General features: G+C 40.0%; 1 pseudogene; it reads left to right on the top strand.

Annotated features, from left to right (window-relative positions):
* Positions 1-28,908: 28,908 nt before the first annotated feature.
* LOC129030196 (myeloid-associated differentiation marker-like) lies at positions 28,909-30,925 on the top strand (annotated as a pseudogene).
* The last annotated feature ends 41,164 nt before the right edge of the window (positions 30,926-72,089 follow it).

Consider the following 72,089-nt stretch of genomic DNA (forward strand, 5'->3'; position numbering starts at 1 on the left):
ACTAAAGCTGTTTTCTTCTATTTCTGGCTTGCCCTTCGATTCTTTCCTGAGCAAGGCCAAGAAGTCTTGTGGGCTAAGTTCCACTTTGGGACTCGCCTGCCCAGCATCACCCCTACAGGCTGCCTGCATTCCTTTGCTCATGGCCCCTTCCTCCATCCTCAAAGCCAGCAGTGTAGTATCTTCAAGTATCTCTCTGATTCTGACCCTCCTGTCTCCTACTTTTGCTGATAAGGACCCTTGTAACTACACTAGGATCACCAGAATAATCCATAGTAGTCTCCCCATCTCAAGATCCTTAATTGTGTCTACAAAGTCTCCCCTGCCATATAAGGTAATATATTCACTGGTTCTGAGGATTAGAATGTGGATATCTTTACAGAGGGGAGGGGATGGACAGTATTCTTCCTACCAGAGGGGGGTTGATTTTGTTCTATTTCTCTAATTTCATCAAATTTTGTTTTGTTGTTTTTGGAAAAGGGTTCATGAGTGCTTCATTGCCTGAAGTATTTGGTACGATATTGAGAATGCATGTTTCCTTTATACTTGAACAACTACTCATCTGAATATTATAAATGAAATCACTTTGTTTCCAATGTGTTACTTAGTGTTACACTGAAAAACCTTGAGGGCAACATGTTACATTTTTCTTTGCATGTGAAGCTCTTTTTTCTGCCTCCATGCCTAAAGAAGTCTTTTTTTTTTTTTTTTTTTTTTTGAGATGGAGTCTAGCTCTGTCCCCCAGGCTGGATGCAGTGGTGCCATCTCGGCTCACTGCAAGCTCCACCTCCCGGGTTCACGCCATTCTCCTGCCTCAGCCTCCCGAGTAGCTGGGACCACAGGTGCCCGCCACCATGCCCGGCTAATTTTTTTTTTGTATTTTTAGTAGAGATGGGGTTTCACCGTGTTAGCCAGGATGGTCTCGATCTCCTGACCTCGTGGTCCACCCGCCTCGGCCTCCCAAAGTGCTGGGATTACAGGCGTGAGCCACTGTGCCCGGCCAAGAAGTCTCTCTTTATCTCTCAAATTACACCTAATCAGCATATGGCTTGATATCCACTGCTTTTTACTTTCGCCTAAGATGCAGTAGCCTTTTCCAGTATACTTATTCACTTCTTTCTTTGTTTCAGGGAATTTTCTCCTATTATATCAATCTCTGAATACTTTTTCAATTCCATCTGTTGGATTATGTATTTCAGGGTCATCAGTTATCTTTACATTGGATTGTCTTTGTCTATTCACCATTGTCTATTACTTGATATTCAATTACTTCAATATCATATTTTTCACCTGCATTCATTATGTTTATCTAAAGCCTTTTCTGTATATTAGCATGTTTATTTTCACCTATGCTATCTGTTCCCTGATTTTCAAATCACCTTGTTGGTTCTGTCATGTGTTGGTCTGATCCTTAATTTGTCTTATTTACTCTGCGGCATCCTCATTACTATCTGTCATCTCTTCCCTGAGACACCATGTGATTGTCACCTTTATGAAGTTGCTAAATAACGCACAGCACTTGTGAGGAATTTTCTTTTGTTCTGGGTCATTGTCATGGTGCCTCCCAGACTGGATTATTGTTACTTTTTATTTTTGTTCTTACTTGTGTTTATTGCAGCTGGAGTATGTTTCCATCTTTGTGTTGCTATTTCTCCTCGTGATACTATGCTCAATCTGAGCTGCTCTATCCCAATAATTTTTCTCTGATATAGTGGGGTTACCTCCCTTTTACCACTGTGCCTAATAGCTGTTTGTTTTCTCTTCTCAGCTACAATTAGAGAGTTGGACATCTCATGTTCAGTCATAGACTGAGTCACAGCAGGATGGAGTGAGTATAAGAAAAGAAGGAGGTCAGCTGATGCTATGTACGGGCTCTGGAAGAACACGTGAGCTCCATTTTTCTTCTGTGAGTATTTGCTCCATCCATGTGGGAAAGGTAGTGAAGGTGGCGGCTCACACCTGTAATCCCAGCACTTTAGGAGGCCGAGGCAGGTGGATCACTTGAGGTCCAGGAGTTTGAGACCAGCCTGGCCAACATGGTGAAACCCGTCTCTACTAAAAATACAAAAAAAAAAAAAAAAATTAGCCAGGCATGGTGGCATGCACCTGTAATACCAGCTCTCGGGAGGCTGAGGCAGGAGAATTACTTGAACCCAGGAGGCGGAGTTTGCAGTGAGCCAAGATCGCGCCATTGCACTCCAGCCTGGGCGACAAAGTGAGACTTTGTCTCAAAAAGAAAAAAAAAAAAAGGAATAGATCTGGATTTTATGAGACCTACAATTTATACAATTTGATGAGTTTTCTGTAAGAAAAAGAATACAAGTTATGGTCCAAATTCTACATACATTTTTATTCAGAATGAAAAAGGAAACCAAAACATTATGAGCATTAAAAGGATAGCAAAACCCACAAAACTATTCCGGAAGAATAGTTAGCTAACTGCCTACACATTTCTATAATACTTTTTTCCTATATTTATGGCCACAATCTTTCATTTACTCCTTAACATGACAATTTTTGTAAAATCATTTTTAGTGGGGAGACTAGAGATAATTTAGTGCCTACTAGCATATTTACCAAAATATGCTTACATTGTTATTAGTTTTATTGCTGATAATTTATTTTTTTGAGATCGCTCTGTCATCCGGGTTGGAGTGCAGCAGTGTGATCTCGGCTCACTGCAATTTCCACCTCCCAGGTTCAAGCAATTCTTCTGCCTCAGCCTCCCAAGTAGCTGGGACTACCGGCACACACCACCACACCCAGCTAATTTTTGTATTTTTAGTAGAGACAGGGTTTCACCATCTTGGCCAGGCTGGTCTTGAACTCCTGACCTTGTGATCTGCCTGCCTCGGCCCCCCAAAGTGCTGGGATTACAGGCGTGAGCCACCGCGCCCAGCCGAATTTCTTTAATCATCACAATGTTTTCTTGGTGTGGTCATATAAGCTTTGGGAATTATCAGATTTGGGGTTCTCTGCCATTTTTCTTTCAGATGTAAACTATCATATTTGAATCTTTTTCCATGTTCTAACTTCTGGTTCCAAACTTTTCAAACCTTGTTTCTCCTCTAGCACCCACAAATTTCCACTGCCGGGTACAACAGGACACTTTCATATCATTATACAGCCTCTGGCTCTGCAGTTGCTTAAAATGACTCCAGTTGAGCTTACACAGCAGAAAGTAGTGTTCCTGGAGGCAATTTCTACACCGGGAGGGCTAATAACAATTTCAATATTCATGGATGAAATTGTGAGCCACTTCAATATATCCTACTAAATCCACTCTAACTATATCCGCGCTCAACATTCCCTTAGCTAGTTCCCAAAAACGGTTGTTGGCCACTCTATTGCCAGCACAAGGGAAAGCTATAAGGGAAAAAGCAGCTCTCTTAACTGATTGAAGTTAAAATAGTTTCCTTTCGCAAATTTTACAAAAACACATGATGATGTGAAAACACTGTGCTAAGGCCCCTCTCACAGCATTAGAAAGGGCCTGGGCAAGTCAGAGTCTCTGAAGCTTAAGCTTTTTATCTTTACTGTAAATCTGCCTCTGCATGAATGGGCATCCTCAGGTCTTACAGTGTCTCTCCAATGCATGTGAACCCCTGGGCCATTCCCTTCCTTGTATTTCATCCTCATTCTAATACCTCGAGTCAGAGGAGGGAAAAGATAAATCCGCTTATTTGGTTTCTTTCCAGATTTGGAGGTAATAGACGTTGCTGCTATAATGTAAGTATGTTTTGCTGATAAACTTTATTTTCTGCAAAATTATGCTTCAAAAATTAGAGAGTTTATGGGAAAAAATAAAGTTGGAACAGATCACTCAAAACCTGCACAAATTTGTAACCAGAGCATTAACACAAACAATCCCAATCCAAATAAAAATACTAGCACAGTTAAATATCCACTGGCATTTACTGGGAGACAATTCTCCCTGGATTCCTCACTTTCTTCGTGGTCCAGACTTTCTGAGCAAAGGGCACTGACAAGTTTTGTTCAAGGATAATTGAATAGCAACCCTAAAATAGAGAACATCTCCTTCTCCAAAGGCATTCCAGAATAGTAAAGGTTTGCTTCCTTCCCAGAGGATAGTTCCTTAGTTCCAGGGTTATGAGGAATAGCTCTCCAGAGGGAAGAATGGGCAGATCACCAGCAACCCTAATAAAAGCTAGAGTCTCCTAAGTTCAGGGTTTGTCTTCTATAATGAAAACCCAAGGCATGCACAGGCAGAATCTGGCCCTCATTCACATCTCCCTGTGGGAAATTAAAATGTGGGGAACTGACGCAAGATGCTATTCTGATTACTGTGCTATGAATAATAAACGATTTGTGTCTCTGGCTCAAGTGCCTTCTGAGATATAGAGATAGAGACAGAGATAGCGATAGAGATAGAGATACATAGATATATCTCCTATGTATGGCAAACTAACTTATTAGCTTACAAGTAGGGTAAAATCTCAGACTATTCACCATTTCTGACTTAATACTAGTTTAACATCATTGCATCCAACATCATAGTTATCCACACTCTTGGATCTTGGGAATTTCTCTTTGCCCTTGAGATCTGGGTCCTTAAGAGACCAACTGCACCAAAATTAAAAATGTAATCCAGTGTATAGCCTTTTTCAATAATCAATTTTAACACAGAAGGTAATATCTTTACACCTTCTTCATCTCACTCACAGCTTTACCAAAAAGCTTCATGTTTTAGGAAACACAGCAGTTCCTAAAGCCACTAAACTAGCTATTATTTGCACTCGAAGACACATTTACGGGCCAGGTGCAGTGGCTCATGCCTGTAATCCCAGCACTTTGGGAGGCCGAGGCGGGCAGATCACCTGAGGTCAGGAGTTCGAGACCAGCCTGACGAACATGGAGAAACCCCGTCTCTACTAAAAATAGAAAAATTAGCTGGATGTGGTGGTGCATGCCTGTAATCCCAGCTACTCAAGAGGCTGAAGCAGGAGAATCGCTTGAATTCCGGAGGTGGAGGTTGCTGTGAGCCGAGATCACACCATTGCACTCCAGCCTGGGCAACAGAGCTGGACTAAAAAAAAAAAAAAAAAAAAAAAAAAAAGACACATTTACAAGACTTGAAACTCTTTTCTTATGGTTTTTATGTAATGCCTCAATTTTCTCTTTAATTGTGAAAAAGTATGCCCCTGGTCACTTCAAAATATTAACAAGTTGAGAGGAAAATCACACATGAACTAAAAAAAATTCTATCATTCTATATTAACAGATTCATATTTGAAAAACTAGTCTTATAGGCTGGGCACAGTGGCTCACGCCTGTAATCCCAGCACTTTGGGAGGCCGAGGCAGGTGGATCACGAGGTCAGGAGTTCAAGACCAGCCTGGCCAAGATGGTGAAATCCCATGTCTACTAAAAACTACAAAAAAATTAGCTAGGCACAGTGGCAGGCACCTGTAATCCCAGCTACTCAGGAGGCTGAGGGAGGAGAATCACTTGAAACCGGCAGCAGAGGTTGCAGTGAGCCAAGATGGCGCCACTGCACTCTAGCCTGGGCGACAGAGTAAGACTTAGTCTCAAAAAAAAAAAAAAGAAAAGAAAAGAAAAACTAGTCTTATAACAAAGAACATTGTGTTAGGAATAAGTCTCAGGTTTTTGGATAGGCTCTTTTTGGGGGGTATGGAGGTAGAATTATCACGATGTAGTTCTCTCTCATGTTTCAAAAATAATTTTTCAGTAGTTAGTCATGATGTAATATAGTACAACATGAATAACAGCAGGCTAAAAATTAGGACACCCTGCCTTTATTCTATTAATACTTTTTGCCAAGTATTAAGTGGGTAGTTGAAAGATCTCAATGAATGTCCATGGGCCTCAGATGTCCATCTGTAATATCTTTGAAGTTCTGTTATGAATTGAATGTTTGTTTTTCCCCCAAATTTTTATACTGAATTCCTAAGCACAAATATAATGGTATTTGGAAATGAGGGCTTTAGCGGGTAATTAGGACTAGATGAGGCCATGAGAGAAGGAACCTCATGATGAGACTGGTGCCTTTATAAGAAGAGATCCCAGAGAGCTTGCTCTCATTCTCTCTTTACTATGTGAAGACAGAGCTAAAAGACAGCCATCTGCAAGTCAAGAAGAGAGGCCTCAAGAGAACATGAGCATGTTGTCATCCTGATCTTGGACTCCAAAGTTGTGAGAAAATAAATTTCTGTTATTTAAGCTACCCAACCTATGGTATTTTGTTATGGTAGCCCAAGTTGACTAATAAGTTCTTCCCAGTTTGAAAAGTCTATGATCCAAGGAAAGACAGCACAAACATATTTTCCCCTAGTCCTCCCCCTAAGTACAGCTAAAGATCCTGGATGTCATAAAACAAACATGAGAAGACCTGAAAGATGGAGAAAAGCAGGTAGACAAGATAGAGACCGCATACCTGAGGAATGTTACTCAGTGGTGAGTTCCCTCAGTTTTCTTCTTGCCTCATACATACCCAGATTGGGTAATGAGAAGCTAGCAACCCAGAAATGCCAATGGGCACAGACAAATGCGTCAGTTCCCCACAGACCAAAAAAAAAAAAAAAATCACCCTAAGAAAAGCCTGCTATCTTTCTCTAGCCAAAAGATCAGGAAAGAGGCAGCCCAGCAATACAGAAAATAAAACTTTCAGATAATAACTGTTCTACTGCTCAACAGCAGAATCAAGAGGATAGAGGAAAGAATCAGTGAACTTGAAGATAGACAATAGAAATTGTGAAATCTGAACAATAGAGATAATAAAGGAACAGAGACTCCAGGAACTCTTAAACTAAAAAAAAAAAAAAAAAAAAAAAAAAAAAAAATCTAACATTTGTATTACAGGAGAAAGAGAACGGACTAAAAAGTATTCAAAGAAATAACAGATGAAAATTTCCCAAATTTGGCAAAGAATATAAACCTACATATTTAAGAAACTGTATTAAATGCAAACAGGATAAATCCAAAGACATACATCATAGTCAAACTTCTGAAAACTAAAAACAAAGAGAAGTTTTGAAAACAGTGAGAGAGAAATAACACTTTATTTGTAGGGGTAAAACACTTCAAATGACAGCAGAAATCTCATCACAGAGACTAAAAGGAAATATACAACATTTTTCAAATGCTGAAAAAAAAATTGTCAATTCCTAAACTTATATCCAGCAAAAATATCCATCGGGGTGAAGAAAAAATCAAAGAATTCTCGGATTAGAAAAACTAAGAGAATTTGTTGGAAGCAGGCCTGTCTTAACAGAATATTTAAAGGTTTTTAAACAGAAAGAAAACAATAAAAAAGGAACCTTGAAACATCAGGAAAGAAGAAAACATAGTAAGCAAAAAAATGGGTTAAAACAACAGATTTCTTTTCTCCTTTTGGGTTTTCTAAATTATGTTTGATGAATAAAGCAAAAATTATAACACTGATGTGATTCTCAATGTATATAGAGAAAACATTTCAATTATAAGTGGAAGAGAGTATAGAAACATAAAGAGAGCTAAGGTTTCCATGAATCACTCAAACTGGTAAAACGCTGACAGTAGTAATCCATGATAAATTATGTCAATGCAAATTAACACCTGTAGAACTACTTAAAAAGGAATACAAACAAATACACTCAAAAACACTAAAGATAAACCAGAATATAATTTTTTCAAAAAGTTCAAGTAACCCACAAGAATGCAGAAAAAGAAAACAAAAACAAAAAAAAGAGAAACAAAAAATAAAATTTCAGACTTAAACCCCAACATATGAATATTATACTTAATGTAAATTATCTAAATACACCAACTAAAAGACACAGATTGGCAGAGTAGATTAAAAATATGACCCAACTATATGCTGTCTACAAAAAAACTCACATCAAATACAATGATACAGGCAGATTGAAAATGAAAGTATGGAAAAAGACATATTATGTGAAATTTAATCAAAAGAAAAAAGAAGTGGCTATATTAATATCAGGAAATGTAGACCTCGGAACAAAGAAAATTATCAGACACAGAGAGAGACATTATTATGTAATGATAAATAGATCAATACTCCAAGAAGACATAGCAATCTTAAATGTATAAGCAACCAAACCACAGAGCTGCAAAATAATTGAGTTAAAGTTGATAGAAGTAAAAGCAGAAACAGACAAATCTACATTTATAGTTAGAGAATACAACAACCATCTCTCAAAAGTGGATAGAACAGGGACCAGGCGCAATAGCTCATGCCTGTAATCCCAGCACTTTGGGAGGCCGAGGCGGGTGGATCATGAGGTCAGGAGATCGAGACCATCCTGGCTAACACGGTGAAACCCCGTCTCTACTAAAAACAATACAAAAAATTAGCCGGGCATGGTGGCGGGCGTCTGTAGTCCCAGCTACTCAGGAGGCTGAGGCAGGAGAATGGCGTGAACCCAGGAGGCGGAGCCTGCAGTGAGACAAGATCATGCCACTGCACTCCAGCCTGGGCGACACAGTGAGACTCCGTGTCAAAAAAAAAAAAAAAAAAAGTAGTTAGAACAATGACATAAAAACCATCAAAGACACAGAAGAACTCAACAACACAATCAGCCAACAGGATCTAAATGGCATTTGTAGAACATTTTACCGACAACTGAATACACATCCTCTTCAAGGACCCACACAACATATACCAAGATAGCCAAAATTCTGGATCATAATCCCATTTCTCAAGTCAATGTCCTCTCCCTTGACTCACAGATAGGCAATCAAAGAATGTATGCAACACACGTTTTCAAGCAACCTCTCTTCATTCAAACTTAGACAGGGATGTCATATATATTGAGGCTTTAAAACATTCTAGTCACCAGATCCCATAGAGTAGAAGAGAAGAAAAGGTAGAAAGGACTCAAATAAACCTCCTCAAAAGATACAACAACAGCTGTATTCACTCTAAAATTCCATGACTTGTTCAGGAAAGCAGTGGGATTAAACAGAATCTTAAATCCAAACCTTGTAAATGGCACTGACCAGAGCTATTGGGATCTTGCAGTCCCCACAGAGGAGGACTTGCTCCTCTGTGTTCAGGACCAGGACTGATCAAACATGAAAATTCAAGTGACTGTTGCTTTAATTAGATTAACCAATGAATTTTACTGTAAAGAATGAGCCTGAACCTATCACTAAGAACGGGGTAAATTATTCTCTTTCAAACATGCATTAATTCTAGGATAGCATTTAGAAAATTACCCCATCTAATGTACTAAATGACACCCAAATTGCCCAGAAGAGTTATTATATTTCCCCAAAGTGAGCTATGTATTCTTTTCTAACCAGTTGTATCAAGTCCAATTAGAAGCAGAGTATAACTTCTGAGATATTTAAAATAGGTCAGTATGATAAAAGCCAGCTGAGTAATTTATAGGCATTTTGTAAAATACTGGTAATATTCCATTAAGATAAGTTAAACTGCCATTTGGAGAGTAATTTTCATTATATATAAAGATATAATCTGTGCCTTTTTTTCTTCACTGACTCTCCCCAAAGAGGCTTTGTGCATGTGTGTTACTGTCTGAATTGGACAGAAACGTATCAGTCATATCCAAAGTGTTTTGTTGAATTATTCTTTGTCATCTTTTTTTCTTTCAATGTCTGTTTTCTCCATATTATTCATATGCTATGACATTGTAGAGCAAGTACATCAGCACTCTTTTCCTCTTATGTAAATTACTAAGTAATGAAAATACAAACAGTGCTCTCGGGAGACAAATCTAGATCATAAATCAAGCTTTCTCCCTGATTTTACCTAAAGTGCAATATGAATTCATAACAAATGCATTCCACTGGGAGTTAAGCAACAAGAATGCAAACTCAGTTTATCTGAGGCCTCAGTTTCCCATTGCAGAATGTGAGTTTAGAGATCATTCTTTTTCTGTCTCATCAGGAATCTGTGCACTTTAAACAGACTCATATACATGAAGTACTTTGGGTCCCATGCATTGGGAGGATAATGTAGAAATTTGTAGTCAAATTATTTATGATCATAATTTTATTGTCTTTCATCCAATAAGGTCTTTATAAACCTTAATCAGTTCCCTTAAACTCCTGTGGATAAGTTGCTTCTTGTTCATTTCACAAGTTAAATTCAGACAATGGGAAGTTGAGTGGTTTGCCCCAATTGTGTAACCCCCCAGAATTAGAGCAAAGCATTCCTGGTACCCATTGCTATGAGGGAGGAAGCAACATCAGAGCATCTGTGGGCCTTCTAAGCAGTCTCACTGTGTAGGAGCCTTAATGTGTGGTTGGGCTATGTGCCTCTGCTACAGGGAGAGAGAAAGGTTTTTTGTTTTTTGTTTTTTTTTTAATATACTTTAAGTTCTGGGATAGGAAACATGTGCAGAAGGTGCAGGGTTTTTGTTTGTTTGGTTGGTTGGTTGGTTTTGTTTTTGTTTTTGTTGAGATGGAGTTTCACTCTTGTTGCCCAGACTGGCCTGCAATGGCGCAACCTCAGCTCACTGCAACGTCCACCACCCCAGTTCAAGGGATTCTCCTGCCTCAGGCTCCCGAGTACCTGGGATTACAGGCACCCGCCACCATGCCCGGCTAATTTTTTGTATTTTTAGTAGAGACCAGGTTTCACCATTTTGGTCAGGCTGGTCTCAAACTCCTGACCTCAGATGATCCACCCACCTCAGCCTTCCAAAGTTCTGAGATTACAGGTGTGAGCCACTGTGCCCGGCCAGAACATGCAGGTTTGTTACATAGGTATACAAGTGCCACAGTGGTTTGCTGCACCATCAACCCCTCATCTACATCAGGTAGTTTTCCTAATTCTATCCCTCCCCTAGCCCCCAACCCCACTGACAGGCCCCAGTGTCTGAAGTTCCCCTCCCGGTATCCGTGTGTTCTCATTGTTCAACTCCCACTTATGAGTGAGAACATGCAGTGTATGGTTTTCTGTTCCTGTGTTAGCTTGCTGAGAATGATGGTTTCCAGCTTCATCCATGTCCCTGCAAAGGACATGAACTCATCCTTTTTATGGCTGCATAGAATTCCATGGTGTATATGTGCCACATTTTCTTTATCCAGTCTATCATTGATGGGCACTGGGTTGGTTCCATGTCTTTGCTATTGTGAACAGTGCTGCAATAAACCTACCTGTGCATGTGTCTTTATAGTAGAATAATTTATAATCCTTTGGGTATATACCCAGTAATGGGATTGCCGGGTCAAATCCTTGACCTGGTTCTGGTTATAGATCCTTGAGTAATCTCCACACTGTCTTCCACAATGGTTGAACTAATTTACACTCCCACCAATAGTGTAAAAGCAATTCTATTTCTCCACATCCTCTCCAGCATCTGTTGTTCCGACTGTTTTTCTTTTTTTTTTTTTTGAGACGGAATCTCACTCTGTCACCCAGGCTGGAGTGCCGTGGGGCGATCTCAGCTCAGCGCAACCTCCACCTACTGGGTTCAAGCAATTCCCTGCCTCAGCCCCCGGAGTAGATGGGATTACTGGCACCCGCCACAGTGCCCAGCTAATTTTTGAATTTTTAGTAGAGACAGGGTTTCACCATCTTGGTCAGGCTGGTCTTGAACTCCAGACCTCATGATCCACCTGCCTTGGCCTCCCAAAGTCCTGGGATTATAGGCGTGAGACACTGCACCCAGCCCTGACTTTTTAATGATTGCCATTCTAGCTGGCGTGAGGTGGTATCTCACTGTGGTTTTGATTTGCCTTTCTCTAATGACCAGTGATGATGAGCTTTTTTTCATGTTTGTTTGGCCGCATAAACGTCTTCTTTTGAGAAGTGTCTGATCATATCCTTCATCCACTTTTTGATGGGGTTGTTTTTCTCTTTTAAATTTGTTTAACTTCTTTGTAGATTCTGGACATTAGCCCTTTGTCAGATGGATAGATTGCAAAAATTTTCTCCCATTCTGCAGGTTGCCTGTTAACTCTGATGATAGTTTCTTTTGCTGTGCAGAAGCTCTTTAGCTTAATTAGATCCCATTTGTCAACTTTGCTTTTGTTGCCACTGCTTTTGGTGTTTTAGTTACGAAGTCTTTGCCCATGCCTATGTCCTGAATGCTATTGCCTAGGTTTTCTTCTAGGGTTTTTATGGTTTTAGGTCTTACGTTTAAGTCTGTAATCCATCTTGAGTTAATTTTTTTTTTTTCTTTTTTGAGACAGAGTCTGCTCTGTCACCCAGGCTGGAATGCAGTGGTGCTGTCTCGGCTCACTGCAACCTCCGCCTCCCAGGTTCACGCCATTCTCCTACCTCAGCCTCCCGAGTAGCTGGGACTACAGGTGCCTGCCACCACGCCCGGCTAATTTTTTATATTTTTAGTAGAGATGGGGTTTCACTGTGTTACCCAGGATGGTCTCGATCTCCTGACCTCATGATCCGCCCACCTCGGTCTCCCAAAGTGCTGGGATTACAGGCGTGAGCCACCGCGCCCAGCCTCTAGTGTTAATTTTTTTAATAAAGTGTAAAGAAGGGGTCCAGTGTCAGATTTCTGCATATGGCTAGCCAGTTTTCCCAACACCATTTATTAAATAGGGAATCCTTTCCCCATTGCTTGTTTTTGTCAGGTTTGTCAAAGATCAGTTGGTTGTAGATGTGTGGCATTATTTCTGAGACCTCAGACTGGGAATTTTTCAATTGGTAAAAGGAGAGAGAGAAAGAGAACACTGAACAGCAGGATCAAAATAATAATCTCGGTTTTTAATGGGGAAGTGAACTTAAGATTTTACCTTCTCTTGCCCCTGCTTGAAATCGTGCCCAGGGGAAAGTGCCTCCTTCTGACTAGCTGGCACGTGTGCTTTGTTTTAACAGCTTGACTCAAACATTCTCCCCTTTCCACACTCCCTCTAACAAAACACTGTGTGAAAGAAGCTACTACTGGAATGAGGCATGTATGATTCCTAGCTGAATGGTTAAATATTGACTAACTGGATCTGTAAGAAGAAAAAATGTACTATTTCTTCCCTGCATTTTGGGATTCTCATTTACAGTGGGAGGAATTCTAGTGAGTTGCTACTAAGGAGTGAAATGGGCTGCTCTTTCTGGTTTATTTGCTGTTCTCTCTGCTGCCTATTGCATGCATGAGTTGTGGGCCTTTGCACAGTTGGGTAGTGTAAAAAGAGTGAAATCAACACAAGCAGTAAAACAACAGTAGCCCTCAAACCATTTCCCTCTTGCTTTATGTTTTTTGTGTATGTGTTTATTTTCTTGCTTTTATTTTCTATTCTTTGGCAACACAAGAAACAGGAAGACTGATAGGAAGTATTAAACTTTGTAAAGCTTCAAAAGAAGCTACAATTTCTTTTATATGTAACTTGCTATTTTTTCAGTAACCCAGGCACTGAGAAGTAGAGGATTTGGAAATGAGACAGAGAACAGGGAAAGCTAGAGGGATCTCCCTATCATCATCTTTTTTTGTGCTACAAATTAGGCCATTCTCACATAGCTATAAAGAAATACCTAAGATCATGTAATTTATAAGAGGTTTAATTGGTTCACAGTTCTTCCGGCTGTACAGGAAGCATAGCAGCATCTGCTCCTGGGGAGGCCTCAAGGAGCTTTTCTTCATGGTGGAAGGCAAAGCCAGAGAAGGCATCTCCACATTGCTGGAGCAGGTGGAAAAGAAGAGGAAGGAAGTGCTACACAGATGTTTTGTTTTTTGTTTTTGAGACAGGGTCTCGTTCTGTTGCCCAGGCTGGAGTGCAGTGGCACGACCTCGGCTCACTGCAAACTCCACCTACCCGGTTCAAGCAATACTCCTGCCTCAGCCTCCCAAGTAGCTGGGGCTACAGGTGCCCACCATCATGCCTGGCTAATTTTTGTATTTTTTTTAGTAGAGACGGGGTTTCACCAAGTTGGCCAGGTTGGTCGAACTCCTGACCTCAGGTGATCTGCCCACTTCGGCCTCCCAAAGTACTGGGATTACAGGCTTCAGCCACCGCACCACAGGTTTGTTTGTTTGTTTGAGACGGAGTCTTGCTCTGTTGCCCAGGCTGGAATGCAGTGGTGCCATCTTGGCTCACTGCAAGCTCCGCCTCCCAAGTTCATGCCATTCTCCTGCCTCAGCCTCCCGAGTAGCTGGAACTATAGGCATGTGCCACCACAGCCAGCTAATTTTTTGTATTTTTAGTACAGACAGGGCTTCCTGCATTAGCCAGGATGGTCTCGATCTCCTGACCTTGTGATCCACCCGCCTCAGCCTCCCAAAGTGCTGGAATTACAGGCGTGAGCCACTATGCCCAGCCACTGCACCACAGTTTTAAACAACCAAATCTCATGAACTCACTCACTATTGTAAGAACAGTACCAAGAGGGAAATCCACCCCCATTCATCTAATCACCTTCCTTCCACCAGGCCCCAACTCCAACACAGGATTACCTTTCAATATGAGATTTAGGCTTGGACAACATCCAAACTATATCACTGCACCCCGGCTCATCCCAAATCCCATGTCCTTTTCACATTGCACAATACATTCATGCCTTCCCACTAATCCCCAAAGTCTTAACTCATTCCAGCATTTAGTGAAAAGTCCAAAGACTCATTTGAGACATGACAAGTTCCTTCCACCTATGAGCCTGTAAAATAAAAAAACATGTTAGTTATGTCCAAGATCCAATGAGGGTACAGGCATTGGGTAGTTATTTCTGTTCCAACAGGGACAAATCAGCCAAAAGAAAGGGGCTACAGACCCCTCATAAGTCCAAAACCCAGCAAGGCAGTGACTAAATCTTAAAGCTCCAAAATAATCTCCTGACTCTATGCTCCATAGCCAGGGCACACCGATACAAGGGGTGGGCTCCCAAGGCCTTGAACAACACTATGTCACCTAGTGGTCTTTTTCTACCTGCCCTGGTTGCTGAAGACAAAGGACATAATCTCTTGGCAGCTCTATGGCCCTGCCCACTGCCTGCGAAACCTGAATACTTAACCAGGAGACCCTCGGGCAAGTTTGCTTCCTCTCTATAGTACCACAGCTGATGCGCTCTTGAAAGTGCCACCTCCTGGCTGGATGCTAACCAACACAAAACCAGTGCACTAAACAAGAGTACAACCCAGGACCCTCACAGAGTCCACTTCACTCCCTTGCTACCTCCACAGGAGCAGATGCTGTTATCCACAGCCAAAAGGCCTGAGGACAAATCAGATCACGGGAATCTTTGCTCAACACTCCCCAGTACCAGCCCAGAGCCTGATAGCTCTGCTGAATGGCTAGACTCAGAAGAGCAAAAACAATCACTACAGTTTGGCTCTCCAGAAGCCCCATTCCTAGGAAAAGGGGAAGAATACTACATTAAGAAAGCACCTTGTTGGACAAAGGAATCTGAACAGCAGCCCTTGAGTCCCAGGATCTTACCCTCTGACATAGTCTATCCAAATGAGAAGGAACCAGAAAAACAATTCTCGTAATATGACAAAACGAAGTTCTTTAACACCCCCATGAGATCACACTGGCTCACCAGCAATGGATGCAAACCAAGAAGAAATCTCTGAATTGCCAGAAAAAGAATTCAGAAGGTCAATTGTTAAGCATATCAAGAAGGCACCAAGAAAAGTGAAATCCAACTTAAAGAAATCAAAAACATGATACAGAATATGAAGGGAAAATCTTCAGTGAAATAGATAACAAAAAACAATCACGATTTCTGGAAATCAAGGACACAGAGAAATGTAAAATGTTCAGAAAGTCTCAGCAATAGAATTGAATAAGCAGAAGAAAGGACTTCAGAGCTCAAAGACAAGGCTTTTGAATTAACCCAACCCATCAAAGAGAAATAAAAAAGGATTTAAAAAAAATGAACAAAGGCTCCAAGAAGTTTGGGACTATGTTAAGCATCCAAACCTACGAATAATTGGTGTTCCCAAGGAAGAAGAGAAATCTAAAATCTGGAAAACATATTTAAGGGAATAATTGAAGAAAACCTCCCTGGCCTTCCTAGAGATCTAGAAATCCAAATACAAGAAACTCAAAGAACACCTGGGAAATTCATGGCAAAAAGATCGTCACCAAGGCACATAGTCGTCAGGTTATCTAAGGTCAAGATGAAAAGGAAAGAATCTTAACAGCTGTGAGGCAAAAGCATCAAGTAACCTATAAGGGAAAACCTATCAGAGTAACAGCATATTTCTCAGCAGAAAACCTACAAGCTAGAAGGGATTGGGGTCCTATTTTTAGCCTCCTTAAACAAACAATTTTTGTATCCAGCAAAACTAAGCTTCATAAATGAATGAAAGATACAGTCTTTTCCAGACAAACAAATGCTGAGAAAATTCGCCATTACCAGGCCAGCACTACCAGAACAGCTAAAAGGAGCTCTAAATCTTGGCTGGGTGCAGTGGCTCACGCCTGTAATCCCAGCACTGTGAAAGGCCGAGGTGGGTGGATCATGAGGTCAGGAGATCGAGACCACAGTGAAACCCCGTCTCTACTAAAAATACAAAAAATTAGCCGGGCATGGTGGTGGGCACCTGTAGTCCCAGCTACTCCGGAGGCTGAGGCAGGAGAATGGTGTGAACCCAGGAGGCGGAGCTTGCAGTGAGCCAAGATTGCACCACTGCACTCCAGCCTGGGCGACAGAGTGAGACTCTGTCTCAAAAAAAAAAAAAAAAAAAAAAGGAGCTCTAAATATTGAAGCAAATCCTTGAAATACACCAAAATAGAACCTCCTTAAAGCATAAATCTCACAGGACCTACACAACAATAACAAAATTTTTTTTTAAATGTATTAAGGCAATAAATAGAATAGTACCTCACATCTCAATACTAACATTGAATGTAAATGGAATAAATGCTCCACCTAAAAGATACAGAATGGTACAATGGATAAGAATTCATCAACCAAGTTTCTGCTGTCTTCAGGAGATTTATGTAACACATAGGGACTCACATATACTTAAGGTAAAGGGGTGGAAAAAGATATTCCATGCAAATGAACACCAAAAGTGAGCAGGAGTAGCTATTCTTATATCAGACAAAACAAACTTTAAAGCAACAGCAGTTAAAAAAAGACAAAGAGGAACATTATACAATAATAAAAGGACTAGTCCAACAGGAAAATATCACAATCCTAAATACATATGCACCTAACACTGGAGTTCCCAAATTTATAAAACAATTGCTAATAGACCTAAGAAATGAGATAGATGGCAACACAATAATAGTGGGGGACTTTAATCCTCTACTGACAGCACTAGTCAGGTCATCAAGACAGGAAGTCAACAAAAAAAACAGTGGACTTAAACTATGCCCTAGAATAAATGGACTTAACAGATATTTACAGAGCATTCTACCCAACAACTGCAGAATATATATTCTATTCATCAGCACATGAAGCATTCTCTAAGATAGACTATATGATATACCACAAAACAAGTCTCAGTAAATTTAAGAAAATTGAAATTATTTCAAATATTCTCTCAGACCACAGTGGAATAAAATTGGAAATAATTCCAAAAGGAACTCTAAAAACCATGCAAATACATGGAAATTAAATAACCTGCTCCTGAATAATCACTGGGTCAACAATGAAATCAAGATGGAAATTTAGGCCAGGCTCGGTGGCTCACGCCTATAATCCCAGCACTTTGGGAGGCCAAGGTGGGCAGATCACGAGGTCAGGAGATCGAGACCATCCTGGCTAACACGGTGAAACCCTGTCTTTACTAAATATACAAAAAATTAGCCGGGCATGGTGGCGGGCACCTGTAGTCCCAGCTACTCGGGAGGCTGAGGCAAGAGAATGGTGTGAACCTGGGAGGCAGAGCTTGCAGTGAGCCGAGATTGCACCACTGCACTCCAGCCTGGGTGACAGAGCAAGACTCCATCTCAAAAAAAAAAAAAAAGGTGGAAATTTAAAAATTCTTTGAACTGAACAATTGCACAATAATAGTGACAAAACTATCAAAACCTCTGGGATACAGCAAAAGTGGTGCTAAGAGGAAAGTTCATAGCATTAAATGCCTATATCAAAAAGTGTGAAAGAGCACAAATAGACGATCTAAGGTCACACCTCATGGGACTGCAGAAACAAGAATAATCCAAACCCAAACCCAGCAGAAGAAAGAAAATAACAAAGATCGGAGCAGAACTAAATGCAATTGAAATAAACAAAAAATACACAAGATAAATGAAGCAAAAAGCTGGTTCTTTGAAAAGATAAACAAAATTGATTAGTGAGATTAACCCAGAAAAGAAAAGATTCAAATAAGCTCAATTAGAAATGAAATGGGAGATATTACTACTGACACCACAGAAATACAAGATTATTCAAGGCTACTATGAACACCTTTACGCACATAAACTAGAAAACCTAGAGGAGATGGATAAATTGGAAATATACAACCCCCCTAGATTAAACCAGGAAGATATAGAAACTCTGAACAGATCAATAATAAGCAGCAAGATTGAAATAGTAATTTTAAAACTGCCAACAACAACAACAAAAAATCCAGGGCCAGATGGATTCACAGCTGAATTCCATCAGACATTCAAAGAAGGAATGGTACCAATCCTACTTACACTATTCCACAGGCTAGAGAAAAAGGGAATCCTTACTAAAGCATTCTGTGAAGCCAGCATCACCCTAATACCAAAACCAGGGATGGATATAACAAAAAAGAAAACTACAGACCAATATCCCTGATGAACATAGATACAAAAATCCTCAATAAAATACTAGCTAACCAAATCCGCCAGCATATCAAAAAGATAATCCACCATGATCAAGTGGGCTTCCACAGATGCAGGGATGGTTTAACTTAAGTAAGTCAATAAATGTGATACACCACATAAACAGAATTAAAAACAAAAATCACATGATTCTCTCAGTAGCTGCAGAAAAAACATTTGAAAAAATCCAGCATCGCTTTATGATTAAAACCCTTACCAAAATCGGCATAGAAGGGACAACCTTAAGGTAATAAAAGACATCTAGGACATATTTACAGCCAACATTATACTGAATGGGGGAAAATTGAAAGCATTCCCCATGAGAACTGGAACAAGACAAAGATGCTCAGTTTCACCACTTCTATTCAACATAGTACTGGAAGGTCTAGCCAGAACAATCAGACAAGAGAAAGGAATCATAGGCATCCAAATTGGTAAACAGGAAGTCAAACTGTTGCTGTTTGCTGATGATATGATCATATGCCTATAAAACCCTAAAGACTCACCCAAAATGCTCCTAGAACTGGTAAATGAATTCAGTAAAGTTTCAGGACACAAAATTAATGCACACAAATCAATAGCATTGCTATACACCAATGGTGACTAAGCTGAGAATCAAATCAAGAACTCAACCACTTTTACAACAGCTGTAAAACAACAACAACAACAACAACAAAAGTAGGAATATACCTAACCAAGGAGGTGAAAGATCTCTACACTGCAGAAAGAAATTATAGACAACATAAATAGAAACACATCCCATGCTTATGGACGGGTAGAATCAATATTGTGAAAATGACCATACTGCCAAAAGCAATCTACAAATTCAATGCAATTCCCATCAAAATGCCACCATCATTCTTCACAGAACTAGAAAAAACAATCCTAAAATTTATATGGAACCAAAAACGAGCCCACATAGCCAAAGCAAGACTAAGCAAAAAGATTAAACGTGGAAGCATCACATTACCTGACTTCAAACTATACTATAAGGCCATAGTCACTGAAACAGCATGGTACTAGTATAAAAATAGGCACACAGACCAATGGAACAGAATAGAGAACCCAGAAATAAAGCCAAATACTTACAGCCAACTGATATTCAGCAAATCAAACAAAAACATAAAGTGGGGAAAGGACACCCTATTCAACAAATGGTGCTGGGATAATTGACAAGCCTCATGTAGAAGAATGAAACTGGATCCTCATCTTTCACCTTATACAAAAATCAACTCAAGATGGATCAAAGACTTAAACCTAAGACCTGAAACCATAACAAATCTAGAAGATAACATTGGAAAAACCCCTCTCGACATTGGCTTAGGCAAGACTTCACAACATAGAACCCAAAAGAAAATGCAACAGAAACAAAGGTAAATAGATGGGACTTAATTAAACTAAAAAGCTTCTGCACTGCAAAAGAAACAGCAGAATCAACAGACAACCCAAAGAGTGGGAGAAAAATCTTCACAATGTATACATCTGAAAAAGGACTAATATCCAGAATCTACAAAGAACTCAAACAAATCAGCAAGAAAAAAATCAAACAATACCATCAAAAAGTGGGCTAAGGACATGAATAGACAATTCTTAAAAGAAGACACACAAATGGACAACAAGCATATGGAAAAATGCTCAACATCACTGATTATGAGGGAAATGCAAATCAAAACTGCAAGGTGATACCACCTCACTCCTGCAAGAATGGCCATATTCAAAAAATCAAAAACTAATAGATGTTGGCATGGACGTGGTAAAAAGGGAACACTTTTGCACTGTGGGTGTGAATGTAAACTAGTACAACCACTGTGGAAAACAGTGTAGACATTCCTTAAAGAACTAAAAGTAGATCTTCCATTTGATCCAGCAATCCCACCATTAGGTATCAACCTAAAGGAAAAGAAGCTACTATACAAAAAAGATACTTGCACACACACATTTATAGCAGCACAATTCACAATTGCAAAAATATGGAACTAGCCCAAATGCCTACCAATCAACAAGTGGATAAAGAAAATGTGATATATATATATATATATAGAGAGAGAGAGAGAGAGAGAGAGAATTTTATCCTAAGTGAAGTAACTCAGGAATGGAAAACCAAACATCGCGTGTTCTGTCTCACAATCGGGAGCTTAGCTATGAGGATGCAATGTCTTTATTTAAAGAAATAAGTCCATACAATGGACTTTCGGGACTAGGGGGAAAGGGTGGAAGGTGGGTGACGGATAAAAGACTACACATTAGGTACAGTGTATACTGCTTGGGTTATGGATGCATCAAAATCTCAGAAATTACCACTAAAGAACTTATTTATGTAACCAAACACCACCTGCTTCCCAAAAACCTATTGAAAAAAAATTTTTTAATACACTGAAAAGATTTTTAAAAAGGCAACGACAGACGAGAATCAATTTCCTGGTTTTGTCATTGTACTATAATTATTATAATAAGATATCAGCATTATTGGAAGGAGGAAGAAGGGTATACAAGGCCTTACTCCCCTTTTCTTGTCATCTCGTGAATATGTAATTAGTTAAAAATAAACTGTTTTGAAAAAGTCAATAGTAGTCTCTATATCTCTCTAACGCTATGCTAGTAGAGTAGCAGTAGATATATGTGGCTATTGAGCATTTGAGATGTCTTTTAAGTGTGAAATATATAGCATATTTAGTATGACAAAAGAATAAAAAAACTCAATAATTTTTGTATTGATTGCATATGAAATTATAATGTTTGGGGTATATTTTGTTAAATAAAATATATTATTAAAATTTAAAAAATAAAAATATATCATGGGACTGGTTGCATAACCTTGTGAATATACCAAAAATCACTGAATTATATACTTTTGAAAAGATGAATTTTTATGGTATTATATTACAATTTTGTAGTAGGGACCCTTTTTATCATCTTTTAAGATAGGTTAATATTAGTTTTTCTCTCATAATATTGTTGTGATAATAAAATTAAATTATTCAAGCAAAGCACATTAACACAGTTACCAGCACATAGTACAGGCATATTTCTAAGGTTATGAGGGTTCCATTCCAGACCACCCCAATACAGCAAATACCTCTGCTGGGCGTGGTGGCTCACATCTGTAATCCCAGCACTTTGGGAGGCCGAGGCAGGCGGATCACCTGAGGTCAGGGGTTCGAGACCAGCCTGACCAACATGACAAAACCCTGTCTCTACTAAAAATACAAAAACTAGCCAGGCGTGGTGGCAGGCGTCTGTAATCCCAACTACTCGGGAGGCTGAGGCAGGAGAATAGCTTGAACCCAGGAGGTGGAGGTGGAGATTGCAGTGAGCCGAGATCACGTCACTGCACTCCAGCCTGGGTGACAGAGCAAGAATCTGTCTCAAAAAAAAAGCTACAGATAAATGAAGTTCTCAATCGTGTCTTGAATCCATCAGTGTTGCAGTGAACACATGCCACTTAATGGTACGTTGATCATGAAACAAAGATCTGTCATGATGAAGTGTAAAAGGAAGGAACTGTGAATATTCAATGAGCTGGTTGCCGAAATTTAAGAAAAAACATGGCAAAATTTTTTTCAATTTGTGGTGATTAAGCATCTGCTGATTACAAAGCAGCAGAAAAATTTATTGATGAGTTTGCCAAGGTTGTTGCTGATGAAAATCTGACACCAAAACAAGTCTATAGTGTTGATGAAACATCACCATTTTGGCATTATTGCCCCAGAAAGACACTTGACTACACTTGAGGAGATAGTCAATAGAGGAATTAAGGATGCCAACAATAGAATAACTGTGCTGGGATGTAGTAATGCAGCAGGCACACATAAGTGCAAACTTGCTGTTAGGCAAAAGCTTGCATTCTCATTGTTTTTGAAGAGTGAATTTCTCACCAGCCCATTTTTACACTAGCAAAAAAGCATGGATCGCCAGGGACATCTTTTCTGATTGGTTTTACAAATATTTTGCTGGTGCTCACTACAGGGAAGCTGGAGTAAATGACAACTATGAGACTGTTATTCCTTGACAACCGCTCTGCTCATCCTCCAGCTGAAATTCTCATCAAAAAATAATGTGTATGCCATGTACTTTTCCCCAAATGTGACCTCACTCATTCAGTCATGTGACCAGGGTATCCTTAAAGCAATAAAGAGTAAATATAAAAACACTTTCTTGAACAGCATGTTAGCAGCAGTGAACAGAGGCATGAATGTGGAAGGTTTTCAAAAGGAGTTTAGCATGAAGGATGCCATGTATGCTATTGCCAACTGTTGGAACATAGTTCTAACTGAAGACACAGTTGTGCATACCTGGCACAACCTCTGGCCTGCAGCTATGTTCAGTGATGATGATGAACAAGGTGGTGATTCTGAAGGATCCTATATGTCAAGTGAGATAAAATAATGTCTATCCTCCTTACATATGCAAAAAATAGACCCTCACAGTGTGTCAGTGAGCTGGAGGACACGGAGATCAAATAAGTTTTTGTTTTTCTGTTTTGTTTTTTTGTTTTTGTTTTTTTGAGATGGAGTTTCACTCTTGTTGCCCAGGCTGGAGTGCAACGGCGTGACCTCGGCTCACTGCAACCTCCACCTCCCGGGTTCAAGCAATTCCCCTGCCTCAGCCTCCCAAGTAGCTGGGATTACAGGCACGTGCCACCATGCTCGACTAATTTTTTGTATTTTAGTAGAGACAGGGTTTCACCATGTTGGCCAAGATGGTCTCGATCTTCTGATCTCATGATCCTCCCAGCCTCCCAAAGTGCTGGGATTACAGCTGTGAGCCACCGTGTCTGGCCAATCAAAGAAGTTTTTCACATCAATAATGAAGCCCCACATGTTCATTTGCTGATGGTAAAATAACTGAATTAGATTTGGGGTTTTTTCTTGGGTTTTTTTTGGTGACAGAGTCTCACTCTCACCCAGGCTAGAGTACAGTGGTGTGATCTCAGCTCGCTGCAACCTCCACCTCCTGGGTTCAAGTGATTCTCCTGCCTCTGCCTCCTGAGTAGCTGGAATTACAGGCGGCCACCACCACACCAAGCTACTTTTTGTATTTTTAGTAGAGTCGGGGTTTTGCCATGTTGGCCAGGCTCGTCTTGAACTCCTGACCTCAGGTGATCCGTCCACCTCAGCCTTCCAAAGTGCTGAGATTATAGGCATGAGTCACCATGCCCGGCCTGAAATAGTTTTGAATCAAGTGATCATAACAGTGATGATGAAGATTACATTAACACTGCAGAAAAAGTGCCTATAGACAACATGGTGAAGATGTGTGATGGGCCTATTGAAGGACTAGAGCAGTGTTTGTTCATAATAGAACAAGAAATAATGTCAGTTCATAAAATCAAAGGAGACTTTCAAGACAAAAATGTTGTTAATGAGGCAGACGACTTTGGAGGAATATTTTTAAAAAGACATCCAGCAGAATGCCTTCTCATCCCTAGAGGACTCACCTCCTGGTCTTTCAACTGCTTCTGATGTTTCCTCTTATAAAGAAAAAAAAAAACAGTATATAGTAACCATTTAATCAAAACATAGCATCATAGGTGGAGACTGAAAGCCTGTCACTTGTTATTGCTGATTTTTAATAGATTACAGGTATTCTAGTGATGCTACTGGGCTGCTTACCTACCCTGAACACATTTTTTCACTGTATTAATGATATATCATACTTTTTATGGTTAAGTACTTATATGTGAATAAGTGTAAGAAAATGATTGCTTATCAGTAGCATATAAATTCAGATTCAGGAATTATGGTGAGGCCAAACAACCACATATTGTCCAAAAGGGTTGCATTCTGATGGATCAATGCACACACACTTTGTTTCATGCACAAAATTATTTAAAATATTATATAAAATTACCTTCAAGATATGTATATATGATACATATAAAACATAAATAAACATTATGTTTAGACTTGGGTCCTGTCCCCAAGATATCACATTATATTAATATATATGCAAGTATCTGAAACTATCCAAAATCTAAAACAATCTACTCCCAAGCATTTCAGATAAGGGATATTCAACCTGTGTAACAAGTGTGCAGTGGGTTCTTATCTAACTTTCAGATCTCCCCCACTATAACCCAGCATTTGACCCTAAGCAGTGGGACGCTAAGTTCAAGTCGAGTCTGCAACTTCTTCTACAATTCTCTTGCTTATCTTGTCCCACAAATGGAATGACCAGATTTAGTAGGTAATGATACAAGAAATGTCGTTAAATTTGAATTTCAGACAAACAACTAATGATTTTTCAGTATATTATGTCTCAAATGTCACATTTAGTATATTTATTTATATTATATTTAGTATAAATGTCTCAAGTGTTATATTTAGTATATTTAGTTTTATTTAGCACATACATAATTATGCAACATCTAGCACATACTTAAAGAAATTATTTGTTATTTATTTAAATTTAGCTGGGTGTCCTATATTTTATCTGGCAACCCTACTCCCATGAGGTCTGCACTAGGCTGGAAGGTCATCTTCTGGCCTCATATCCCTTATTATGAAGACTTAGTAACTGCTCATGTTCAAAGCACAACCACAGGGTACTACATATTTATTGACAGATTTCTACCGAAGCCTTGACCCTAATCCAATATGGTTAAAATGTCAATTGCCAAAAACAAACCTATAGTCTTTAAGAATATAGTAAATATTGAACATACAATTGTGTAAACATAATAAATCTATCTGGAATTTAATATTCAAAAGCAGCTCATTACTATTCAGTTTGGTATTTTCCCATTCTTTTAGAAATTTTATTCAATCAGGAGGTTTCTCACCTTTTTAGCAAATGTTTCTACACTGTGAACCTCAGAGATAGGTGAGAATCTGAATTTTATTCAAAGCAAGCAATTGTCTCCTGTCAGTCATGGACTACTCCAGTCATAAATTATCCTATTGTTTTTAATCTCAAAAGTATCACTAACAGGACTAGCTACATAATTAGCAGAACCCGGCCCATAATGAAAATGCATTAGGAATTTCAAGATGGTGAGAGCAGAGCCCTAAGCCAAACACAGGGAGCTCAGTGCGACTTTACAGGTAACATGCCCAGGAAGCAGCTGTGACCACAGAAATCACAAAAGCTAAACCAGGTCAACACTTTGGGAGTGTGGTTATTGGCATTCCTCTTTCCCCAAGCCAAGTGTTGAAATCATCCGATAAATTGTACTTATTTTTTCTTGATCTCATTTGATGGTTTCACTTAATCCCCAAGACCCTACAAAAAGACTGGGTGTGGCCGGGCGCGGTGGCTCACGCCTGTAATCCCAGTACTTTGGGAGGCCGAGGAGGGTGGATCACGAGGTCAGGAGATCAAGACCATCCTGGCTAACACGGTGAAACCCCGTCTCTACTAAAAATACAAAAAAATTACCCGGGCGTGGTGGCCGGCGCCTGTAGTCCCAGCTACTCCGAAGGCTGAGGCAGGAGAATGGCGTGAACTCGGGAGGTGCAGCTTGCAGCGAGCAGAGATCGGGCTACTGCACTCCAGCCAGGGAAAAAAAAAAAAAAAAGATTGGGTGACATCTGGCGGAGGAACTGGGTGGCTGTGGGACAGAGATGAGAGGATGTTTACTGTATGTCCTTTTGCGCCTTGTGTGTTTTGAACCATGTGATGTGAATATATCATCTAGTCAAAAATGAATACATATATTTAGAGAGAGGTTTGGAGTCTCAGATCACACCCAGATGAACAAACCATAGACATTTTGAAGGTACAATGGAGTCACCATTTCTTTGTTTTACTTTTCAGTTTTTCATGGAGTATGCCTCAGTGGGAAGATAGTTGTAAAATATTCTAGGATGCCTTCAATCATCAACAATCATAAAATATTCCAGGATGCCTTTAGCGAAATTTAAAGGGTAGGTTGAATAAGGTAAAACTATTTCTGTGCTTCACAAATTGCTTTAACCCATAATGCAGGGTACGTTTTCAGTTTGAGATTATTGTGAATTATGGGACAGAACATCGTTCTCATTTTGATCTAGCAGTTCAGGGCCTAATTCAAGTTCAACATTCATAACCCTTGGGGCCATCTGGGCCAAATTTCTGTGTTTCTAAAGCTTTCCCTTAGGTTTAAACTCTTATCTTAGTCAGGATTTATTTTTCATGATTCCATTTTGATTTGTCTTTTTATTTTCTTCTTTTATTTTATGATTCTTTTAAATCATAAGAACTACTTCATGGAATGAGGTGGACTATTATCAGTATTTATTCCAGAAAGTAACCATGAATATAGGAGAATACACTTGAAAGGTCTTGTACTTTTTTCTACAGTATTATCTGGTCCTTTTTGGGTCTTAAAGAGTAGCTCACTAAACAAAGAAGTAGAATACTGAATTAAGAATATGACTACATTCACTGAAAAACTGATTGCTGTGTAATCTTAGGAACAAACTTCAAACCAAGCTACATATTAATCATGAGACAAAAGTTAGTCATAATGCATAAACTTCTAACCTTCTACTAACTGTGAGGGGCAGAGCCTGGGCTGGAACCCAGTATGTCCTGAAGTTAAGGAAAGGTTTTCCCAGGATCGAGGCAGATGAGAGAAGTGATGTGGGAGCCAGAACCAAAGACAGGCAGGAAAGATAGACTTGGGAGGAGGCCATAATCCAGATTAGGATTAGCATGTTGGAATATTATCCAGATTAGGATTTGGCCATAATCTAGATTAATACCAACATTTTAGAATACTATTAGTACCATCTATAAATCACACCTGCACTTATTTTCTATTTATAATATTGTGAATAATTGCAAAATAACTTAGCAACAATTGAAATGACCAAACATAAGTGACAAATGGTAAACTATCTAGCCAAAGAACAGAACATTATGCAACCACTAAAAATAACTATTTTAAAAAGTATGATGAGCCAGGCACAGCACTTTGGGAGGCTGAGGCAGGAGGAGCATTTGAGGCCAGGTGTTCAACACCAACCTGAGCAACATAATAAGAGCTTGTCTCTAAAAACAAACAAAACAAAACAAAACAAAAACATAATTTAATTAGCTTGGCGTGGTGGCATGCCCCTGTAGTTTCAGCCACTTGGGAAGCTGAGGCAGAAAGACTGCTTGAGCCCAGGAGTTCAAGGCTGCAATGAGCTATGATTGTGCTGCTGCACTCCAGCCTGAGCAACAGGGCAAGACCCAAGACCCTGCTTCTAACTATATATATATATATATATATATATATATATATATATATATATATATAAATGTATATATATAATATATAAATATATTATATATACATTATTATATGTTATTATATATATAAAAGCTGCACAAAGCAGATGCATATATATATATATAATGATATGGTTAAATTTTCAAATATAATGCTGAGTAAGCAAAGAGAATATAATTTTGTTAAATTGATCCAGGGAAGAGGTGTTAAAGGAGGTAATAATTATGTGTGTTTACATACACAGTCAGATTGTAATTTTATTTTCTTTTTTATAATTTCTTCTAGTTGCAAACATTTTACAGTAAATATCTATTATGTCTTAAAGCTAGGAAAATTATTTTTTAAGGTTTTCCAAAACAAAATCCTTGACTACAATAAGTCTGCCAGTGTGCAGGCATCCTTCCTGAATCACAGATCCATTCTGGTCCCTCAAGGTAGAGGTAAGAACTAAACTCCTAATGCTTGACAATATAATGCACACAGAAGATGTGTCTCAGAGATCTATAGAAACATGACATCAAAATCAAGGCAACATATATGAAAGCACTTCTTAAAATCAGCAATGCAGGTGAATATCAGATACATTTAAAAAGCAAGCAAACTGACCAAATTGAACATGTTATAATTGTCAGTAATGTATTCTCATATAAATGTCTTTTAAAAAGAACATTGGTGAATAACGGCATCTTTTGTAAACCAGGGCCCTCGGATGTTCTCTTTAGTCACTAGATTCCACATAAAAAGGACTGGAAGAGTTTTGCAGCAACTTTGCATTATGTGGGTAACACTAGCAGCAGCCCATCACTTCCTGCAGCACCCAGTTCAGTGACCATATTGAAAGTCCGACCTAGATTTGCTGAACATCAATGAGCAAGAGCCTCAGTGGTACAAAAGCAACAAATACAAGTTTACAAACGTTCCTCATCCTTTTGCTCTATGGAAATAACATTTTCTACTTGGGACTTCAAATCCAATGACTCAACTGAAATTCTCACCCCATGTAAGCTGGTCACACCTTCAAACAAATAATTTATATTGAGCACGGCTACCTGCCTAATAATGTGATGAACACAGATGCTCGTTTAATGTAAACATACAGTGAAGAGAAGTAGCATGAGCAAGTGTCTGCCATGTGCTGGGCAGAGCCTTGGCTCTGGAGTCTCGGTGCTGCTGGTATCTCCTAGTACTCCAACGAGGCAATTGCTCCCACACATGGTTTGGACTGTGAGGGAGTTTCCATGGCATTTATAAACTGTCATGGAACAGGTGGGAGTGTAGCAGTGAGCACAACCAGGACACTCTCATCACCATCTTGGTTTTGGTGCGTTTTAGCTGGCTTCTTTACTGCTTCCACAGCCTCTCAGAATCAACATGCAGTTTTCTCTGAGGTCTTTCCTTCTTTTAAAAACACGCTTTCACTCTCAAAACAGCAGAGAATGAAACTGTGGCTGTTTATATGCTTGAATACAATTATTTCTGCCTCAAGAAACTTTTCAGTATATTTAATTCCTAAGTATCGCTTTGAATGAGGAAGTACATAAATGAATGAATTTATGAATGAATGAACAAATGCATGAATATGAAGAACTTTGAAACTGGGGTCTATAAGAGAGCCAGAGCACTTATTCATCCAAGGGCAGATGGCCTGAGAGAGTAGAGCTGCACAAAGCAGATGCGAAGAAAGGGTGAAGGTGAGTGCATGGCTTCTCAGCCCCCCACTTCCCCACAGCCTGTGGCCCCTAGAGACTAGGCTTTGGGTGTGGACCTCAAAGAATGACAAGCAACAGAATGAATGTATGACTGCAGATTTTCCTGGAGCAAGTCTTGGCCATAGATCAATAATAATAACAGCAGCCAGGCATGGTGACTCGGTGTTAGGACCCGGCGGGACTTCCCCGGGTCAAGGCCAGGCCTCTTCCGGGCTCGGTGCTATGTTCCTGTTCCGCGGGGTGGCGGGTCCTGGGAGGGAGAAGCCCAGACCCAGTGGACACTGACATTGTCTCTCACTGTTCCCAGCCTTTTCCAGGCGTGTGACTTAATCCGTTTCCACAGCCAGACCTTTCTCCGTGAGTTCCTCAGCCAGGACTGCTGCCATGCCGGTGACTGTTACCCACCCAACCGTCACGACCACCATGAGGTCCCCTACCGTCGTAGAGTCCCCTAGGGCCCTGACCCAGCCCCTGGGCCTCCTCCGCCTGCTGCAGCTGGTGTCCACCTGCGTGGCCTTCTCACTGGTGGCCAGCGCAGACGCCTGGAAGGGGCCTGTGGGTAACTGGTCCATGTTCACCTGGTGTTTCTGCTTTGCCATGACCCTGGTCATCCTCCTCGTGGAGCTGGGCGGCTTCCAGGCCCGCTTCCCCTTGCTTTGGCGCAACTTCCCCATCACCTTCGCCTGCTGTGCGGCCCTCTTGTGCCTCTCGGCCCCCATCATCTACCCCACCACCTACGTGCAGTTCCTGTCCCACGACCTGTTCCCGCGACCACGCCATCGCCGCCACCGTCTTCTCTGGCATCGCCTGTGTGGCTTACGCCACCGAAGTAGCCTGGACCCAGGCCCGGCCCGGCGAGATCACTGACTACATGGCCTCCGAGCCGGGGCTGCTGAAGGTGCTGGAGACCTTCGTGGCCTGCCTCATCTTCGTGTTCATCAGCAGCCCCTACGTGTACCACAACTGGCCGGCCCTGGAGTGGTGCGTGGCAGTGTACACCCTCTGCTTCGTCCTGGCGGCCCTCACTATCCTGCTGAGCCTGGGGCACTGCACCAACATGCTGTCCATCCGCTTCCCCAGTTTCCTGTTGGGGCTGGCCGTGCTGTCCGTCCTGCTCTATGCCACTGCCCTTGTCCTCTGGCCCCTCTACCAGTTCAACGAGAAGTATGGTGTCCAGCCCAGGCAGACGAGAGATGTGAGCTGCAGCGACAGAAACCCCTCCCTACCTTGTGTGTATCTGGGACCGCCGACTGGCTGTGACCATCCTGACGGCCGTCAACTTGCTGGCCTATGTGGGCGACCTGGTGTACTCTGCCCACCTGGTTTTTGTCAAGGTCTAAGACTCCCAAAGGGCCCCGTTTGCCTCTTCAACCTCTTCTTCCTGCCCCCCCACCCCCCGAGTTTTCTTTATTGAGTATTCATTTCCTGTGTTTTCCTCTTCCCTATCTCCCCTCCTCCCCCTTTTTCTTTCCTTCCCAATTCATCACACTCTTTCCCAGTTCTCTGATGTATGTTCTTCCCTTTCCTCTGCTGTTTCCTTCCAGTTTTGTTCTGTTGCCCACAACCTGTTTTCACCCCAAGCTGTTTCTCTTTTTCCACTCTCTCTTTTCTTTCCTTCCTCTCATCTCTTTTCTAGGTTTCTTGTTGGTTTTCTCATCTGCCTATTTCCCGACCATCTTCTCCTATTTCCTTGGGAGCCCTGAGGCTTTTCTTCTCCTGTTCCCATCCACCTCCAGAGGTGATGACCTCCACACCTCCACACCTCCACACCCCTTGCAGCTGTCGGTGCCACGTACTCCCAAGGGGCCTTCTGCCCGCCCCCACCCTCTCTGTGCCTTAGTCAGTGTGTACCTGTGTGTGTTTGGGGGAGTGGGAATTGGGCCCCCTTTCTCCCAGTGGAGGAAGGTGTGCTGTGCACCTCCCCTTTAAATTAAAAAACAGTTGTGTATCTCTGGAGGTCAATAATTTCCAGTGAGCGAGGGGCTTTAAGCGCAGACCCTGGGTCCCTAGGCCTTGCCTAGCACTCTGCCTTGCCAGAGATTGGCTCCAGAATTTGTTCCAGACTTACAGAAAACCCACTGCCTAGAGGCCGTCTTAAAGGAAACAAGGGATGGATCCCTTTCATCCCAACTGTTCTTCGCGGTATCAAAAAAAAAAAAAAAGTCAGGCGAAGAACCATAGGATCTTGAAGACAACTGTTTTAAGTATTTGTGAAGGACAGTGATGTGGCCTTCCAGCCTCAGTGTTAAAAATAACTTTTAACACTGTGTCCTTTTAACACGGTGTCCTTCAGAGTGTGTGGAAAGAGATAATAAGTAAATAAATAAATAAACAACATGTCCTGCTTTGGCAGAGAGGAGAAAATGGCCACTGCCGCCCTTCAAGGCAGTATCAGCTTGGGATTTTTTTCTTTCTTTTCTTTTTCCTGGTCATGAGGGCAGAAATTACTGGGCGGCCCTTAAAAAAAAAAAAAAAAGAAGTTTCGGCCCGGCAGGGTGGCTCACACCTGTAATCCCAGCACTTTGGGAGGCCAAGGTGGGTGAATCACTTGAGGTCAGAAGTTTGAGACCAGCCTGGGCAACATGGCAAAAATTCGTCTCTACTAAAAATACAAAAATTAGCCCGGCGTGGTGGCGGGCGCCTGTAGTCCCAGCTACTCAGGAGGCTTAGGCAGGAGACTCACTTGAACCCAGGAGGCAGAGGTTGCAGTGAGCCAAGATCGCACCACTGCACTCCAGCCTGGGCAACAGAGCCAGACTCTCAAAACAAAACAAAACAAAACAAAAAGCCTGTCATGGTGCCTCATGCCTCTAATCCCAGCACTTTGGGAGGCCGAGGCAGGCACATCACCTGAGGTCAGGAGTTTGAGACCAGCCTGGCCAACGTGGTGAAACCCCGTCTCTACTAAAAATATAAAAATTAGCCAGGCATGGTGGTAGGCACCTGTAATCCCAGCTACCCGGGAGGCTGAGGGACGAGAGTCTCTTGAACCTGGGAGGCAGAAGTTGCAGTGAGCCAAGATCATGCCATTGCACTCCAGCCTGGGCAACAAGAGCGAAACTCAGTCTCAAAAACAAAAAAAAAAAGAAGGAGGTTTCTTTTTTCTCTATTGTGAGCTGATGGGAAGGTGAGGATTGCTGCTGCCCTAGCCGGAGGAATGGCTTTGCTTGAGTGTGTGGTGCACATGCCCGGGTGTTGCTGTGTGCTAGTTGCTTCTTGCTGCTGCTTCCTGCTTCTCTGGGACTCACGTGCATAGTGTGATATATATAAATTGTGTGTGTGTGTGTGTGTGTGTGTGCGCGTATATATATATATATATATATATATATTTTTTTTTTTTTTTTTTTTAAATTCCCTGGAACTTTTGGTTCCTATCAGCTCCTGCTGTTAATCATAGAAAAGAAGGCTTGCCCCTTCCCCCACACCCACATCCATAATTTTTTTTAATATCAACATAAAGGTAAAAGAAGGAAAAAATAATAATATAACAATAGTCATAGCCATAGTTTTAGTAATAATAGGTAATATTTTTGAGTGATTACCGTGTTCCAGGCACTAAATTAAGCTCATTTCCTCAATCATCTCAACCAAGCTTCATTATAATCCAATTAAAAGGTACTATTATTAGCTCCATGTTACAGATCAAAATTCTGGCACAGAGAACATGTTTAGCCTAAACTAAACAGCTAGTCTTATGCTATGCATATGGTAATTAAATTACAAGGTGCCAATTATATTTTACATTTTATAAGGAATAGATTGTATCAGTGTGGTCAATGTTTCTCAACCCAGCTGCATATTAGCACCACCTAGCATCCTTCACACTTGGAGTTCTGTGCAATGATTCTTACATGTCAAGTTAAAGGACTTCTACTCAGTAGTGCCCAGATGATTCTGGGTCCTAACCTTAGTGCTGAGGCAGGACTACCCTTGAGGGAGTCAGCCAGGCCCTTGGGTCACAGAGTAACTGACAGGCATTGGAGATCACCCCTCATTTGCATATAGACTCACAGCCCAGCTAACACCAAAACTGCCCTCCTCTCCAGCTCTATGGTGTTAGAAACCTCAAATACAAAATTGTGATGTTTATTTCTTCAAATTACCTAAATAATGTTTACATTGAAAAATAAGGGAAATGCCACCAAAAATTTGAATAAAAAGACTGCAGTATAATAGAAACTTCCTTCCAGGGAAGACACACTGAAATAATTCATAGACTGTGAAAGTTGGTAAAACGTGTATAGATCATCCAGTCTAATGGTCTCAATCCTGGCTGCACAGTAAAATCATTTGGAGAAGCTATTAAATAATACAACTGCCAGCTCCCACCCCACAATGTCTGATTTAATTGATCTGGGGTAGTACCTGAAAATTGGTACTTTTAAAAGCTCCCAAGGGGATTTTTAATTTTTCAGCCATCATGGGGAAGCACTGATTTAGCCCAGCCCCTCATTACCTGTAAAATGGCTTGCCTGAGGCCACCTAGAATGTCATGGGCAGGGCCACATATATCTTTGTAGTCTTCTTTGAATCTATATTGAATCAGAACTATCGTTTCTTTCTGAAAATACTCAAAAAATCTTCTTAGAAAAAGTGCTAGCTGTAAGACAATCAAAATCAAACATGATTACAAATATATATACTAATACCTAACATACCATAATTGTGACTTTTCAGTGAGTCAGTGTGTTAATTGTAATTGCTCATTAAAGGTGTTCTATTTTCCTTGCTTCAGTTATATAGAGTGTGAAATCTTTCAGAGAAACCACATGGAAAGGTGATTGTCCAGATGCTGGCTAATGGGCAATGTCTTTGACCACATAGGGTTACATGCTCTGTGTGATGCTCTGAAAACCATTGCAGTTAATGAGCTGAACAAAATTGTGCTCATTTTCCAGCAACCTCAATAGGCTTGTATCCTGGGAGACAGAATGTGTTTCTGGTCACTCATTCTAACCCCAGAAATCAAGGAAAATAACAGACTTCCACAGAAGCTAGACTGACCAGGTGATACTGTGACCAGGCAAGCATGGGCTTTTGACAGTAAATCCCGGAGAGGAACAGAGAGACGCAGATACTTGATCATTCTTTGCCTATAAACACAATGCTTACATACCCCCAAATCTGACCATGAGTATATGTTTCAGGCAACCAAAATAAATATTTCTGTTTGTAAGCTAGAGAAAATAAAATATCAAGAGCTAAATCCTACATGAGCTTAGTATCTTCAGTCAGCCACATAGCAATAGGTCAGTTTTGTGTGGAAAATGTTTCAGACAAATTAAGAATATTAAAAACAGTGAAGTTAAAGGTAATGTTTAATTTTACTTTCCAGACCACAAGTTTTTAAGGCCTCTAGCCCAACCATTTATGCAAAGTGCTAATTAAAAATTTTATCTGTATATTAAACGGGTTTCTTGTATAGTGTTAGAATCCAGTGCATTCAGCAAACGTGGATTGAGTGTTTACAACGTGACTTATTGAAAATATTATATAGCAGGATGCCATCTGGGAAATTAATTTGTGCTTTTTTTGTTCCCAGTTGCTGTAGATCCATCTGAAAGGAAGGAATCAAGCCTCTGTGTTCCTGAAGTCAGGTCCTTTTCACTCCCAAAAACACAGGTTCATTTGTGGTGGGTCTGAGGCTAGGTGCTCTGGATTATCTAGTGCTTCCTGAAGCCCGAGTTTTGAAAGAAGAAGCAGGATGAATTTTTCTGTACTGGGGAGATTGGAAGGGGAGAATTAGGCTTTGCTCCACCAGATAATGCAGAATTGTGAATAAGGACAAGGTTTGCAGATTCTGCGGCAGCTCAGGGGCAGGGTCTTGAAGGTGTCAGGCACTTAAAGGGTACAGGGCAGGACATCAGGAGCCCAGTCTGGGGACCTACCCAAGATGCTCTCATGTGGAGTTTCCACAGAACCTGAGCAAGGACCTGGATCTGGAGATGTGGAATAGCAATGTTGGGCCCATAAATGGGACCACAAACAGACCCAGCATCTGAGCTACAGCATCATGTGACCATAAGAATAACAGCCATAATTGCAACCCCGGATGAGACCAGGGATTTGCCCCACTCAAGAACTGAGAGGCTGCAGGACCACTTTATAAGGATGACACAAGCCTACAGCATGACTGTACAAAACAACGTTGGACATCTTTAAAAATGATTAATATTGGATTTTTCACTGGTTTGCACATGTGGGAGCTAATACCAGTTCTCATAAAATCCTTCTCAAGAAAGATAAAATTATTCCCTGAATGTCAGGAAAAAAAATTGGTATCTATTACATATGTGTAAGAAGCTTTATTAACAAATAATTTGTGTCACTAAATCACATGAATGTAATGCAATTATATTTTTTCACCCATAATATAATTCAGATGTTTTGTGACAATGCAAGGAAAAAAAATGGATGTCTGGGTGGATATCATTAAAGACTCTTCTCCACATAAATCCCTACCTCTCATTGAATTAGAAAAGGATTTCCTCAGATCTTGCTAAAAAAATCTAAAAGGTAGTTAGTTTAAATCTGAACACTCTCTCATACACAATCTCATGTATTTATTCTTTCAACAAATACATGTATTACATTCCCACTGCCTGGTAGGCATATCTGTATTCAACTCTTCTTTGACACTGGGCTGTGCAGTTATTGGAGTTACAATAGAGAGAAAGAGAAATATGGTTGCTTTCCTCATGGAGCTTTTAGTTAAGTGGAAGAACAAGAAAACTTATCAAAAAACTAAAATAAAATTTGGTAGGTGCCATAACAGGAGAAGTACGTGTTCTGTATTAGCAAATAGCAGAACATAATTTAGATGAGGGTGGTATATCAAGGAAGTGATAAACTGAGAGTAAAATGATAGGAAGAGTCAGCCAGGCGACCATTGCATAAGTTACAGCTTCTCACTATCTCTTCCACCACCAAATTGAGAACATGTTGTGAATTTCAACGTTATAAGATCCTTCAAATCCAAGTAAGCATCCGTATCAAGAATGTATTTGAAACTAGAGAATTGTCCAATAGGATAAAAGAGGGGATGCTGCCTCATCCAGAGCCCAAGCTATTAGCCATGCTGCCCTCTGTGTCACTTCCCTCAAGAAAGACCCTCCACTTGAGCTATGAATCCTATCCTCTCTGGCCATCTCAAGGCTTCACTTCTTGAATTCTCCTATCTCTCCTACCTCGACAATGCCTCCTCTCTACTGGGTCATTCCCTTTGGTGGCACACATGTCATAATAACATACCCATGTGTGTTTTTTTTAAAAGAAGAGGAAAAGAAAGCAAAACAACCTCCTTTGTCCATAGGTAGACACACACACACACACACACACACACACGCTATACCCTGCTACCACCTCACTTCTCCGCCCCCTTTCACAGCAAAACTCCTTGGAAAAGTGCTATGTATTTACCACCCACACTTCCTCATTCCCTCTCCAATGACTTTAATCAGGCTTTCTACTCCTCCACTCCATGGAAATGCCTCTTACCAAGATCAGCAATTATCTCCTTTTTTCCAAAGCCAGTGACAGTTCTCAGTCGTCATCTTCCTCATCCTCTTGGCCGCATTTGGTGTGCTTGTCTACACTCTCCATGAAACACTTTCTGCATCAAGTTCTGACACCCAAACCTTCCCCTGGTTTGGCACTCTTCAGTCTCAGGCTGGCTCTGCCTTCTCTACAAATCTATGAATGCTGGGATGTCCCCAGGGCTCAGTCCTCAGGTCTCACCTCCTTTCAATCTAACCTTACTCCCTCAGAGGTCCCATGAACTTCTTGGGTGCAAATCACATTCACACACTGATGACTCTCAAGTTCCTATGTCAGGCTTACTCCTCTCCCACAAACTCCAGATTCCTCAAACCTCCTGCCTCCTTCACAGCCCTTCTGTAAAGTGAGTGGCCAAAACAGAACTGTTGATTTCCACTATGCTGTAAATCTACCCCCCTTTCAACTAACCATCTACATACTCCTAATCTCCTTTGCCTTGCCACACCTTTTATTTTTCCATAGCACTTATCACCGTCTAACATAGTGTATGATTTTATTTATTTAACTCATTATTCATTGTCTACCTCCAATAAAATGTAAGTTCCACAAGGGCAGAGATCTTTGTTTCATTAGCTGTTATATCCTAAGAGTCTAAAGAATTGTCTTATGTATAGTAGACTCTCAAATATTAAGTATATGAACTAACGAAAGATAAGTGGCTAGCCTACAGCATATGCATTGCATTATATAAGAATATATCCAGGGATTTCTATATATTACAAAGATGTAAATCAACACAAATTTAAGACTCTGACTGAGGCCCTAGAGAAAGGCAGAGATAAAAGAAAGGAGTATGAGTCCTTAAAAGCTACCCTCCTGCTGACCAAGAACAACCACACTGCTGTTATATGAATAAAAAATAAAATTCCATTTGGTTAAGCCTCTGAAATTTTGGAATTTATTTGTTACAGAAACTAGCTAATACACATTTGAACATGAAATTTTTTAGCATGAAATGAGTTCATGTGCTTTGCGGGAATTTACATTATTCATTCAACAAACATGTTGAGCTCTTGCTGTGGGCCAAGAACTCTGATGGGCATAGGGGGTTCAAAGATGAGTAATAGAAAATCATTTCCCTTCAGGAAACCCAAAATTTACAATATCATGCTGCAAGTTTTGTTGCAGAGGAAAGGAAAAGGGGCTGTTTCAGCCCAGAGGAAAAAGCCTAATTCTGCCAGGCAGAGAAGAGACGAATCGGAACAGGGGATGTGACGTTTGGACTCAGTTTTGAATTGTGAGTATGATGAAGAATGAAAAAAGAAAATATGTTGTTTTTGTAAAATGTTACTTGACAAATTTGATTCCAAATTATTTGGCCTTTTCACTCTGTACGGCTGCTCTTAGAGTTTCATTAAACACAATTCATATTCACTTCAGAGGTGAAATTGAACTTTAATGTAGATATATCACTCAAATAGATAGGGATATAATATTTTTCTGCTTGATAGTACAGTGGTAACATAAGGCAACAGAAAATGTCAAAGTGCAAAAGACTGTCCCTCATTATTGATATTTTCCAAATAGTTAATTTACCCCAAAAGATAAATAAAAGCCCTTTGTAATCATCAAAGACAGCACCACTGGGTATTTCACAATCCTTTACACTGGCTACGTGATAAGCTGCACTGTTTTATCGGTCTTACAGTATTTGAAATCTATGAACCAGAAAGACCTTTTGTCTTCCAAATGTCCTATGACATTTGTTTTAATGACGTTTACAAAGGTTTTCCTAACGAAAATCATTGTATGCTTTCAAGAACTAGTTAATTTCAACACTTATTAAGTAATTGCTTTTACTTAAAGACTGATTAAGATTCAGTGAGGACAAATACTACATAATACACTAAGTAAGGAAGAAGTTTCTGCAAACACATATGGGATAATAGCTGGAAGTGGTCCAGCAGACATCCCATGGAGTGGTGTGTATAGCAAAAACAAATCTATCTCATTATATCTGGCACTGATTAGATCCTTTGCTAATGTGTATTACCTAGTTCTCCTTTTTACAAATAAGAGAAATATATGGAACTTAAAGTGAGGGCCAAAGAAAACATAAGTATAATGATAATAATGACATAAATCCCTTTTGAGAGACCTTTTTCTCTCACAAATATTTTTATATTTGCTATCTTATTTGTTTTTCATACAACTTGGAAAAAAATATTAGAAGATGGAGGTAAAAATCTTTCCTAAGCCAATTTTTTTTTTTTTTTTTTTTTTTTTTTGTGACGGAGTCTCACTCTGTCGCCCAGGCTGGAGTGCAGTGGTGCAATCTTGGCTCACTGCAACCTCCGCCTCCTGGGTTCAAGCTATTCCACTGCCTCAGCCTCATGAGTAGCTGTGATTACAGGTACATGCCACCACGCCCAGATATTTTTTTGTATTTTTAATAGAGAGAGGGTTTCACTGTGTTAGCCAAGATGGTCTCAATCTCCTGACCTCGTGATCTGCCCCCCTTGTCCTCCCAAGGTTCTGAGATTACAGGTGTGAGCCCCTGCACCTAGCCGCCTATTTTTTTCTAAGTCCAACTTTCAGTCACCTTCCAGTTTCCAAAATCAGAATCAAGCATTATCTCTTCCTTCCACTGTATAAACACTGGACTGGACACTCTGAGGATAGGAGGATCTGCAAATACAGAGATGAAGCATATTCTCTCCTTCACTATGCTTGTAGTTTAGTGGGGAGAGTCAGAAAAAAACATATGCAAAACAGCACGTTTTGGCTTGCATTATTCTTTTATGTCCTAAAAGAGGAGACAATATTCTCATTTCAGTGAATCAACATCCACACCTTTGAACCAGCCAGAAATTCAGGAATCTTCCCTCATTTTCCCTCTCCCTTACCAGCCACATCCAGTCCATCAAGTCCTGTCAATTTCACCTTCTAAATATTTTTCGCATTATTTCCATCACCATTGCCATAGCCTGAGTTCAAGCTGCCATTATCTCCCATAGGCATGAATTGCACTGTCTCCTAAATAGCCTCCCTGCTTCCATTCTGAGCCTACCCAATGTTCTCTGCACACTGCAGGTGGAGTGATGTGGTAAAAATACAAATCTAGTCATAGGTTTTCCCACTCAGACCACTTCAGGAACTTTACATTAGCCTTATGGTAAGGTGCAAAATTCCTTAATTTAGACCACAAGGCCTTGCTTGATCTAGCCCCTGCCTAACTCTGCAGCCCCATCATCTGCCACTGTATGGCTTTGCTCTCTGTCACTTTGGTCTTCCTTCGGATCATTGAACATTCCTCAGTCCTTCACACTTCCTAGATTTTCCTTTGTTCTTCCCTTTACCAAGAATGCTCCATCCCCTCCCTATCTTCACATTGTAGCCCAACCGTCACTTAGGCAGGAAAGACTTTGTTCACTTTTTAGACACAATTGGTTCTTCTTAATGGTCATCACAACTCATAGCTATGTATTTATTGTGTCATTATTTAAATCTGTCTCCTGCTTCCATCCTGTTCCCACTGCACTGTAAGCTCTATGAGGGCAGGGACAATGTTTTTGTTGCTTACTTTGTATCCCTGTAGCCTAGCACATTGCCTAGCACATGCTAGGAGCTCCGTAAATATACAGTGAATGAGCAAAAAGATGACTGTATGAATGAAGGAATACTGAAATAAAGATTTCACAAAAGAGGTCACCCTGGAAGTGAGCACTGAGGGGGAAATAAGATTGCAATAGTCAGAAAAGTGTAGGGAGGAACTTCCACGCTCTAAGAACCATGAGAAGCAAAGACAAAAAGACAAGAAGTCATAAAGCAGAAGAGGGAATCATGAAGAATCCATGCTTATTTAATTGAATGTATACAGTAATGGAATATTAGCCCAGAAAGATGTACATTCATCATGAAGATCCTAGAATGCAGGATAAAAAATAGCATTTAATTACATAGTGATTCATTACCATTTTATGAGCAAGAAGTGACACGTGTGAAGTGAAATTTGGGCAGTATTCTATGCTTGTTCATAAAGAATGTAAGCCAATTAAAACCATAAACTTATATTACCACAGAGAACAAAGTTATTTTTAAAAGCTATTAATGTCATACATTTGAAAAATAATAAAGATACTGACATGTCCTTGATAGATAAGAGATTTCTAAGATTGAAATTCATGGATAAAGATGATGGATTGAAGCAACCCAATTTGTAACACAGAATCTCCCAAAACCTGAGGAATTGGCAGCACCAGGTACTTATAGAAACAGAGTTAAAAATAAGAGGAGTGGACCAGGTACATTGCTTCACACCCATAATCCCAGCTCTTTGGGAGGCTAAGGTGGAAGGATCATTTGAGCCCAGGAGTTTGAGACCAGCCTGGGTAATATAGGGAGACCTCGTCTCTACAAAAATTTAAAAATGTAGCCAGGGATGGTGGTGCATGCCTGTAGTACCAGCTACTTAGAAGGCTGAGGTGGAAGGATTGCTTGAGCCCTGGAGTTCCAGGCTGCAGAGAGCTGTGATCATGCCATGGCACTGCAGCCTGGGTGTGAGAGAGAGACCCTGTCTCTAAAAAAAGAAAAGCTGGGTGCGGTGGCTCATGCCTGTAATCCCAGCACTTTGGGAGGCTGAGGTGGGCGGATTGCCTGAACTCAGGAATTTGAGACCAGCCTGGGCAACATGGTGAAACTCCATCTCTACTAAAATACAAAATATTAGCCAGGCGTAGCGGCATGCACCTATAGTCCCAGCTACTCGGGAGGCTGAGGCAGGAGAACTGCTTGAAGCCGGGAGGCAGAGGTTGCAGTGAGCCGAGATTGCACCATTGCACTCCAGCCTAGGCAACAGAGTGAGACTCTGTCCTCTGTGTCAAAAGAAAAAGACTGGTTGGAAGTCTGTTGTTTGATAAATAGATCACTAAAACCCCTCCTTCCTTGCAACCAAGAGTTTTATTCTCTAAAAAAATAAAATACAGGGTCTCCACACTGAGGAGTATGTAGCACAGATAAGGAAAAGAATGTGATTTATGGAAAATGAAAGCGGGAGTATAAATTAGGGTTTACATGTCCAGTGCTAAGATTTCCAGCTCTCTTCTCCAATTTGGATTCCAGAATTCTAGCAATACATATAAATTTTCCAGACAGGAGATGAAAAGATTCTTTTGGGGTGAATTTGACAGCTCAAAAGGAAAAACTGATACTGGAAGATATGCAAAGGCCCCGCCAAATCATCCTGTGGTACATCCCATAAATGATAACCAACAACCATCCACTAAGATCAGTAAGACTTTCTTTTCTTTTCTTTCTTTTGAGACAGAATCATACTCTGTCACCCAAGCTGGAGTGCAGTGGTGTGATCTGTACTTACTGCAGCCTCCACCTCCTGGGCTCAAGCGATCCTTCCACCTCAGCCTCCCAAGTAGCTGGGACTAAAGGCACATGCCACCACACCCAGCTAATTTTTGTATTTTTTGGAAGAGATGGCGGTCTTATTGTGTTGCTCAAAACCCCGGCTTCAGACAATCCTCCTGCCTCAGCCTCCCAAAGTGCTGGGATTACAGGCATGAGCCACCATGCCAGCCTTCGTGCAGATTTTCTATACAAGTCTAATTCCCTACTCTCACACAGGAGAATCACCAGACACATGAGGAAAGTAACTAAGCTGAATGATAGAAACCAAAATTTAATCAACTGATTAAGAAAAGCAAGTTGGGGGAATGGACTCTTGAGGGAACATGGGGAATAAAACTAATGTTGATAAACTTAGAGAAATAGAAGGGGATATTATATCCATGAAACAAAAACAGAATGCTATTAAAACAAAATAAAGACAAGAGCCAAAATAAAGCATTAAAAATCCAAGGGTAGAAATGAAAAACTCAGTGGACACTTTGGAAAATAACAGTGGAGAAGTCTCCTAGAGAGGAGAGTAAAAAGAGAGCTGAAAACCAGGAGAGGAAAAACAGCAACATTAGAGAGCCAGCCCAGGAGATTCACCAGCCAAATAGCAGAGTTTCCAGCAGAATAGAGAGAATGGAGGGAAGGAAACCATTAAAGGAATGATTCAAGAAAATAGCCCAGGGCTAGAGGACATGTTTTTCTAGACTTTAAAGGCTTAATCCACGTGGCCAGCACAAATATTAAAAATAGATGAGGACTAAGCTCCGATTTTTTATCTTACCCAAATTCCTACCTAAGGGGTCTAGGGAGTCATGCCCTACAAACTATAAATTCTCATCAGATGGGTTTTATTTGACCTTATATATCGTGACTTATACTTTTCAATCTGACTCTGGCATAACATTATAAGACAAGGAAAAAAATGTTTAACCCCAAAATATATTCCCTTGCCATACCTTAAAATTGCCCTGCAAAGTCTCTTGTGGGAAAAATCCACATTCTATAGAGAATCCCCTTCCTCCTTTCTTTTCCTTCCTTCCTTCCCAGATCCAGGAGATAATCAACTAAGAACCCTTTTAAGTCCGATAGAAAACAATTTACAACCTGCTCTCTCTAAAGTCGGCTACCTAAGGGTTTCCTCTGCACAATAAAACTTAGTCTCCACAATCCTTTTTCTTTAACCTGAACATTCCCGTTGATCCCAAGTTTTCAGACAACATCAACCAGTTGTCAACCAGGAAATGTTTAAATTTACCTATAGCCTGGAAGCTCCCCTAACCTGCCCCGCTTTGAGTTGTCCCACCTTTCTAAGCCAAACCAATGTATTTATTTTTTCCTTTTTCTTTTTTTTTAATTGTACTTTAAGTTCTGGGGTACATGTACAGAACATGCAGGTTTGTTACTTAGGTATACACATGCCGTGGTGGTTTGCTGCACCTATCAACCTGTCATCTACATTAGGTATTTCTCCTAATGCTACCCCTCCCCCAGGCTCCCACCCCTCAACAGGCCTCATTGTGTGATGCCCCCACCCTGTGTCCATGTGTTCTCATTATTCAACTCCCACTTATGAGTGAGAACATGCAGTGTTTAGTTTTCTGTTATTGTGTTAGTTTGCTGAGAATGATGGTTTCCAGCTTCATCCATGTCCCTGCAAAGGACAAGAACTCATCCTTTTTTATGGCTGTATAGTATTCCATGGTGTATATGTGCCACATTTTCTTTATCCAGTCTTCCATCCAAAGTTCACCAACATCAAAAACAACCAATGTATTTCTTAAATGTATTTGATTGATGTCTCATGCCCTCCTAAAATACATAAAACCAAGCTATACCCCAACCACCTTGGGCACATGTCCTCAGGACCTCCTGAGGGCTGTGTCACAGGCCATGGTCACTCATATTTGGCTTAGAATAAATCTCTTCAAATATTTTACGGAGTTTGACATTTTTTATCAACATAGATGTCACTGTGAAATTTCAGGATATTCAGAGAGAAGAGAAAATATTACAGGTTTCCAAGGGGGTAGAGGAGAGAAAAACACAGTTTACATACAAAGTTTTGGGAGCCAGAATGACTTAGTTTTTTAACATTAACCTTAAAAAGCAGAAAATAAGGCATTTAAAAATCTAGGGGAAAACTATTCCAGAATTCTACCTTCAGCCAAAAGTTACCAATCAAGTATGAGGGTAGAATAAAAACATTCTCTTCTGAAAGTCTCAAAAAATTTGCCTCGAAGAACCTTTCACTGGAATCTTGTGACTCTACCAAAAACGAAAGTGTTGTAAAGAGTCAAACTCAGTAAAATATTGGAAGAGGTTTATTCTGAGCTAAATATGGGTGACCATGGCCTGTGACACAGCCCTCAGGAGATCCCGAGAACATTTGCCCAAAATGGTAGGGGTGAAGCTTGCTTTTCTACATTTTAGGAAGACATGAGACATCAATCAAATACATTCAAGATACACATTGGTTTGCTCCAGAAAGGTGGGACAACTTGAAGAGGGGCGAGGACTTCCAGGCTATCGGTAGATTTTTAAATGTTCTGATCGACAATTGGTTGATTTATTATCAACAGAAAGGAATGTCTTGGTTGCATAAAAGTTTTATCATGCAGATGAAGCCTCCAGGTAGCAGGCTTCGGAGAGAATAGATTGTAAATGTTTCTTATCAGACTTAAGGTCTGTGTTGCTGCTAAAGGCTGGTGGGCTTTTGCTGAATTCCAAGAGGGAGGAGGGCATAATGAGGTGTGTCCAACCACCCCATCCCCCACCCCCACCACCACCCCACCTTCCTGTCATGGCTTGAACCAGTCTTTCAAGTTAAATTTGGAAGGCCCTGGCCTAGTGGAGGAAGTCCATTCAGATGGTTGGGGGGCCTTCAAATTTTATTTTTGGTTTACAGAGTCAACCAAGAAAGAAGACATGGGATACAGGAAAAGGTTCTACAAAGTAGGCCTAAGAATCAACAGGGAAAGGAAAATCCCAAGATAGGATGTCAGCTGTACACCAGCTACAGAGGCAACCAGTCCAGACTGCAGCAGGCCAGAACAAGCTAAAAGATTCTAGGAGAGCATTTATTTGAGAAGGTAACATCGATAAATTATCTGACACACCTAACTAAAGAATTGAGGAGAGACTTGGAAAAATGTAGAAGAGTCTGGGTTTGAATTAATGATGAGTATGTCTATAGGAAACAAAGAAACTACACACACAAACAAAAAGCATAATTATTAAATACAAACAAATTTTAAATCATGAAGGAAAATGCAAACTGTGTGCCTCAATTGTAAACAGTCATAATACTGTAAGACTGAGTAATGCTTTAGCCTGTTATAACACAATGCGAGAAAGGATGAAAAAGGAGGTGAAGAAAGTGGTGAAAGAGAATAAAATCCTTATTTTCCTAGAGAGAATTCAATAAATCATGCCTAAATATAAAAAATCAAGACCCAGAAATATGAACCTGCTATGTAGATGTATGATGATATATACCAAATGGAACAGTGAAAGGAACTTACAGTGGTTGCCTATAGAGAAGAGGAAATGAAGGGTGAGGGAGACTTTTGTTTTAACTGTGTGTATGTAAAAGTTTCATAAAAATAAAAACTAAATAAAAGACTATTTTAATTTTAAAAAAAATCAATAGATCAAGGATGAAGGAGAGACGTGCATGAGAAAAAGAGAAACAGAGACTGATCTATAAATAACTCATAAGTTTCATATTTAAATGTCTAGGAAGATAAGGAATCCCAAAGAAAAGTTTGAATTTAAAGAGAATAATAATTACAATTTTAAAAGTAAAGCATTTATCACAACAAACAACTATCTAGAGACACAAAATCATGGAAAGCCACTCTCTGTACCCACAGAACTTTAAGGTTGCAAAGGCCCTTAGAGATTAACTTGCTTCTGTTTCCTGAATTTTTTCTAGGATACCCTTTGCAAGGGCTGTACATGCTCTATTTGAACACCTATAGTGACTGAGCATTCACCATGTACTGAGGCCCCACTCTCTACTTGAGCTTCTCTAACTCTTTTTTTTTTTTTTTTTTTTTTTTGAGATAGAGTTTTGCTCTTGTCACCCAGGCAGGAGTGCAATGGCGCAATCTCAGCGCACTGCAACCTCCGCCTCCCAGGTTCAAGCAATTATCCAGCCTCAGCCTCCCGAGTAGCTGGGATTACAGGTATGTGCCACCACACCCGGTTAATTTTTGTATTTTTAGTAGAGACGCGGTTTTGTCATGTCAGCCAGGCTATTCTTGAACTCCCGACCTCAACTGATCTGCCTGCGTCAGCCTCCCATAGCGCTGGGATTATAGGCATGAGCCACCGGCCCGGCAAAGCTTCTTGAATTCTTTTTTTTTTTTTTTTTTCCTTTTGCCCTATGGCCCAGGCTGGGTACAATGGTGCAATCTTGGCTCACTGCAACCTCTGCCTCCCAGGTTCAAGTGATTCTCCCACCTCAGCCTCCTGAGTAGCTGGGACTACAGGCACACACCACCACGCCTGGCTAATTTTTGTATTTTTAGTAGAGATGGGGTGTCATCATGTTGGCCAAAATGGTCTTGATCTCTTGACCTTGTGATCCACCCATCTTGGCCTCCCAAAGTGCTGGGATTATAGGCGTGAGCCACCACGCCCAGCCTCTAATTCTTTTTTTTTTTTGAGATGGAGTTTTGCTCTTGTTGCCCAGGCTGGAGGGCAATGGCGTGATCTCGGCTCACTGCAACCTCCACCTCCTGGGTTCAAGTGATTCTCCTGCCTCAGTCTCCAGAGTAGCTGGGATTACAGGTGTGTGCCACCATGCCTGGCTAATTTTTGTATTTTAGTAGAGACAGAGTTTCTCCATGTTGGTCAGGTTGGTCTTGAACTCCCGAGAGTGCTGGGATTACAGGCGTGAGCCACCGTTCCAGCCTGCTTCTCAAATTCTTAAATGGGACTTCCTTATTTAAAGCTAGCTCTGCATACAAGGCATTGTCTCTTGTGCTGCCCTGCGGTTCTTGACTCTCTTCTTTTGCTTAAAATACTGCAGATCTGCCCTAGGTATTTTCAGTGCTTTTAATAACTACCAAAATGCTTTCCTGTTTTTCTCTCTGGACTCTTAATTGTATCAGAGGACCCAACATTTTAGTAAAAGAATCTAAATATTTAAATATGAGTAAAAGTGAATGTATAGTAAATGATATCCATTCATTCCTGGCTAGTGAAATGAACTGGAATAAATGACTTCCAGAGATTCCTTCCATTCTTCTTAAACAAACACAGGAGTGTTTCCTGGACTGGGATCACTATGTAAGGTACAATAACAGGGATGAAGCAGGCAGGGGAAGGCTAAAGGAAGGGATAAGAAGGCCTCTGCCTCCATGCCTTGCTATCTTCGGGCCTTTCTGAAGTCAGTAGTTGTCATGAGGCTTGACTCAAAATCTGTTTCTAAGAGACGGAGTTCAAATTAAAGCCAAGTACAGCAGTGTTGTTTCCAGAATAATTTGAGTCTTCAAGCTGTGCTAAGTGCCTTTTTGCCTCTACACATGAAAACTACTACATTTTTCAGTTTGTTTCTATTTGAAGGAAGATGGTTTAGGTGATTATAGAGGAGTAGCTGGTCAATTCTACCCAAATTCCACTTGTGATTTCTATGTTGAAATTCCAAAAGTCTCTTTAATAGATAATTTATGTTCTTCTAAGATAGCTGGTTTTTTTTCACAATAATAAAAGCCCTCAGATTTCCCAGAGGCAAAAAAAAAAAAAAAATTATACTCAATGTGAGATCTTAGAGCTTAGCTCTTGCCAGAGGCCTATCCATCTCACATGATCAAGAGATATTCTCCAGTAGTTCTCTGTGGGTGACTGAAAACTGTATAAGAGTAGTGAGACATATATTCTTTTCCTGGACTCGATTTTTTTTTTTTTTTTTTTTTGAGACAGAGTTTTGCTCTTGTTGCCCAGGCTGGAGTGCAATGGCGCGATCTCAGCTCACCACAACCTCCGCCTCCTGGGTTCAAGCAATTCTCCTGTCTCAGCTTCCTGAGTAGCTGGAATTACAGGTGTGCACCACCACACCTGGCTAATTTATTTGTATTTTTAGTAGAGAAGAGGTTTCACCACGTTGATCAGGCTGGTCTTGAACTCCTGACCTCAGATGATCCGCCCGCCTCAGCCTCCCAAAGTGATTACAAGCATGAGCCACTGCACCCAGCCTGGACTTGATTTTTACCAGTGTCAAAAGCAAAATAATTTCTCAAAAATCTCTTATTTGAAAAATTCTAATTTTTCTGGTATCCATTTTCTTAAATTTCATTTTTATTTATTTACTCATCAAATATTGACTGTTCATCTATATGTGATCTGCCCTGTTCTGCCTACAGGGGATGCAGCAGTGAACAAGACAGAAAAAGTTCCCTGGAGCTCACATTTTAGGGATAGGAGGACAGATAATGAGATTCATATTTCTCTTATTCCACTATATAAAGAAAATAAAACAGGGTGATGTCCTAGACAGTGACTGTTAGGAGTGGTGGCTGATTACACAGGGTAATCAGAAAAGCCTTCTCGGTGGAGATATTATAAGTGAAAACCAAGTATCAAGAAAAAATTCAGCAGCATAAAAGATCCGGGGAAAGAATAACCAGGCAGAGGAAAAAGCAAGTGCAAAGGCCTAAGAGAGTCTGTACGTGAACGTGATTACGCTATAAGAGTGTACTCAGGGGGATTTTAATGTCTTTAGTGATAGTGGATGCCCTCTTGCAACTGACCACTCGGCTGAGTTCTCATAGACTAAAGCATTCATTCCTCCAGTTGCCAGACTATTGCAGCTGATGTCTTTTAGCTGAATCCCACTCCAGGAATTGCCCAGAGCCTAAGACAGTCTCTCCACCTCCCTGGAAGCAGACCATATCCAGTGACCAGCCACAGAGTTATAAAAATTCAACCCCTTGCAAGAGTCATCCAAGTCCTTAGTGCCCCATAGGCTAGCTTGATTCTTCTATCTTGATTGCAGTACAGCCCACCTCCTCCCTCTGCCCAGTCCTGCTTTCTTCACTGCCCTACAGGTATTGATTCTGAGAGCAATTCTCCACAGATTTCCATCTCAGCATCTCTTTCCCTGGGGCATCCAGCTTAAAACCAAGGTTGATCAATTTAGTCACTTATAAACATTAAAGTATGACAGCAGGCCTAAGCAACAAAGCGAGACTCCATCTCTACCGAAAAAGAAAAAAAAAATTATCTGAGTGTGGTGTCACACACCAATAGTCCAGATACTCAGGAGGCCAAGGCGGGAGGATAGCTTGAGCCCAGGAGTTTGAGGCTGCAGTGAGCCATGATTGCATCACTGCACCCCAGGCTGTGCAACAGAGCAAGAGTCTGTATCAAAAAAATAAAATATAACAGCAGCACCATCACCAAATTTAGAAATCATTTAAGAGTGCCAGTGTTTTGGCCGGGTGCGGTGGCTCAAGCCTGTAATCTCAACACTTTGGGAGGCCAAGGCAGGCAGATCACAAGGTCAGGAGATCGAGACCATCCTGGCTAACACAGTGAAACCCCGTCTCTACTAAAAATACAAAAAAATTAGCCAGGCATGGTGGCAGGTGCCTGTAGTCTCAGCTACTCGGGAGGCTGAGGCAGGAGAATGGTGTGAACCTGGGAGGCGGAGCTTGCAGTGAGACGAGATTGAGCCACTGCACTCCAGCCTGGGTGACAGAGCAAGACTCCGTCTCAAAAAAAAAAAAAAAAAAAGAGTGCCAGTGTTTTTAATCCATTTGTAATTGAAGATAATATGACATGAAATCCTAATTGGTCTCCATTCTTTTAGTTTTGTCACTCTAAAATCTGTCCCCACACTGTTGAGTATTGCTTCCTAACCACAAATCTGATCATGGCAATCCTTTGCTAAAGCCCTTCAGTGGCACTCAGTGGTCTTGAAGACAATGGCTGAGCTCCATGGTCCACAGGTCTCTTCACAACCTAACATCTGCCTTCCTGTGTACCCCTTTCACTGACCTGATTCAACCCTGGACCAATGGCATTTGAATTATGCTGTTTCACATCTTCTTGCCTGCCTTTGAACCTGTAGTTTTCTCTGCTTAGCAAATCCCTTTTTATTCTTTAACGCCACCTTTTCTGAAAGCCTTCCTTAGCTCTCATACACAGAGTTCCTAACACCCTCTTGTGCCTCTACTCTATACTGTGCACTTTTTATTGTTGTACATATCATTGTAAACATCTGCCCATTTCTGCTGCTCAACTGCACTATCGTTTCCTTGAAGTCAGGGACTATGTTCTATTTTATATCAACCCCTTCAGTGCCAGCCCCTTCGGAGACACTCGAAAACCTGCCTCACCCTGATTTCATCAGGAAAATAGTATAGACAAGACACAAAACATATTTGTAAAACTGATGCCTAACTAGCAACCATTTTACAACTATGAAATCCATCTTAGTAGAAAGGTTACCTTTCACTAGGCCCTAATAAAGGAGGGTCTATTAGTCCATTTTCACACTGCTGATAAAGACATACCCAAAACTGGGAACAAAAGAAGATTTAATTGGACTTACAGTTCCACATGGCTGAGGAGGCCTCAGAATCATGGTGGGAGGCAAAAGTCACTTCTTACTTAGTGGCAGCAAGAGAAAAATGAGGAAGAAGCAAAAGCGGAAACCCCTGATAAACACATCAGAGCTCGTGAGACTTATTCACTATCACGAGAATAGCACGGGAAAGACCAGCCCCCATGATTCATTTACCTCTTCCTGGGTCCCTCCCACAATATGTGGAAATTCTGGGAGATGCAATTCAAGTTGAGATTTGTGTGGGAACACAGCCAAACCATATCAGAGGGGCCGATGTACAATGTTTATATTGTAAATGTAGCTGCCGGGCCCCAATCTCTGCAAGTCTCAGAGGTCTGCAATCTTAAGGACTCCCACAGAGTACTACATTTTCATACTCACTCACTTCAGTTAAACCCTCTAAGTTAGCAGTTTCCACTCTGTTAACAACTTGTCATGAGTATTTATTCGTCTTCCAGTTGACTTAAAATGAGAGAAAACACAATGGGCAAATCAGAGCAACACCTGAGTGAACTGTTTATGTTCACAAGTGTGAAAGCTACCAAAGCCATCCATGAATTGAAGAAGAACTCTTGGTTTGCCAATTAACAGAGAACAAGAGTATGCTTCCAGAAACCTTCCTGGGGGGTGCTGCGTTTTAAAATTGACCATTGAGAACAGCAATGATGAGCTCAACAAGAGATATAATCTTACCCTCCTGACAATTTCAGTGTTCAGAAGGGACAGTGTTCTAGCAGAAAAGTCAGTGACTTTCAAGTTAAAATATTTGTGTTTCAATTCTTTTAAGAGCATGTGGCCTTCAGGAAGATATTTAACTTCGCTTAGCTTGACTCTCCTCATCTGTAATACAGAATTATCTGTAACTCACACCATCCTTGTGAGAATTAAATAAGTAAGGTCATATGTGAGAAAGTGCCTAGTCTAGGCTCTTGCCTGATTAAGGTTTGAATAACTCTTCACTCAAAGCAACAAGTGTTTTCACCAAATGCATTTTCCTTATGTTGTAAAACCCAAGCACAGCAAATCAGAAGAAATTGATTCTTATGGGTTAATATCATCATTCAAACTCACCGGCATGAGTTTAAGATATGTTGATTTTGAATTTCTCATGTCAATCTTCTATATAATCAGAAAATCACTTTAAGAAGCTATGACAAACTGCCAACCATATATACGAGGCTGTAATACATTTGATTTTTTTTCCCTAAACAAGCTGTTTGAAGAATGACAGCTAGATAGTAAAAAAGAAAATCAACCCCTCTGCAAAGTTAGTAGCTTTATATACCTTTTCATCCCAGAAAATACCTAAGCAGATTAAAAGCTTTCTACACTTCTGAAAAGCCCATTTTGGTCTGATCACCTGTGTTCTAAATTGTACAATAATGGAATTTTAAAAGGTTGTGATAGTAAATCTCTCCAGTCAACGTATTATAAAATCAACACCACCAAAAATTTACCTCCCCAGCACAGTATGGAAAGACAACAGCTCAGATCTGAGAAATGTAAAATGTTGAGCTTATTTTTTTTAATCATGCTACTCATTGATTGTAAGGTTGGTAATACTTAGACACAATGCTTGAATTGAGAAAAAAATAATCTACAAGCTTTTGTGCCTTTTGGTATGCAAAATGACAAGTCCTGTCAAGTAGACTAGAGGATAAAGCAAATCTTTATTAAATAAAAAAACTATTAATCGGCCTTTGGTGTAGCCCTGCTTGATGCAAATTATATTACTTGTCAAGACTTTTGTTTAGTCACAAATAAAAGGTTTAGCGGATGAAGGTTTGGCCTTTCGCTACAGGTTTTCTGCCAAACTGTGACCTGAAATGAATGAATCGGTATTGAGTGGAGCCTCCTGACTCTGTAATTTAATGCTGACAGTAATTAGCTAAGAAGGTGGTGTTATAATGAAAGCCCAGGGCATGGTGTTTATGTGATTTTACACAGCTGCAATAGATGGCACCTCCTTTTTCCATCTTTTTCATTTACTACCTCTGAAAAAGAAGAAGGTGCAAGTCATAAAAGATACAGGCTGCTTGACTCTCTGATAAATCTCTGGACAGTGAAGACCTTGGCTTTAAATTAGCTGTCAGGCTTCAGCCATCTTACTCACTAGCTCACTCTGGAGTTAGCAACAGTGCAAAGAGATTATAAATGGATGCCTATGTCTTGATTAATGCCCTCTTTAGTAAACAGACTTTACACATAGAGCTGTGGCATAGCAGATGCCCTGTTATAAAGGTTAATCTTCACCTCAATAGCACATTCAAGACATCATGCTTTTTCACAGTTCTTCTCTTTTCTTTTTGAATTTCAAATTCTCTTAGAATAAATGAGAAAGAGGAAACCTAATAGCAGAATCAGGATCTATTGTTAGAAACTTCCTGTGTAAATAAAGGATCATTCCTGAACATCTGACTGTTTCATAGGACAAAGGAAATCCTCTGTATGAGTCCAAATTGAAGACTTTCCTCCTTGGCCCTTAAAAAAAATTGCTTTAACAGGGAAGGCCCACACATAAGTGACCCCTCTGTGCTTCCAGCTTGGGATAATTAGCTTGATGGAATGGAGCATCAGACTGGAATGGAGGTTTTGCATCAAGTAGTCTAATGTTAGGGGCCAGCAAGTAAGTAATCCGACTTTATAACCAAACATTGAGAATCCATTAGGGGGCCTGTCCTTTTCCAACTGCTGCCCATCTCTGTGTTGCCTGAATGTCACTTCGTTACACAGGAAAAAGATGGGGAGAAATGAGGATGCAAAAAGATAGAGGCAAAAAGAGTGTGCTAATACATTTTTACTTTATCCAAAGCTTCAGTTCCAAAAGAAATGTTGATATGAGATTTTTGTCACGTCAATGAATCCCAATGAATTGGAAGCAAATCTTCCTTTCATGTGTTTATTGACATTGTCATTTACTCAGCTTTATAAAGTGTTTTGTTGACGTAAATTAGATCTTTGTTTACTCTATTCCAGACAAGAACAAAAATAAAATTCTCTCATAAAAACAAGTCTTTAATTACTTTGCTATCCTAGAAAGTAAGCAATTCTGCCTAAGATTAGTAGGTTACATTAGTCCATTTCCAAAAGGAAAATCATAACAAAGCAAAAAGAATGTGCAGAAAATTGGTTAGGAATTCCAATTAATTCTATTTAGCTTTTCAGTCTTTTTATTCTATATCCAGATAGTGTTTGCATAATTTAATTTGGATTTTCAGAATACTAATCCTCCCCATGTTTAAATGAAATAGACAAATATACATCCCCAAGATTGAGGGATTATATGGCCATTTGCCACTGTTCACCTCCAATTACTGCATGTTCTTACTCTGTATCATCTTTCTTCTTCTGAAGTAAAATCCTGCTGTAGTAAAGAGACTTCTAATGTAATCTGGGTGAAATCAATGGTCAGTTGATAGAAAGATTCATGGTGCCCCAAGTACCCGCTTGTCTTTATCGCTAAGAACTCAGAGAGGAACCATTATCCCCAATGAAAGAACCATAAGAACCAGAAACTGGCAAGCAAAAAATACAATGGGAACTCTCCTTCCTTGGGAAAATAGGGACCACTGGGGTTAAGCAAGGTCTAAGAACGTGGAGCAAAAAGGGCATATTTTAGAACCTGGGGAGCAAAGAGCCCAGTCCTGGTTCTAGTCCTCTTACTATAGCAGAGTTGTAGACCCTGCTTAAGCAAACAAAATACCACCTATATGGGATTTGAGAACCAAGATCAACCAAAAGCAGAACAAAGTGTTAAGAAGAAAAAGAGATAATACTTGTTTTGAAGAAAAATTAGGATATGTCTTTTTAAGAGTTAAGAGTATTTGTGTTGTTTGGTTGGTTTGTTGGTTGGTTGGTTTAAATGTATCCATAGCACCAAGATGCTTTATGCCTGGGAAGTTGAAGCACTTTACACCATATAAACAAGGAACATCCCAGAAAGGGTGACAGTTGCCTGAGTGTCCTTTCTATAAAATTTCAGATCCAAAGTTGGTGATAGGATAAACTTTTCATTTTGGACAGAAAAGCATTGGCACAAAACAGAAATAAGGTTAAGTACCTTTGAAAAGAAATGTTTTACATATTGTGATAAACTGAATAATAGCCCACAAAGATATTCAGGTCCTAATTCCTGCAACCTGTTCAAGTTTCGTTAAATGGCAGAAGGAACTTTACAGATGTGATTCAGTTGAGAATCTTATGATAGAGAGATTAGCCTGGATTATGCAGGTGGGCCCTACGTGTAACCATAAATTTACTTATAATAGGAAGGTGGAGGGAGATTTGACAACACAAGAGAAGAAGGAAATTCGATGACAGAAGCCAGAGATTGGAATGATGTGAAGAGGTGAAGTCAAGAAATGCAGGCAGCAACCAAAAGCTAGAAAAGCAAGGAAATGCACTCCTCCCTCACTACCACCACTCCAGAACCTCCAGAAAACCCAGCCAGGGCCACACTTAGACTTCAGCCCAGTGAAGCTAATCTCAGACTTTTGGCCTCTGCAATGGTAAGAAAATAAATGTGTGTTGCTTTAAGCCACTAAGTTTCTGGTAATATGTTACAGCATCAATAAGAAACTAACACAAAAACGTTCTGGGTTTAAGTTAATATGAGGCAGCCAAAGACATAAGAAAGGTAAAACATAAAAATAAGCAAAAATATGGTAATAAACTCTCTAGTATTTTAAAGAATGAATCTCACCTTCTAAAGCATATTCACCCAAAGCTAAATTTACCAGAAGTGGATGGCTTCATGTAAGAAAACAATACAACATTCGTAGTGTTATTTCATCTGATTTGTAGTTGGTGAAAAACTATAATGTTTATTTTGATCAATACTTCTTTTTTTTTTTTTGAAACAGGATCTCCCTCTGTCACCCAGGCTGGAGTGTGGTAGCAGGATCATAGATCACTGCAGCCTTAAACTCCTGGGCCCCAGTTATCCTCCCACCTCTGCCTCCTGAGTAGCTAGGACTATGAGCACTTGCCACTACCCCTGGCTCATTTTATTTTATTTTATTTTATTTTATTTTATTTTATTTATTTTTAGACAGAGTCTCGCTCTGTCGCCCAGGCTGGAGTGCAGTGATGCAATCTCGTCTCACTGCAAGCTCCGCCTCCCGAGTTCACACCATTCTCCTGCCTCAGCCTCCCGAGTAGCTGGGACTACAGGCACCTACCACCACGCCTGGCTAATTTTTTGTATTTTTAATAGAGACGGGCTTTCACTGTGTTAGCTAGGATGGTCTCAATCTCCTGACCTCATGATCCACCCGCCTTGGCCTCCCAAAGTGTCATTTTATTATTATTATTTTTTGGTTGAAACAGGATCTTGCTATGTTGCTCAGGCTGGTATCCAACTCTGGGCCTCAAGCCTCGGCCTCCCAATATGCTGGGATTACCAGCATGAGCCACGGTGCCTGGACAGTGCTTTGATTTCTGAAGTCATGTTATACTAGCTACTGCTTAGAATTATTTTAGCACTCTCCTGTATTCTCATACTGCACGGGCTAGAAGTTTGGGAGCCACATTAACTCAGAATCCTTTGCTGGTAGGATTTCAGTTGAGATTCCATCAAAGCGAAGACGTACAGGAGATTTAAAAGGCAGAAGGGAATGGAATCTCTTCTTCCCTCCATGGAAGTTCAGACTTCACAGCAATGGCAGCAGCAGCTTCCTTTTTGGGTCTTATGGTCTACAGTCAGACTTCAGCTGGAATGCGGGCAGCACCTGCCTACAATTTCCTAGTTTGTGGGAGGACCTCTGCCTTCTGCTTTCTCGTCTTCTGGTCTTTCCTACAATTTTGTAAGCACCCTGCAAAACATTATTTTCTCCTCAAAAATCCTGGAAATGCCTAAGATAATTTATATTTTTCTCATTGAACTCTGATTCTTACAAATGAGAAGTCAGAAAAGGAAACTGTCCTTTTTAAAAATATATAGAACTATGTTTCTCAATTAAGATAACTACAAAACATATTGATTTGAAACTCCCAAAATATTTGCTAACATATAATTCAGAATAACAAAAGTTTTCTTTCATGAATTTTCAGATATACAAAAAACAGGAAAGAATAGTACAGATAATAATGGAGTTAGGCTGTGCGGGTGGCAACAGGGTTGAAGGTTCACCTTATAAATATTACACAGGCCCATTTGTACAAGTTTCTACCACTGGGTAGAAGTAGAGAAAGGCTAAGTCCTGGCATGGGTAAGGAAACAAAGGACACTGGAATGCCATCTTGCAGTTTTCTCTTTCTCTTTAGTATTCTTTGATCATGTATGAAGAATTGTGGCTTTTTTGTTTGGTTGTTTCCAACATATCTAATAGTAGAAGAATTAATCTCTTGCCCATATCCTTCACTAAGTCTATATCCAGGTTAGCTATTATGCTGCTAGTCTAACATTTAGGTCATTTTAAAAAACAACAGGCTGGCTGCAGTGGCTCACACCTGTAATCCCAGCTTTTTGGGAGGCCGAGGCGGGCAGATCACTTGAGGTCAGGAGTTCAAAACCAGCCTGGCCAACATGGTGAAACCCCATCTCTACTAAAAATACAAAAAAATTAGCTGGGTGTGGTGGCGGGCACCTGTAATCCCAGCTACTAGGAAGGCTGAGGCATAAGAATCGCTTGAACCCAGGAGGTGGAGGTTGCAGTGAGCTGAGATGGCACCACTGCACTCCAGCCTGGGTTACAGAGCGGGACTCCATCTCAAAAAAGAAAAAACAAACAAACAAACAAAGCAAAACAAAAAAAACCAAAACAGTGTTATTGAGACATAATATAAAGTTCACCTTTTTGAAGAATATAATTCAGAAGTTGTTAGTATTATTATATTCACAGAATTATGCAACTGTCACACTATCTAATTTCAAAATATCATCACCATTAAAAGGAACTTTGTTGTTCCTTTGATTACTCATTAGTAATCATTACCCATTCCACTTTATCCCAGCTCCTGGTAAACACTAATCTACTTTCAGTCTTAATGGATTTGCCTATTCTGGACATTTTCGTAAATGAAATTATATAATAGGTACACTTTTGTGATTCGCTTCTTTTATTCAGCATAACGTTTTAAAAATTAATCCATGATGCAGCAAACATCAGTGCTTCACTTTTTGTTATTGCCAAATAATATTTGGTCATATGAATATACCACATTTTGGTTATTCATTAATCAATTGATGGATATTTGAGTTGCTTCCATTTTTCAGCTATTGTGAGTAATGCTGCTATGAACATTGGCATTCAGGTTTTTTTGCAGACATGTGTTTTCAGTTCTCTTAGGTGTGTACCTACGTAAGAGTAGATTGCTGAATCGTATGTTAGCTGTAAGTTTAACATATTGAGGAACTGTTAACCTTTTTTCCAAAATGGCTACAGCATTGTACAACCCTATCAGCACTATATGAGGGTTATAATTTCTACAGATCACTGCCAACACTTACAATTTTCTTTTTTCTTTTTTTTTTTTTTTTTAACAGGGTCTTGCACTGTCGCCCAGGCTAGAGTGCAGTGGCACAATCTCGGCTCACTGCAAGCTCCGCCTCCCGGGTTCATGCCATTCTCCTGTCTCAGCCTCCCAAGTAGCTGGGACTACAGGCACCCCACCACCACGCCTTTCTAACTTTTTCTATTTTTTGGTAGAGACGGGATTTCACCATGTTAGCCAGGATGGTCTCAATCTCCTGACCTCGTGATCCACCAGCCTTGGCCTCCCAAAGTGCTGGGATTACAAGCGTGAGCCACTGCACCCGGCCAACACTTACTATTTTCAAACTAGTGGGTTGGAAGTAGTATCTCATTGTGATTTTGATTTGCATTTCCTTAATGACTAATGATGTTGAACATCTTTTTATGCACTTATTGTGCATTTCTATATATTCTTTGGAGAAATTTGTTTCTCTAAATTCCCTGCCCATTTTTTGTTTCATTTATTTAATTTCAGTTATTTTATCTTGAATTGTAGGAGATAATTTTATATTCATTATCAAATCTATGGTCCAGTGTCATATGGCTTATATAAGTTGTAAATATTTTCTTCATTTTATGGGTTGTGGTCAGTTTCTAAATGGTGCCCTTTGAAGCACAAAAGTTTTTAATTTTGATGAAGTTCAAAATGTCTGTTTTTCTCTTTTGTTATTTTTGTTTTGGAGTCATATCTAAGAAACCATCACTTATTCGAAGGACACAAAGATTTACTCCTGTGATTTCTTCTAAGAATTTTATAGTTTTAGCTCTTATATTTAGGTCTTTGATCCATTTTGAATTAATTTTTAAATATGGTGTGATGTGGGGGTACAACTTCATTCTTTTGCATGTGTATATCTAGCTATCACAGCAACATTTGTTGAAGACTGTTCTTTCTACTACTACTAAGTTGTATTGGTACCCTTGTCAAAAATTTGACCATAAAAATAAAAGTTTATTTTTGGATTCTCAAACTATTTCACTGATCTATCTGTCTATTTAAATGTCAGTGCCATGCCACCGTGATTATTATAGCATTGTAGTAAATTTTGAAATCACGTAGTTTAAGTCACCCAACTTAGTTCTTTTTCAAGACTATTTTGCTTATTCTGGGTCTTCTACACTTTCATGTGAATTTTAGGATTATCTTGTCAATTTCTGCACAAGAGCCAGCTGAGATTTTGTTAAGCATTACGCTGAATCTGTAAATCAGTTTAGGGAGTAACGCCATTTTTAAAAAGTTAAGTCTTTCAATCAATCAATGTGGGATGTCTTTCCATTTATTTAGGTCTTCCTTCATTAATTTCTTTCAAGAATGCTTTTGTGGTTTTCAGCATACAAAGCCTACACTTCTTGTGTTAAAGTTTTTTCCTAAGTATTTTATTCTTTTTGATGCTATTTTAAATGGAATTCTTTTCTTAACTTTGTTTTAATATTGTTCATTGCTGGTGTATAGAAATACAATTGATTTAGGTAGATTGATATTGTAACTTAAAACCTTGCTAGATTTGTTAACTCTGATAGCATTTTTTTTTTAACTTTGAGGTTCAGGAGTACATATGCACGTTTATTATATTTTTTAAATTGCATATCATGGGGGTTTAGTGTACAAAGTATTTTGTCATACAGGTAATTAGCATAGCACCCAACAGGTAGTTTATCAGTCCTCTTCCGCTTCCCATCCTCCACCCCAGGTAGGCTCTGGTGTCTGTTCCCTTCTTTGTGTCCATGTATACCCAATGTTTAGCTCCTACTTATAAGGAGAACATGTGGTATTTGGTTTTCTGTTCCTGCATTAGTTCATTTAAGACAGTGGCCTCCAGATCCATTGATGTTGAGGCAAACAATATAATCATTGCTTTTTATGGCTGTGTAGTATTCCATGGTGTATATGTACCACATTTTCTTTATCCAGTCTACTGTTGATGAGCATTCAGGTTGGTTCCATGTCTTTGCTATAGTGAATAGTGCTACAACAAACATACAAGTGCACATGTCTGTAAGGTAGAATGATTTCCATTCCTTTGGGTATATATCCAATAACGGGATTCCTGGGTCAAATGGTAGTTGTGTTTTGAGGAATTGCCACACTGCTTTCCACGATGGCTAAACTAATTTACATTCCCACCAGCAGTGTATAAGCATTGTCTTTTCACTGCAACCTCACCAGTGTCTGATATTTTTCAACTTTTTAGTAATAGCCATTCTGACTGGTATAAGATGGTATCTCATTGTGGTTTTGATTTACATTTCTCTAATGATCAGCAATATTGAGCTTTTTTTAATATGCTTGTTGGCATTGTGTATGTCTTCTTTTGAAAAGTGCCTGTGTCTGTGTTTTTTGTACACTTTTTAATGGAGTTGTTGAGTTTTTGCTGGTTAATTTCTTTAAGTTCCTTATAGATTCTCGATGTTAGATCTTTGTCAAATGGGTAGTTTGGAAATGTTTTTCCCCAATCTGTAGGTTGTCTGTTTACTCTGTTGATAGTTTCTTTTGCTGTGCAGAAGCTGTCTAGTTTATGTAGGTCCAATTTGTCAATTCTGTTTTGTTGCAATTGCTTTTGGCATCTTCGTGATGAAATCTTTGCCAAGTCCTATGCCAGAATGGTATTCCCTAGGTTTTCTTCTAGAATTTTTACAGTTTTAGGTTTTACATTTAAGTCTTTAATCTATGTTGAGCTGATTTTTGTGTATGGTATGTGGAAGGGGTCCAGCTTCATATCTTCTACATATGGCTAACCAGTTATCCCAGCACAATTTATTGAATAGGGAGTCCTTTCCTCATTGGTTGTTTTTGTCAACTTTATCAAAGATCAGATGGTCATAGGTGTGTGGCCTTATTTCTGGGCTGTCTATTCTGTTACATTTGTGTATGTGTCTGTTTTCTACTAGTACCATGCTGTTTGGGTTGCTGTAGATTTGTAGTATAGTTCAAAGTTGAGTAACACGATGTTCCCAGTTTTGTTCTTTTTGCTTAGGATCACTATGTGAGCTCATTTTTGGTTCCATATGAATTTTAAAATCTTTTTCTTTCTAATTCTGGGAAGAATGTCATTGGTAGTTTGATAGGAATAACACTGAGTCTGCAAATCGATTTGGGCAGTATAGCCACTTTAACAATATTGATTTTTCCTATCCATGAGCATGGAATGTTTCTCCATTTGTTTGTGTCACCTGATTTCTTTGAGCAGTGTTTTGTAATTCTCATTTTATAAATCTTTCACCTCCCTGATTAGCTGTATTCCTCGGTATTTTATTCTTTTTGTGGCTATTGTGAATAGGATTGCATTCTTGATTTGGCTCTCAGCTTGGACGTTGTTGATATATAGAAATGCTACTGATTTTTGTACATTAGTTTTGTATCTTGAAACATTGCTAAAGTTGTTTATCAGACCTAGGAGCTTTTGGCCAGGGACTATGGAGTTTTCTACATATAGAATCATATCATCTGTAAACAGAGATAGTTTGATTTCTTCTCTTCTTATTTGGATGCCTTTTCTTTCTTTCTCTTGCCTGATTGCTCTGGATAGGACTTCTAGTACTACTTTGAATAGGAGTGGTGAGAATGGGCATCTTTTTCTTGTTCTGTTTCTCAAGGGGAATGGTTTCAGCTTTTGTTCATTCAGCATAATGTTGGCTATGGATTTGTCATAAATGGCTCTTATTATTTTGAGGTATGTTTCTTCAATGCCTAATTTGTTGACAGTTTTTAACATGAAGGGATGTTGAATATTATTGAAAGCCTTTTCTGCATCTATTAAAATGATTATGTGTTTTTTGTTTTTACTTCTGTTTATGTGATTAATCACATTTATTGATTTACGTATGTTGAACCAAACTTGCATTCCAGGGAAAAAGCCTACTTGATTGTGGTGGATTAGCTTTTTGATGTGCTGCAGGATTTGGTTTGCTAGAATTTTGTTGAGGAATTTTGTATTTATATTTATCAAGAATATTGGTCTCTAGTTTTCTTTTTTTTGTGTTGCAGCCAGATTTTGGTGTCAGGATGATGCTATGCTGGCCTCATAGAATGAGTTAGGGAGGAGTCTCTCCTCAATTTTTTGGAATAGTTTCAGTAGGAATAATACCAGCTCTTTTTTTGTTGTTGTTGTTGTTTTATTTTTTTTTTTATTATACTTTAAATTTTAGGATACATGTGCACAACGTGCAGGTTAGTTACATATGTATACATGTGCCATGTTGGTATGCTGCACCCATTAACTCATCATTTAACATTAGGTATATCTCCTAATGCTATTCCTCTCCCCTCCCCCCACCCCACAACAGGCCCCGGTGTGTGATGTTCCCCTTCCTGTGTCCGTGTGTTCTCACTGTTCAGTTCCCACCTATGAGTGAGAACATGCAGTGTTTGGTTTTTTGCATGTCCAACAATGATAGACTGGATTAAGAAAATGTGGCACATATACACCATGGAATACTATGCAGCCATAAAAAATGATGAGTTCGTGTCCTTTGTAGGGACATGGATGAAGCTGGAAACCATCATTCTCAGCAAACTATCGCAAGGACAAAATACCAGCTCTTTTTCATACACCAAGTAGAATTCAGCAGTGAATCCCTCTGGTCCTGGGCTTCACCTGGTTCACAGACCTTTTATTACTGATTCCATTTTGGACCTCATTATTGGTCTTTTCAAGGATTCAACTTTTTCCTGGTTCAATCTTGGGAGGTTATATGTTTCCAGGAATTTACCCATTTCTTCTAGGTTTTCTAGTTTGTGTGCACAGAGGTGTTCATAATAATCTATAAGAGTTTTCATATTTCTGTAGGTTCAGTAGTAATATTTCTTTGTCATTCTGACTATGTTTATTTGGATCTTCTCTCTTTTTTCTTTATTGGTCTGGCTAGTGGTCTATCAATATTATTTATTCTTTCAAAAAGACAGCTCCCAGGTTTGTTGATCTTTTTTATGGTTTTTTTGCACCTCAATTTCCTTCAGTTAGCTCCGATTTTGGTTATTTATTGTTGTATGCTAGATTTAGGGTTGGTTTTCTCTTGTTTATGTGTGATATTAGGTTGTTAATTTGCAGTCTTTCTAACTTTTGGATGTGGGCATTTAGCACTATAAACTTCCCTCATAACACTGCTTTAGCTGTGTCTCAGAAACTCTGGTATGTTGCAGCCTTTTCTCATTTGTTTCAAAGCATTCCTTGATTTCTGCCTTAATTTCTTTGTTTGCCCAAAAGTCATTCGGGAGGAGGTTGTTTAATTTCCATGTAATTGTAGAGGTTTGAGCAATTTTCCTAGTATTGATTTCTTTTCTTTTTTTTTGAGACAGAGTCTCGCTCTGTCGCCCAGGCTGGAGTGCAGTGGCACCATCTCGCCTCACTGCAAGCTCTGCCTCCCAGGTTCATGCCATTCTCCTGCCTCAGCCTCCCGAGTAGCTGGGACTACAGGTGCCCGCCACCATGCCCAGCTAATTTTTTGTATTTTTAGCAGAGACGGGGTTTCACCGTATTAGCCAGGATGGTCTTGATCTCCTGACCTCGTGATCCACCCTCCTTGGCTTCCCAAAGTGCTGGGATTACAGGCATGAGCCACCGTGCCCAGCCTGATTTCTATTTTTATTGTGCTATGGTCCAAGAGTATGTTTGGTATGATTTTGTCTTTTTTTTAATTTGCTGAGGATTGTTTTGTGGCTGATACGTGGACAATTGTACAGTATATTCCATGTGCAATGAGAAGAATGTATGTGCTATTGTTTTGGGGTGGAGAGTTCTCTAGACGTCTATTAGGCCCATTTGGTCAAGTGTCGAGTTTAGGTCCCAAATATCTCTGTTGGTTTTCTGCCTTGATAATCGTATAATACTATCTGTGGGGTGTTGAAGTCTCCCACTATTATTGCGTGGTTGTATAAGTTTCTTTGTATGTCTCTAAGAACTTGCTTTATGAATCTGGATGCTCCTGTGTTGGGTACATATATATTTAGGATAGTTAAGTCTTCTTTTTGAATTTAACCTTTTACCATTTTGTATACCCTTCTTTGTCTTTTTTCACTGTGGTTGGTTTAAAATCTATTTTGTCTGAAATTAGAAAAGCAACCTCTGCTCTTTTCTGATTTCTGTTTACTTGGCAAATTTTTCTCTAACCCTTTACTTTGAGCCTATGGGTGTTATTGTGTGTGTGACAGCATGGAGTTGTGTCTTGCTTCTTTATCCAACTTGCCACTCTGTGCCTTTTAATTGGGGCATTTAGCCTGTTTACATTCAAGGTTAATGTTGATATGTGCAGATTTGATCCTGTCTTCATGTTATTAGCTGATTGTTGTATAGATTTGATGGCATATTTGGTCTGGTGGTAACAAATTCCCTTAGCATTTGCTTGTCTGAAAAGGATCCTATTTCTCCCTCACTTATAAAGTTTACTTTGGCTGGAAATGAAATTCTTGAGATGAATTTCTTTCCTTTAAGAATACCGAATATAGGCCCCTAATCTCTTCAGGATTGTAGGATTTCTGTTGAAAGGTCCACTGTTAGCATGATGGGGTTCCCTTTGTATGTGACTTGCCCCTTCTCTCTAGCTGCCTTTAACATTTTTTCTTTCACATCAACCTTGGAGAATCTAGTAACTATGTGTCTTGAGGATGGTCATCTTGTATAGTATCTCTCAGGGGTTCTCTGCATTTCCTGAATTTGAATGTTGGCCTTTCAAGCAAGGTTGGGGAAATTTTCATGGACAAGATCCTGAAATATGTTTAGTTGCTTGCTTTCTCTCTTTCTCTTTCAGGGATAGCAATGAATCATAGAGCTGGTCTCTTTACATAATCCCATATTTCTTAGAGGTTTTATTCAGTTTACTTTATGGGTTTTTTTCTATATTTTTGTCTGACTGAGTTGTTTCAAACAACTGGTCTTCATGCTCCAAGATTCTTTACTCAGCTTGGTTGATTCTGCTATTAGTATTTGCAATTGTATGATGAAATTTTTTTTTTTTTTTTTTTTTTTTTGAGACGGAGTCTCACTCTGTCACCCAGGCTGGAGTGCAGTGGCATGATCTCGGCCCACTGCAAGCTCCGCCTCCCTGGTTCACACCATTCTCCTGCCTCAGCCTCCTGAGTAGCTGGGACTACAGGCGCCCACCACAATACCCAGCTAATTTTTTGTACTTTTAGTAGACATGGGGTTCCACTGTGTTAGCCAGGGTGGTCTCAATCTCCTGACCTCGTGATCTGCCTGCCCTGGCCTCTCAAAGTGCTGAGATTACAGATGTGAGCCACTGTGCTCCGCCTGTATTATGAAATTTTTGAAGTGAGCTTTTCAGCTCCATTATGTCAGTTTGGTTCTTTCTTAAAATGACCATTTCATTTTTCATCACCTGTATCATTTTATTGTATTCCTTAGGTTCCTTGGATTGGGTTTCAACTTTCTCCTGAATGTAGATGCTCTTTGTTCCTGTCCATATTCTGAACTCTATTTCTGTCTGTCCAATCATTTCATGCTGGTTAAAAACCATTGCTGGGAAATTTGCATGGTTGTTTGGAGACAAGAAGGCACTCTGGCTTTTGGAGTTATTAGAGTTCTTGCACTAGTTCTTTCTCATCTGTGTTGGATTATGTTCCTTCAATCTTCGAAGATGCTGTCCTTTCGATAGGTTGTTTTTGGCTTTTATCTTCTTTGATGCCCTTGGAAGTTAGATTGTGGTATAAGGTGGGTTCAGTTGACTGGGTTCATTGCTGGAAGATTTTAGTAGGCCAAGGTCCAGCTCAGCACTCCTGGTCTGTGTGCTCTAACTCTGTGTGCTGGTACCAGGCCTCCAGCTTTGTTCTGTGGACCCTCATGGTTAGGAACCTGCTACACTGGAGGGGCTCAGGTGTTCCTGATCTGCTAGCCACAATACTATGATGGGTGGTGCCAGCCAAAGCACTTCATCAGGGTGGTGGCAATGGCATCCATGCTCACTCACATGTGCCCACAGCCATGGCAGCATGGCAGGGTGCATGTGCATTGCCAGGGATGGGGAACCGGCAGAAGCAGGACTGTGGTGTTCCTGCATGTGCTTGCACCAGTGACTGGGCACAGGTGGAAGTGATTGCTGGTGTCCATACTTGCACTTGCAATGGCAGTGGTGGCAGTCTAGGCAAGGCACTAGTGGGTGCAGGCTGCTGGCCTCTGTGCGCATGTTCACAGAGGCAGCAGTGGAAGTGTTGATAGGGAACAGACTGCCAGCATCCATGAGCACATTCAAGCCAGTGATAGTGTTGGTGTGGGAGAGCAGAGCTGCTGGCACCTGTGTGTGCATTTACACTAGTGGTGGTGTCATTGCAAAGGCAGTGGGCAGGGACACTGGTGTCTGTGCACTCATTTACACCAACAGCAAAGGTGTGGAGTTACTGGTGGAGCCGTGGAGTTGCTGACATCCATGAGTGCCCGTGTGTCAGTGGAATGTCAGCAGGTTGCATTCATGCCAGCAGCAGTGGCGCAACAGAATGCATGTGCACATGCATGTCAGCGGGGGATGGAAGAAGAGGTCAGCCTGTGTACATGCTCCAGCAAAGCAGTAAGGAGGTGGCCATGGGCAAGCATGTGCTGGCAAAGCAGCACAGCGGAGGCTGCAGTGGGAGGAGGCTGCAGGTGGGCTGGTGCATGTTGGTGGGGATTGCTCTGTTGGAGCTCTCTGATGATCAGGCAGAGTCTTCCAGCAAAATAGCTATAATGAGGGCACCCAGGAAGCACCCTGGTTGAGCAGCTGAGGCTTGGCTTTCTGTGAGCATGGCCAGGCTGGGGCCCTGAGAATGGCCTGGGCACTCAGATAGGATTGGACTTACTCACCAGAGAGCTTGTCCTGCTCTCTTTAGGTCAGACACTCACCCTGTGGCCAAAGTGTCCTAGAGGAGCATGGCAAGCCTTGGAAGATGGGTGTCCCTGGCCATATTCCACTGCAGACATTCCCTCACCAAAACCTCTGGGCTCCACGCAGCCTGGAGTCCTGCTCCTACCACCTCTTTAAGCAACTATCTTTGCCAGCTCAAGTGTCCATGGGGGTTATAGGGTTTCCTACCACCTGAATTCCAGAGGTCTGTGGCAAGAGTTGGCTGTTCCTCGACTATTCAACTCACCCCTTCCCCAGAATTCGCTGAGAGCCCAGAATGAGTCCCAGTGCTCAGTAGCTCTGTGCAAGGTTCCCAGCTTCCTCCTCCTTCAGCCCAGTGTCTGCATCCTCCCTCTGTCCAGTCTCAATGCATTCCCTTCAAAGATCTGCTTAGAGTGTGCCAGTCTTCCTGATGTCCTAGTCTGTCAGTGGCAGATGTTTTTGCTGGCTGTGTCTAGTCCGCCATCTTGGCTCAAAATTCTGATAGTGTTTTAGTGGATTCTTTAAGATTATCTATACATGCCTTCTGTGAATAGGGAGAGTTTTATTTCTTCCTTTTCAATCTGGATGCCTTTCATTTATTTTTCTTGCCAATTACCCTGTCTATAACTGAGAGTCCAATGCTGAATTAAAGTGACAAGAGCAGACATACTTATGCTGTTCCCAACTGTAGGAGGAATCATTCGTCATTTTGCCATCAAAATATAATGTTTGCCAGGAATGGTGGTGCATGCCTGTAGTCACAGCTACAAGGGGGGCTGAGGCAGGAAGATTGCTTGAGCCCAGGAGTTTGAGGCTGTGGTGAGCAATGATCACACTTGTGAATAGCCACTGCACTCCAGCCTGGGCAACATAGACCCATCCTAAAAAGTAAAAAAAAAAAAAAGGTAAAAATACAAAATCAGTGTTACTGGGCCAAATCAAGGTGTTAACAGGGCCCTGCTTGCTCTAGAGACTCTAGAGGAGAATCCATCCACTGCCTCTTCCAGCTTATGGTGGCTGCCAGCATTTTCCTTTTTCTCTTGTGACTGCATCATTCAAATCTCTTCCTCCATAGTCGTATTACCTTTTCTCTTCTGTCTGTTTACCCCTCTCTTTTATGAAGACACTTATGATTGCACTTAATCCATGAATATAATCCAGGATCATCTCTCCATGTCAAGATGGTTGACTTAATAACACCTCAAAGACTGCCATGTGAGGTAATATTTACAGGTTCCAGGAATTCAGATGTGAATTTTTTTGAGGAGCTATTTTTTCACAAATTTTGGAAGCATTTGTGAAGGGGTAGTACTCAGTCTTTTTTTTCAACATTTGGTAAAATTCACCAGTGAAGCAATCGGGAGAGAGCTCCAGCAAGCTTTTCTTTATGGCAAGTTTTATAATGACATATCCAATTTGTTTACTTATTACATGTCTTTTCTAGTTTTCAATTTATTCTTGAGTCAATTCAGTGGATTGTGACTTTCTGGAATTTTATTCATTGTATCTAAGTTACCTAATTTTTGTTATATGGTCATTTGTGTATTCCCTTATAATCTTTTGTATTTCCTTAAGGTCAAAGTGATTTCCTCTCTTTCATTTCTGATTTTAGTAATTTGAATTTTATTTCTTTTTTTCTTGATCAAACTAGCTAAGGGCTGTCAATTTTCTTGATTGCATAAAAAAATCAAACTTCATTTTCATTAATTTCTGTATTGCCTGTCTGTTTTCTATTTATTTATTTCTACTCTGATCTTTATTATTTATTTTACTGGTGCTCTTTATTTCTTCATATGGATTCAAGTTACTCTGCAACGTCTTTTCATTTCAGTTGAAAGACTCCCTTCAGTATTTTTAGTAGGGCAGGTCTGCTAGCAACAAACTCTCTCTATTTTTATTTATCCTTAGAATGCCTTAATTTCTTCTTCATTTTGAAAGGATAGTTTTGTCAAATATATTCTTGGTTGATAGTCTTTTCATTTCAGCACTTTAAATACATTAAACCTCTGCCTTCTGGCCTCCCTGGTTTCTGCTGAGAAATTAACTGTTAACCAAATTGAAATTTTTGGTATGTGATGAGTTGGTTCTGTCTTCTTTCTTATCCCTCAACAGTTTGATTAGGATGTGTCTAGATATGTATCTCTTTGAGTTTATTTTACTTGGAGTTTGTTAAGCTTTTGGATGTTGTATTAGTCCATTTTCACAGTGCTGATAAAGACATACTCAAGACTGGGCAGTTTACAAAGAAAAGAGGTTTAATGGGGAACTCACAGTTCCACATGGCTGGCAAAGCCTCACAATCATGGTGGAAGGCAAGGAGGAGCAAGTCACATCTTACATGGATGATGGCAGGCAAAAAGAGAGCGTGTGTAGGAAAACGCCCGTTTTTAACCTTATCAGAACTTGTGAGATCCATTCACTATCATGAGAACAGCATGGGAAAGACCTGCCCCTATGATTCAATCATCCCCCATCGTGTCCCTCCCACAACACATAGGAATTACAGGAGCTAAATTTGAGATTTGGGTGGGGACACAGAGCCAAACCATATGAAATGTGTAGATTAATTATTTTCAGCCAATGTGGGAAGCTTTGAATGTTATTTCCTCAGACATTCTTTCACCCTCTTTCACTTTCTCCCCTCCATCTGGGAATCCCATTATGCATTTGTTGACATACATCATGGTGTCTTTCTGTCTCTGAGGCTCATTGTTCTTTTTTTCTTTTTGTCTAACTAGAAAACCTCAATTGATCTATCTCCAAGTGAAAAGAGGCTGAGAATAGAGCAAGTTAAAATATCACAAAGCTCATGGTTTTACCAAGATTTAGTCACTTTTCTCGAATAAATGCTCATCAAATGTTCACACCCTAATTAATTTCCAAATTTCTGAAAATATTGATTTTGAGCATTTTTGCCAACGTTCTCATTGCTTCTATAGAGAAGTTGATTTTCCAGGGTTATTACTCCACTATTCTGGAAGTGCAATCTTAGATCATATTCTATTAAAGGAGCATCTGTCTTCTTCCTGACCTTAAGTTACATCACCATGCCCTCTCCTATTCTCTTTGGCATAGGAAGTATCAAGCCCTGCTACCCCTTAGCAGATCTCTGATATTTTGAGCTTTAAAAATTTTACTGTAACAGGTATGGAAAGAGCAAGTCAAACACACTCAGTTTTATCTTTCTTTTTTCTCAGCAATGAGAAAGTAAATATAAAGAGAAAACAAAGAAGGAAAAGCTAAATTCAGATAGTCTTTCTTTGCTATAGACTTGGGATTTTTTTAATGAAAATTTGTCCAAAAGACAGTTCTGTTTGCATTACTGATTTTCTGTTATCAGCCCAAAACTGTAATTGGATCAAACATTGTATCTATAATTATACATATTATGTATAATAATATGTATAATTATACATAATATATAATTATATATATAATTATACATAATATGTATAATTATACATAATATATATAACATAAATAGTGTTATATTTAACACTATATAAATGTGTAGCATTAAACTGTAACATACCTAAAGACATGATGAAATTGAGGGGAAAAAATATAGTAAGATAGATTCCAATGCCATGAAAATTGGGTATTTTACATTTTGCATCAGTTAAAGAATAAACTATAGCAGTAAGCCTAACAGTTTGATGTTGCCTATCTATATCTTATCACATCCATGACAGCATTGTTTAATTTATTGCATACTTGTATAACCTTATTTTTATGAATTTGTATTCTATATAGTATCCTCTTAAACTTGTACAGTATAAAACACTGTGTTTCTCTGTGTGTCAGCACCACCAAGAGCTAGAAAAGACAGCCTTTCCTGACATTTGATTATTCACTGAGACCAATATGGCATGTGATATGGACAAACAAAGGCAGGCTGAGTTCATTCCACATCACCTTGCAACACAGAACAAAGAAACTGCCTTTTTTTAATCAGCTGAGGAAATATGGTATGATCATCACTGAGGAATGTGAGTGAAGCAAAATGATGCTATCTTAGCATTCTGAATCTTTACCTAGATGAATACATGAATATAGCTGCCAGGAGGAAACAGATACCAGCTCTGTGGTTAAACCTAACTACAGGTTAAAATTAAAGATATCTTGGATAAACAATATAAAACATGGCTAATGATTGCTTATTATAATCACTTATACAACTTTAAAATGTTCATAGAAAATGTCATTAACTATCCTCTCAATTTGTGCTTCTATCTGCTAAATATATGGCTTGTTTGTCTTGTTAGGTCTTCTATTTATTCACAGTTTTTTCCATTTATAGCTGATTTGTTACTTTTCAAAATTTCAAATCATTTATTTATTTGGACACTGTAAGGTGTGCAATATTCTGCTAGATGGTCCACAAAGGAAAATATAAGTTACAGCTTCTCTCATCAAGCAAACTAAAATCTCAATGTAGAGGGACGATAGTGGCAGTGGGAAATAAGAAACATTTGTTCTGTGTTTTAACACTTACACAAAAATCTTAGGATGTTGGTTCAGGACATTTGCGGACCCTCCCCCTCAAAAAAGAAAAAAAAAAACCGTTGGCATGTTTCTCTCCCTAATCTCTAAGAGTGACCTTTTGTCTGATTTTCAAATATAGTCAGGTAAGTTAATCATTCTTGAATATATATTTTAGATAATACTAATTAAAATACATGTATTTAGTTTCTAAACATAACATTCCCTCAAGTACTCTCAGAAAGTACTTATGAAGTCACTAAAAAAAGAAAAAACTCCAGGCCCAAGGAGGA

The sequence above is a fragment of the Pongo pygmaeus genome, chromosome 12 (assembly GCF_028885625.2).
Source record: "Pongo pygmaeus isolate AG05252 chromosome 12, NHGRI_mPonPyg2-v2.0_pri, whole genome shotgun sequence".
Taxonomy (NCBI): domain Eukaryota; kingdom Metazoa; phylum Chordata; class Mammalia; order Primates; family Hominidae; genus Pongo; species Pongo pygmaeus.